Source organism: Arvicola amphibius, chromosome 14, assembly GCF_903992535.2.
Source record: "Arvicola amphibius chromosome 14, mArvAmp1.2, whole genome shotgun sequence".
NCBI classification, from domain to species: Eukaryota; Metazoa; Chordata; class Mammalia; order Rodentia; family Cricetidae; genus Arvicola; species Arvicola amphibius.
In genome coordinates, this window is record NC_052060.1 from 10,150,458 (window position 1) to 10,221,437 (window position 70,980).

A 70,980-nucleotide genomic window follows, 5' to 3' on the forward strand; every position below is an offset into this window, starting at 1 on the left:
AAGGACATTCCCAGAGACCAAGAGCCAAAGACTTCGGAGTTTCACAGACAAGAAAGGAGCGGGACACAGTCCTTGTTCTAATTTCTTTTTGTATTTCTCTCTCTCTCTCTCTCTCTCTCTCTCTCTCTCTCTCTCTCTCTCTCTCTCTCTCTCTCTCTCTCTCTGTCTCTCTCCCTCTCCCTCTCCCTCTCCTCTCTCTCTCTCTTTCTCTCTCTCTCTCTGTGTGTGTGTATATGCATGTATGTGTGTGTGCATGTGTGTGTGTACACCTGTGGAAGTCAGAAGACAACTTATAAGTTTGTCTTCTCTTTCCACCTTGTGGGGCCCAGGAATTGAATTGTATTTATCAGGCTTGGCAGCAAAGCATCTTTATCCACTGGGCCATCTCGCCAGTCCAGGAACGCATTCTTCCCTGGTCTTAGTTAGAAACTACTCCAATACCAAACAGGGTAGAAAGGGCAGGCAGAGGACAAGCCTGAGGCAAAAATCCCTTACCACACATTTCCACTCTCCCAGGGGAGCTGAAAGAGTTGAGCTCAGAGGAGAAGAGTGGATAGTTGTCCCTAGAGCAGTGGTTCTCAAGCTTCCTAATGCTGCGACCTTTTAAGACAGTTCTTCATGTCGCGGTGATGCCCCAAACATGAAATTATCTTTATTGCTACTTCATACCTGTAATTTTGCTCCTGCTATTAGTCATAATGTAAATACCTGATATGCAGGGTATCTGATATGTGACCCTTGTGAAAGGGTCATGCCACCCCCGAAGAGGTCACGACTGGAAGCGGATAGAGAGAGGTGCCATCAGGGTACACTCCTGAAAGAATGAGTGCCACAGCACAGCAAGGCGGTGGTAGTTTTTGTCACCTGTTTTTTTGTTTGTTTGCTTATTTACTTATTGATTCGATCAGTGAGATGGTGGTGAACAGGGTCTCATGTGTCACAGGCTGTCCTCAAACTTGCCGTATAACTGAGGATGACCACGAACCTTTGACTTCCTGCTCTATCTCCCAAGTACCGAGGCTGCGTATCTGACCACACAACAGTTTTATTATGTGTTCTATAAGGACACTAAAAGAGAGGAGTCTGAAGGCCTCAGACACATGTCTGGCTTTTCAACAATTTATGATGCATTATAATACAAGAATTACAGGAGAGGATTGTGAAGTCTTCAAATACAAAGAAAGAGTAAATAATGGAGGTGAAAATGCCAAATCACCTTGATTTGTTCATCAGACATTTTATACATGTGTTGGATTGACACACTAATGCCTGTAAACGTGCGTAATTATGATATGTCAATCAGAAATAAAATGAAAAATAATCCCCATGAGCCGGGCAGTGGCTCAGCATGTAAGGCGCGTGCGTGCGAGCGTGTGAGTGCTTGTGGTCCCGAGTTCGAATCCCGTGTGTGAGTGATTCTGTCACAGAGCGGTTCCGTGTCCCGCGTGTGTTGTGTGTGTCCGTGTCCCGTGTCCCTCCCACTTAGGTCTTGTGGGGAAAAAAAAGAAAAATAATCCCCATATAAGAGAGCTTTGAGTCCAGTTTGTGGAGATAAAAGCAGCAAACTACATAAAACCCAGTGTTGTGCGGCATAGACTATACAAACTGTAGGCATCCATAGGGTTTTGAAACATGTTTATACATCAGCATTGACGTAGAGGGGGAGAAAACAGTGAAGGAATGGAGGTCCAGCTACTGGCAGATGTCTCCTGAGCCAGAGCCAGACCCTGACTGTATGACTCTCCAAACAAATATTTTTAAACACAAAGGGGTGGGGCTATTGATCTTTGTTTCCATCAACAGAAACAAAGTCCCCCTTTATGTTCGCATGCTGGCTCTGCAAACACACTAAGTACAGCACAGTCTTTTCCTTCTTCTGTACTGTCTTCTGGGTCACGGTCTCTCCAGCCCTTGTAGCTGGAGAGCATGTGTCACTCACACTCACCCACAGCAGAGATAACGAGATAACCTACCTGTATATAGTTACTTAATCTTGCTCAAGATACGGTTCCTTTTAAAAAGGTCTTTTGGAAGTCACCAGAAGGGCAGGCAGACTAGTGCCGTGAAGACGGACGTGGTAGTTGGAAGGAGGATGGTCCACATTTGTTCATATGTTTGAAGTCATCAATTACATGCTTTCTTTTATAAGTTGCTTTGGTCATGATTGTCTTTTCACGACAGGAGAAAAACAGCTAAGAAAAGTGGCTTCTAGCATTGATTCCATATACTTTTTTTTATAATTCTTCAATAGCAAGGATGTGTTACACATACCATTTTGTGTAATATCTACCTGTCTGTCTGTCTGTCTGTCTGCCTCCCTGGCCTTCCATCTGTCATTGGTATTTGGAGGCAGAATATTGGTTTGTAGCCACGTTGGTCTCAAATTCATGATCCTCCTGCCTCACTTTCCCAAGTTCTAGGAGTATACGCATGCACCACCATACCCAGCAAAAACTTAGGCCAAATACTTAGGAAGTAGAAAGAGAAGATCATTAGTTCAAGGCCAGCCTTGGCTATCTCACTGAGCTCCAGGCTAGCCTGGGTTGTACGAGGGGCTGTCTCCAACAAAACACAAAAAAGATAGCCATTTTACATCTTAAGATGTTTGCATTGGGAAAACAAAGAAGAAATCACACAAAGCGATGAATGAAGCTAAGCTCCTGAAGATCCTAAATCCAGATATTAGATGCCTTTCCATTTATAGTAACATTTTTTTTCTTAAAAATGAATTAAAGGCTGAAGAGATGGCTGAGTTGTTAAGAGCATTTACTGCACTTGCAGAGGATGTGGGTTCAGCTTCTAGCACCTACATTAGGCTATTTGCAGCAGTCTGTAACCCCAGTTCCAGGTGACCCCATCCCCTCTTCTGGCCTCTGTGGGCACCAGCATGCACATGGTACACAGGCATGCATGCAGGCAGAACACTCATTGTACACATAAAATAGAATTAAATATATCTACAAATGGTTTAGTAGTTTCTTGTTAAACTTATGAGTTAGTTGAGACAGGCCTTAGTAAAACTGTTTGTTTTTTATGATGGATTCTTTCTATTTACCCTAGACTGGCCTCAAGTGCTTATTCCTCAGGGTGACACTGAGACTGTGTTCCATAGCAACACTGTATCTCAGAAAGCCAACAAAACACCCAACAGCAAGGAGAGGAAAACAGAAAGACACAAACTCCAATCACTTTTACTTTTATGTTGCTCCCTCCTCACCCACCCCTGCATCAAAGCCTCATTTTTGCCTCCCAAGATGCCTTGCAGTCGTCACGAAAGCCAACCTGCTTCTTTACTCAGGATCGCTGCTCGTTGGGTTCCTTTGGCCCAGGATCACCTCACCCCTTCCTCTGTGCCTCGCTAATAGCCTTCCAGGCTCAGTTTAAAATGCTCTCAGAAAGTGCTTCTTGGCCTCTGTAACTCAGGTGTCAGGGCACCTTGGTTATTGCTCTGCGGAAAGTGTCTGAGTCAGTGGACTATTATAACGATACGGATTACAGTACCCGGTGTTCAAGGCAACTGCAAAGTGACCGGGGGAAGGAAGACAACACCAGGAGCTACTATGTGGGGTGGCTGGTGACAGTGAAGACCTGAAGGGTTCATAGGGCCTAGCACTGGCACGGTTACCATCGAATATTTATGACTCCTGTTAGGGTTAACCACTGTGGTCAACTCGAGCCCACAAGCTCTTTGAGAACAGGATCCATGTTTTGTTCACGGACATACTTCTCACACTATAAATGCTTATAAATGTTTAGTGAATGAATGGGGTTGTCTTTTTCCCTGTGTAGAAGCTGTGGCTATCAATAAAGTAACCGTGCTTAAAGAGATGAATGGCGGGATATGGGCAGCCGGAGGGGGTGGGGTTTAGGCAGCACAACTAGATCCTAATACAGTTTTATTTGGAATAGGATCAGGTTTTGTTGACACCCATGAAAAAGCTGTGGTCAGGCTGGTGTAAGCTCCAGCAAGTTAGTCTGTTGACCCCAGGGTTAACGGACACCACCGAGTGCAGACACAGCAGAAGAAACAGAGAACAATGTGTTTTAACTCCACCACCCAAGTCAACCCGCAGGGCCTGAGTCTCTTCCCTTCCAGCTGTCGTCAGCGCAGGTATTTTCTTTTCCCGTGGGGCTTCTCTGCATCACTGCTGTGCCAATTATTTACATTGCTCTCCTCAGCATAAAACATCAGTGTGAGTCTACACTCCTCTGGTCCCAAGCTCTGCCATTATGTGTACAAGCACCTTGCCTCACCCCCCTGCCTTACAGTATCTCAAGGTTCTGCCATTATTATTATTTTTTTTTTTTTGGTTTTTCGAGACAGGGTTTCTCTGTGGCTTTGGAGCCTGTCCTGGAACTAGCTCTTGTAGACCAGGCTGGTCTCGAACTCACAGAGATCCGCCTGCCTCTGCCTCCCGAGTGCTGGGATTAAAGGCGTGCGCCACCACCGCCCGGCTTTTTTTTTTTTTCTGCCATTATTTGAAATGTCCAGCAAACCTAGTTCCACCCTGCCGTTCAGTCACCACAGGAGGAAGCAACTCTGAAAGCTCCTCATGTCTTCTGTGCCCCATTGCCTACCCTGCCAATTCACTGACAGTGTTGAGTGCCCATAGGATTATTGTTCTTCCCCAACTACTCTTGGGCCCCTGTCTTTCATAGTGGGGCCCCTGGAATGCAGCTCCGTACAGAAAAGGGAGCAGGCACTCACTAGTATAGTGAGTGTCAAGTTGTTGAATGGTTCGCTTGATGACAGGATGGGTGGACGGGACTTCCTGGATCTCCCCTTCACGCTTCTACTCTGAGTGTCTCTACACCAGCGGTTCTCAACCTCCCTAATGCTGCAACCCCTTAATACAGTTTCTCATGTCGTGGTGACCCCGCAAAGTTGTGAAACACTGTCCTATACAATAAAAATTCTTGTGCTTAAGCTCAGTCCCCATGCCTACTTACAAGCAACTTTGGTTAAACACAGCTTCTCAGAGCCCATGCCTCCTTTTTTTTTAAAAAAAAAAAAAAAAAAAAAAAAAAACAACAACAACAAAACTCAAGGTGGTTTGCAAAGATTGAACAACTGAGAAGGCATTTGGCTTTTGGTGAATTCTACGCAGATGCTCATGGTTTCTGCAAACAACAGCGGGAGCTCTTCACTTCTAACTTTAGTATCTTGGGGTTCTCTTGTTGGGGTGTCAACAGTTTCCAATGCCAAGCTGAAAAGCAATGGCACGGGGCCTTCTTATCCCAAGTCACCTCTTGGCTGCAGTGTTCTTCATGTTTCTACATCAATTCAGATACAGGTTTGTCTTTAAAACTCAGGGCTAGAAATGCCTTGAGTCTTCGGAGTGTAGGGGTGAGTGGGATCTCTGAGTGTGGCTTTTCCTGCGACTCACGGCTTCCTCCTCTTCTCTGTTTTGTGGATCAGACATCCCAGTTAGATGAAGCCCACCCAGTCTTTGGCATTTGTTGTGGGAAACAATGCAAGCAGGAGGCTATTTTAGGGATAGCCCTTAATAAACAACCGGGCACATCCCAGTGATAACACTCTTCATCAACACCCCCGCCCAGTTCCTTTGACCACATGGGAAATACTTTCACTTTCCATTTCCCCAGAGTCTCTAGGGAGCAAGATATACTTTAAAAATATGAGCATGAGCCGGGCGGTGGTGGCGCACGCCTTTAATCCCAGCACTCGGGAGGCAGAGGCAGGCGGATCTCTGTGAGTTCGAGGCCAGCCTGGTCTACAAGAGCTAGGTCCAGGACAGGCTCTAAAAAAGCTGCAGAGAAACCCTGTCTCGAAAAACCAAAAAAAAAAAAAAAAAAAGAAAAAAAAGAAAAAAATATATGAGCATGTTAATGAAATGCCCACCTTCATACCGTGCACCTCAACAAGAAGCTACCTTTGGAAAAGCATTGTACAAAACACGTTGCCCACAGGTGAACAGTGACATTCTTTGCAGCTGCTGACAATGAAGTCTTCATCGAGTAGAGTCAATCAGTGTTCTTGGCTGCATATTTCAAAAACTGAAGACTCTGTTAAGCTCTCGGCCAGAGCCGTGAGGAGGGCATAGTTACTAACCTTGTTTCATCAGAATAGCTGATGAAGTTTAAGTCATCTTGTGAGAAGGAAACAAAGGGCTAAAGAGTGGGAAGAGCTCAGAGGTGACGCTGAGCTTAGTCACTCCCTCCTGCCACCGCGGGGCTACACTCTCCGTCTGTGCATTTGGGTGGGATGAGAAGGCGCTGCCCACAGAAAGCCTGGCCTGCAGTTGGAATGCTTACATCAGGCAGAAGACGGAGGGGTGGGGTGGGATGGGGTGGCGGGGTGGGGTGTGTGTCCCAGTCTACCATGGGATGCTTGCAACTCTTGGGATTTAAAAGAGAAATGGTAAATGCCTTGAGGAAACAAACAGAGCCTAGACTGCATATTGCCCATTAATAAGCCAGTCAAACTAATAGGAAATTTAAGGCTTGAACATTATTTTTCAGGGGCTGGAGATGTAGCTCAGTTGGTAGAGGCCCTGTGTTAAAAAAAAGATTTTCTCTAAGCAAATGAATCTCTAGAATAGGGAAAACAGCTGAGCTCACCTCCCAGCCAGGCCCTGGCTGACAGTGTCTGAGTCAGTTCAGTCCTTCATGGTGACCAGTGATTGGCTCACCTCACGCCGCTGGGCTCCTCACCCCCAACACTGGTTATAGAAGAACAATGTGTCTCCCAAAGAAAAGTTCTTGGTTGGTGGCTGCTGTTCACATAAACCCACCCTTCTGTGGCCCCTCGTTCTTCCCTCCCTCTTTTCTGATGGGTATCGCCACGTGAACACACAAAATAGCTCAGACTTCCTGAGGTCACCTGGAACAGTTTCCACTGTGATTAGATAAAAGCAAAGTGACAGGGGAGGGGGACTGACTGATTCACATGGGAAAGGCCTGGGGGAGACAGACAGGACAGATGCATTGAACTCAAAGAAATGTCTGCTCCTCTGGTCTCTTCTTGACTCTGCACACAGGTTAGACCTTCTAGCCAGGTCAGCTATGTGCGATCTTATTTTTTTAAAAAAATAAGAGAGCAAGTACTCCTTTTTGAAAAAAAGTTTTATTTATTTTATTTGTATGAACGTTTTGCCTATTTTTCAGCATGTGTACCATGTGTGCGCCCACTGCCTGTAGAGTTAGATAAGGTTGTTAGAGTCCCTGGAACTGGAGTTACAGGCAGTTGTGAGCCACCGTGTGGGTGTTGGGAACTGAACTTGGGTTCTCTGGAAGAGCAGCCAGTGTTCTTAACCACTGATTCATCTTCCCCGTCCTTTGCGTTCTAGTTTTGATTAGCATATCTAACATATCACACACACAGGCACACACGGAGGAGTGAGGGTGGGAGGGGGGAGAGAGAGAGAGAGCGCTTTCTTTGACTTGGCTGTGGTCCACTCCTTGGCTTCCCTTCTACTGTATATGTAGCTTTAACGATGTCTGCGTGGGACAGCAAACTCACTCCACATGTGCAAGAAGTGCGTTCACCCACACTTGAAGGGCAACTGTCTTGTCTCGTCCTGGTGTCTAATTCCCTGACAGCCTACGGCTAGCCTCCAAACGCAATCACTCTGCAATAGTCAGTGGAGGGAAACCCCGTGTTGTTTTCCCCAGCAGTACTAGAGAAGCTTTAGTATGCCTCACCTCTTGGGAATGATGATAAGCAGACATGTAACAGAGTTGGCGGGTCTAAGTGTTTTCTTTTGACTAAGAATGATCAGGGTTTTTGCCTATAGAACTCTTGATGGAGATGAAGAAGCAGGCAACTACTAGCCCAGACTCTCCCACAGGGAGTCTTTCAGGCCACTAAGAAGAAACAGTAAAAGTCCCAGGCATGGTACTGATGGGTTGTAGTTCTTATTCTTGGAGCCAGAAGCAGCAAAATCTTGAATTCAAGGCCAGTCTGGACTATGTGGTATACTTGCTTCACACACACAGACACACAGACACACATATACACACACAGACACAGACACACAGACACACAGACACACAGACCGCCCCCCACGACTGGAGAGAAGGCTCTGTGGTTAGGAGTACTTCATGTTCTTGCAGAGAACCAGGATTCAGTTCCCAGCACCCACATGGAGGCTCACAACCACTTGTAACTCCAGTTTCAGGAGATCTAGCACCCTCTCCTGACCTTCACAGCTTCCTGCATGCATGTGGTGCAAATGTACACTCAGGCATACACACACACACACACACACACACACACACACACACACAGAGAGAGAGAGAGAGAGAGACAGAGAGACAGACAGAGAGACAGACAGAGAGAGACAGAGAGACAGAGAGACAGAGAGACAGAAAGACAGAGAGAGAGGAAACAAATAAACGTTAAAATACAAATCCCACATAAAATAAAGTGAAAAAATCAAGAAAATCAAGAAAAAAACTAACAGAAAGCCTAGTGACTCTCACCTAAAATTCTGTCTACTGGGGAGACTGAGACAGGAGGATGACAAGTTCAAGGCTGGGAAAATAAAACATAACAAAAAGGGGTAGCTTGGTAGAGTGTTTGTCTAGCTTGTGCAAGACCCTGGGTTCAATCCCCCACCATAGAAGCAAAAATTACCTGCCCCAAAGAGAGAGGTTTCTGGCCCATTTCCGATTTACCTCCTGTCTTCCTCTCCAGAGGGGTTCCTACCTCATTCTTTGACTGGAGTATGGTGGGAACTTCGGAGAGCCACCTTCTTGGGATACATGGTTTTAGCCATCACTGGCTACTGCATTTCAGAGAACAGAACTCATCTATGCTCTAAGCCTTAGCCCTGGTACTGTCTCTTACACGGAAAGGCTCAGGGCTGGTTCGTTCTCCAGTCTTCACATGACCAGCCCCTTCTACCTCTACCAGGGCCAACCAGAAATAACAGTCTGGTAGTGAGGACTAAGGGCTTGGCTTTTTTATGTGAGAACATGTCCTAGTGACAGCTCTATTAGTGTGACCTGGTTTAGTGATATCAACTAGGTCTAATTATGAACAGCACCCTGCACCCCTTGCATGCTCAGAATTGCCTCATTTACAGGACAAACTCTGTGGTCATCCTGCTCAAAAGGGGGTCAACTCACTCTTCCTTCCCTTAGGCATGGATGGCACAGAAGGAGGAAAGCTGATCTAGACCAGAGCTTCTCAAGCTGTGCGTTGTGACCCCTTTGGAGGTTGAAAGACCCTTTCACGGGGGTTGCATATCAGATGTCCTGCATATCAAATATCTACATGACAATTCATAACAACATCACAATTACATTTATCAAGCAACATAAAGCAATTGTAGGGTTGGGGCCAGCACAGCATGAGGAGCTGTATTAAAGGGGTCGCAGCATTGGGAAGGTTGAGAACCTCTAGACCCAGGAGCCATCTTCCCAGGGTCAGTTTTTAACCTTCCTGTCTCTGCTGTCATCGTGCATGGGGCAGAGAGTGCTATATAGGCTGGCTTGGATCAATGTATTTGACAGTTTGATACTTAGGTTTTCTGGTGACAGGAAGACAGGGCACCTTGGAGTCAGGCTGTCATTCCTTCCTCTCTGCTTCTACGGCAGTCAGTCTGACATACCCCCTTTTTGAAAGACTCTTTGTGGAACAGGCAGTGACTGACTCCCCTAAAATTCCAACATCTGTCTGTGGCGACATCTCAGACTCTCCTTTCAAATGTCGACTTGACACTCTTGGTTCAGTCCCTTGATCATCACCTCACAAGGATCCAGTTCCTGACTCTGGCACAGAGCGATCCCTCTTGCTCTCACCCATCCACAACTCAGCCAATTGCTATGCTGCAACCTCCCCTGTCCAGCTACACAGCACTTCTTAGCTGCAAGTCACGAAACTTAACTCAGAATAGCTGGAGCCCCAGGTTCGGGCTCATGAAAACAGAAAAGCCTATGGGTGCAAAGCTTCAGGTATAATCCCCACAATATCATGGAGTCTCTGAGTTTTTCTCTCTCCCTTTCCTCAGTTTTGATTTTTCTTTTTCAGAGAAATCGGGTTTGCCGAGTTTAATGAAGGCAGATTTGATAATATGGTGGGTGACAACGGCTTATCCCCAATGGCTACAGGATTATATATCTCCAGTTGTCATTTCTTGAGCACATGTTAGGTCCTGCACTGGAGAAGGCCTCTAAAGCAACCCTACTATTTATAACCCTCACCACCAGTAAATCCTACTTTGTGTCCACCTAAAATAACTGTAACAATAATCATAGTAATAAAAACCACAAGAGCTATTTGATCTGAAGATGATGCTGGTTAACATTCCAAGCCCAACTCCCCTCTTTGAAAGGTGAGGATGAGACTAGCTATTTATTATACTTCAAGGTGGCGAAGTAAAAAAAATGAGCAGAGTTGGGGACTGAGGACCACCCGAGTTTCTCCTAAACAACTTGTTTTCCTCTGCTCTGAGCAGCCTGCAGCTGCTCTGAGCCCCAGACCCTGATGGCAGGGGGGGTGGGTTTGGATGAGTCTGCAGCTGAAAGATCCCCAGAGCTAGGGCATGGCCAGAGCTGTATATAAGCTGCCCCTGAGCACAATAAAGGAGACATTCTTGTCTCAAGGATGTTCCCGAGTCCCATCTGTCTGTCTGTCTCTGTCTGCATTTGTGTGTTTTTAAATTTTCAGCCTAGGTCCCGTTGCGCGTGTTTAGAGCATGTACTGGGACTGGTGTAGTTTTACAGAGCAGGACCTGGCAGACAGGCTGGTCATCCCAGATTCTCCGGAGACATATGCAGGCGGAACATAACTGTTCAAGGCCATCCTGGGCAATTTACCGTGAGACACAGCCTTGAAATAAAACGGAAAATGTTTGTGCTGGGATGTAACTCAGTTACAGAGTACTTGCCTGGTATTCAAGAGCCACCCCCCCCCTGTTCAATGCCCACAACTGGCAAGAAAAATAAAAGGCAAGGGTAGGGTGAAATATTTATTTAAAGATAAGTAAAACAAAAAATTCTTGGAAGCTTTGACTGTTCTGAAGTTGTGTACATTTTAAATCTATCCTTAAGTCAGAGAGAGCTTCCTCTAGCACCAGGGAGGCTGCGTCTCTCCTTCCCCTCATTCCTCATTTTCCCCTGGGGATGTGAAGGGCAGGGACGGGAGTATGAGCAGGGAGAAAGGAATGCCATTGCTGTCTGCTCTCAGACTCTGTGCCTTGTGGTGGGAATCTACACTTACTTATTTCGGGGTCAACATCACCAATGAGGCTGTGCAGGAATCCATTAGTCCATCACTGACAGACTGGATGCTCCTCCCTCACCTTCCCTTCCTCTGTCTTTACCATCTGCCATTCTTCTCCAGCTAGATCCGAATATCTCGAGCAGCTCTGTGCATCTTGAAAGTCAAACAAAGAACACTCCATGAACGACATTTTGTTTTGAGCCCGTTCCCATTGATGCCACCATCCTTCAGAAACAATATTCACCCCTTGTCTGTTTTCTCCTTCTCATATTTATTCCCATCCCTAAGAGCAGCGCTTCTCAACCTGTGGGTCAAATGACGCTTTCACAGGGATTGAGCCTTTGGGAGTCCAGTGACTTTTTTTTTTTTTTTTTTTTTTTTTTTTTTTTTTTACAGGGGTTGCCTAAGACTGTCAGAAAATACAGATATTTACATTACAATTCATAACCGTAGCAAAATTACAATTATGAAGTATCAACAAAAATAACTTAATGGTTGGGATCAACACAACATGAGGAACTAAATTAAGGGGTCACAGCATTAAGAAGGTTGAGAACCACTGAGATAGAGGGACAAAAGGGCTTATGGGAAGACCAGAATGTTCTGAGAACACAAATTCCTATATAGAACTTCTCACACCGCTGGACTTGGGTGCAGTGTAGTGATTGTGTGAACTATATCTTATCACCTGGGGTGTGGGCTCTTGAAGCTAACACGTACCTTTAATTACTCAGTGAATAACCTGAGGAGGACCCGACAGACCCTTGCCAGTCTGGAAGCAAAGTACCACTCTTATGGCTAGTGTCCTTCTCGGCATCCCCCAGAACACACACACACACACACACACACACACACACACACACACACACACACCCTACTCCACATATAGTGACCATTGCAGGTTTCGTAGGACTTAGTTACATCAGTGAGGTTACTGTTGAAAGTTATAAAGGCATGCGTATGTTTAAAATAACCCCCAAACTTCCCCAAAGTAATGAACAAACGTCATTGGAAACAAAAAAAAAACACAAGGGGCAGGTTTGATTAGGTATGGTGGAGGTAATGAGTCAAATTTCAGCATCATCAACATAAGTAAGAAATACAGGGGGTGGTGTTAGAGGAAGGGGCACAAATAGCTTCCGTGAGGGCAGAAGGGACATCAGTGCCACCAGCCAGCCTACTGCTTCTCAGACTGAGCCCTAAAAGGCTACGTGATGTAACAAATGACTATGAGTTCTTTCTTAGGGGAAGAGTGAGAGGCTGTTTTACTGGAATGTTCAGAGGCTACAAATGTGAAGGGGCAGAATTTTGTGTGACTAATTTAGATGGATAGTCAACAGATCAACCAGGACTCCTGGGAGGTAAACAATCCTATCAACTTGCTTGACATCTTGAATTAAACCAGCCACCCTACCCCCATGACTAAAGGTCTCTAGAACGATTGCAGCCTTTTGGAAGATAATCTGTTCTTTATCCAGACTAAAGTCTTCATGCAGATTCAAAATGTGAGACGACAAAGGAAATGACAGATAACTGTGACCTTCCGATCGTGTATCTATGCATGCATTACCTATGGCAGGGTCTTGCTAGGTAGCCCACGTTGGCTTTGAACTCCACACCCTCCTGCCCCAGCCTCCTGGATGGAGCCACGACACAGGGCTCTTGCCAGATTCTATTTTGAGTTGTCTAAGGATGACTCTTAGGACTTGTCCTTTCCTGGATTGGTTCATCATGCCCTCCACGCTGTCCTTTGGAAAGTATAGCTTTTAGTTTGCCGTCTTGACTTTCCACAGGGCTTCTGATCCCCACGGACTGGTGGGGACTCATCGTAGACCTTGGTAGGCTGGAAGCGGAGTCCTTCTCTGGTAGCCAGTGTTTTTCCCCACCCAAACACACATCCATGGGGTGTGTCCCTGGGCTGAGAAAGCTGAACCCTAAAGGTGAATGAGGATAAGACAGAAAGTCCGGAACGTTCCGAACTCAAGGATTTCACGTTATCTACATCATGAAGTTTACTTTTTATCTCTCGATTCAATTAATTTTCTTGAAAAGAAGCCTGGGCGGAGGCCAACAGTGGAGGAAAGGGATGTCACCGAGCCAGGATCTGGGAATGATCAGCTCCTTATGGTTTTAAGGACAAAGTGCCAAGATCTCAAGGATCTGAACTCCAGAATAGCAGTCAAGTTCTTTGCTTGACCGTTCCGCAGCTGAATCCTGACTGTGGTTCTCAACCTTCCTCAGGTTGTGAAACTTTAATACAGTCCCACGTTGTGGTGAACACCAAGCATAACATCATTTTCCTTGCTACTTCATAACTGTAATTTTGCTAATGTTATGGATCATAATGTAAACATCTGTGTTTCCCGATTGTCTTAGGTGAGCCCTATGGAAGGGTTGTTTTACTCCCAAAGGGGAGGTGACTCACAGGTTGAGAACCTCTGGGTTATAGAAACCGGGATGTAGATCTACAGAACACTTGGCTCGCATGCAGGGGGCTTTAAGGCAGAGCCTTGACACACAAGAGAACAAACAAAACAACAAACTCGGTTTGGCACACAGCCTGAAAGCTGAGGAAGGAGAATAGCGAAGAGTTGTCCAGGTGAGTTCCTGGCCAGGCTGGGTATCAGAGTGTGTCCCCGTCTCAATCTCCCCTTATGGAAGACCGTCTATTAGAGGGGGAAAAGTTTACTTAAAGAGAACCCATCACAAACTTCATTTCTAAAGAAAAGGCCGCTTGCATCGCGCGCACAGTGTAGCAAGCGGGTACGTGAAGCATGCATCTGAAGGACCGCGGCTCTGTCAGCGGCGTCCGGTGGGTCAGCCATCAGCCGCGCGCCACTCCAGTCCAGCAGTGTCCAGGGACGCAACGAGCGCCCCTCCTCCAGTCCTGGGGTCCGAGTAGGGGCCCCTGCTGCTGCTGCGGTGGCAGGAAGTCCCCGCGAACTACAAATCGAGGCATGCTGGGAACATTCCCCGCTCCTCCCAGGAAATGTCCTTTGTCCAGCCCCACAGGAAGCCCCAGCGAGGAGGCAGCGGGCAGCTAGCCCGAGTGCCAGCCCGCGGCCGCTCCGCCGCCGCACCAGGCAGACGCGCGGGCGCCTGGCTCCGGCATTGCGCTCGGAGCCGCCCGGCGCATCGCAGGTAGGAGCGCCTTTGCGTCTCGGCGCGCCCGCTTCGGGGATGGGGAGCTGGGCACTGGGACTGACCATCTCGGGGGTTGGGATGTCTGCTGTGGCTGTGCTGCCGCGCGAAGCTGTGTCCCGCACACTGGACCGCGGTCTTCCATCCCGTGGGCTCAGGAACCGTGGACGCATGAGGAGTCCTCGCATCCCTAAAGCGAGCACAGATCCCTTTGGGCTCAGCGGTGAGGGGCGGGGAGGAAGAGGTTGAGACTGCGCTGATAGAGCTAGTGGGACCGTCCCACGGACCACCGAAGGGGGCATCAGAGACCCTGGGAGACCAAACCCAGGGAGGAGCTTGGCAGGCGAGCAGAAGGTGATGGGCTTTGTGTGCAGCGGTGCACCGGCTGAGATCGCGCTCCCTTTGCCTGCTCTGTCAGCGCCCCCCAGCCCTGCTGTGAGGAAAGGGGATAAGGGTGGGGACTTTGCGAGCAGGTTAATTTGGGTCCTTGTGAAACGTTATGTCTGTTCCCTTATCCTCCCATCTGTCTTCCTGACTCAGATTATCGCAACCACTTACCGTTTAGGGGCTGCGTTCAGACCGGGCAAAAGGCACAATGAGGACCTGCGGATGGAAGGCAGGGCTAGGCAGCTGCTGGTGGCCCAAGAGAGGTCGTTGTCTGGCCTTTCTAGAATCCCCAGCTATAAATGTTCACGTTGGCTTGTCCTGGGCAGGTGGTGGGCAGAGCTGGAACCTGCAGCCAGAGGGCTTGTCGAGGCTCAGGTGGCCTTAGGGTGAGGCATATGTTGGGATGAGGGAGGGGGAAGAGAGGCAGTGTCACACGGGCCCTGGGTGTACCTTACAGTCAGAGGACACAACAGCGGGCCTCTAGAATGGGACTTTACGACTTCCTCCGGGACTTTCCATGATTTCCCATTTTCTTGCCCCCCCCCCCCAGTGAATCAGCTGCCCCTCCACATGAGTACGAGACATACTTTAATTTGATGGCTCTGTAATCCTGCCTGTTGAGTCAGGCACAGTTCGCTGTCAGCATTCCCAGAGAGTGGGTCTCTTCCCAAGAGACTGCTGTGGTAAACACGGTGAGACAACCGCTAGAAAGTCCGTGGTCTCTGAGGGCTGTGGTGGACAAGTGGGCAAGTTTGAACACAGCTGGAGCCAGAGCCTGTGGGGATATTCACCTGTCTCTGTTGACTTCCTGCCCTTCCACGGATATCCAGATGTTTAGCCCCTCCCTTAAGGAAACACATCATTATTACTTCATGTACAATACACTTTAAAGCCAAATGAATGCCTCTTGAGTAGGGAGGAGGGATTACCTAAAGTTCACAGGAGGAAGGATGCTCTGGACCCTGGGTAATTGGCTTGAAGGGGGAGACAGGTTTTCTACCTGTGTTACTAGTTAAATGAAACCTGAACGAAGTTGGAATGAACTAACTGGCAGTGTCCAGGCAGCCAATGTTATTAGGATCAAATGAAGAAAGAGGCTTTTTATTGAAAAAAGTCTCCAGTTGCTCACACTGACTACGTGTGTTGGAGGTAGGAGCCTTGGAGGGAAGTTGACGGCCCAAGAGAGAAGGACATAACCTGAGATTGAACCAAGGGAATGTCCAAAGACTGCCTTCTAGGGCATGCAGGAGACAAACATGATGTCATTCAAAAACTACTGGAGTTAGGGAGCAAGTGTCAAGAAATCAGAAAACTCAGAGTTTGGAGCTGGAATGAAGGGACCAGGGTGACCTCACTGGAGGCTGCATGTCTGAGGCCGATGGATTTGCATAACATTTCCTTTGCCTCCTGCCAAAAGCTCTTTGGATTTCTCCAGAATCTGCTTGTCTGCCTAATTTTTTTAGTGTCCTGGGGGAAGGAAGGAGAAAGTGTCAACGTTGGTTACTAAAAAGGATACAGTAAGACAAGAAAGAACTTGTCTGTTTCCAAAGGGAGAAAGCACAAAGCCCCGGTGGCATGCAGAAGTCCAGGTTGCAGCTCCGTGTGGGTGACTTGAGAGCCATTTGAGACGTTCCCTCTAAGGCATTGCTTCTCCTTTCTCCTTTGCCTCTTGGCAGGTTTCTGAGTATACCATGTGCCATTAGTGTTCATGTAATTGACTAAGCTTAACAACTAAATTTGGCATTCAGAGTTCTTGACATATCCAGGTTCCGCCCACTTCTCTGTTGTTTCTACGTCATCTACTGGTCTCTTGCAACAAACAACTTTCATCCCAAGATGCAACACACATTCTTGAGCATGGGTTACTCAGGTCAACCCACAGGCCTGCAGCATATTCCCACACTGCCTCTCATTATTTTTTGTTCCAGTCCGTCACTCCCTCATAGGAGCCTTTCAAGAATTCCTAGTTGGTACTAATCTTATCCTCATCACACTCTGCGTTTTGGTGACATCCCTCCCAGCCTGTGAGAACTCTCGTCTCCTTCTCCCTTTCAATTGTCAACCCCTTGAGGACAATGATTTTTTTTTCTGCCTGATACTTTATAACAGACGCACGAAGGATGTTTGATTTGAAGTTCATAAATAAATGAGAGCAATGAAAGAATACACAATCTTGTCTCTATTTATAGATCAGGTCTTATGAAGTCTGAGCTGTGCAGCCAAGGATGACTGAACAGCTCCACGGCTCTCATCCTTGTCTTCATCTTGTGAATGCTGAGATTAGAGGTGTGTTTCAGGACACCTAATTTTATGCCATACCAGGACTTGGTGCAAACTTGGCAAGCCCTTTACCAACTGAGCTACATCCCTGGCCCACGTACGGCTTATTTTATCTCTTACTTGGTTTCTATAGTAAAGTTACAGAATCTCATAGACTTGGGTGGACTCATTGTGACAGGAAATAAAACCTCTAGGTTGCAGCATGCCGAAACCTTTCTTTTCTTCTGGCTCAAGAGACTCTGAAAGCATTTATCATGGTGTTTAGTAAAAGATGTTTGTGAGAACCATGTCATTGGGCTTCTTTGCCAACCTGAATTTCAAACTCTAGCAACATATGGAATGGATTAATACAAGTGTATAGCCAGTTATTTTTGTAGGTCTACATGGAGGAAGGTGATTTTCTTCTCAGTATTAAAGTGTTTATGAGAGAGAAGGCAAGAATCCAAGGACTGCCCTGCTCTTTGCAGTCGAGGCAGGCATCGAACATGCCTCTTCCTTCTTACAGACTAAGCTGTCTATTAGGGCCAAAATGTAGCACATGGAAGAACAGGGCAGATTAAATCCTCAAACTTTGTTTCCTTCTCCCCAATGCTAAATAATTGAATATTTTCTTACTTTCTTTTCATGTGATTTATAACCATTACCAGTCATGAATACATTATTGAATACATCAGTGATCACACATTTGGGGTTGGGGACATGCATGCATTGGTTGGTACAGTGCTTGCTTTGCAGGTACAAGGACATGAATCTGATCCCCAGAACCCTTGTTAAAAAAAAAAAAAAGCTAGGCATTGTGGCATGTGCATGTAATGTAATCCTGGCACCAGGGAGACAGAGACAGGAGGATCCCTGAAGTCAGGCAGTCTAGCCTGCTTGGTGAGTTCCAGTTTATTGAGAGACCTGGCTCATATGGGCAGCACCTAAGTGATCACACCCAAGTCTGTCCTGTGGCCTCTATGTACACGTGTTTTTGGATGTGCACCTCCACATGTACACGGGAGAAACCAGACAGTTTACATGTGTTGCCTTATTTCATCTGATAATTGACGTTATCAGATTATCTCCATTCTAAGAATGAGGAAACCAGAAGACAGAGCGACGTCAAGAAGCTTGCCTGGAGCCCTAGATTCTGCCTTGGAGATGCACTGGAATGTAGGTCCGCTGATCACAACAGCTTTCAGAACTGTTTCTGTGGGAGGGACTTGTTGCCGTCCTTTCTTCCTCTAAAGCCCTCCACATTTGCAGGTTTCCAGCCAGGAACATCGTTGGGCTTATAACATCATCCTACTGGTGCTCCTCCTGAGAAGCAAAGTTTTTCCTTTGCAAGCTAAACAGCAACAAGAATTAACCACATTTTTTCTTGTCTTTAATTTCCTATGGCCATCAGTTGCAAAGACCAAATTTAGATAGAATCCTTAAGGCCTCTGGGCACAGAACTTTGCCCAGAACCCTTCTTCTTCTTTGTTTTTTTGTTTTCTTCCAGCCTATCTGAATTCTTCTCTGTCCTCTCCAGGCTAAGTCTCTTCCCTTCTGGGTAGGCTGGCTTGGTCACACCAGGTCATCCTTAGCTCTCCTTCAGTCTCCACGGCCTGGAATGCCTGGGTTTCATTGGCATGACAGGGACTGCATGTCCAGAACAAAGCCTGGCATGTGGCGGACTTTCAGAAGTCTGCTCATGGTGAATCGTTAGTCATGGGTAAAATGCAGAAATGGAGGTATGGAGCATTTTAATATGAGCAGGTAGCTTTTATTGTAGACAGAAGACAAGAAAGAAATTGCCTTTCTTAGTTATCATTCATGTTTTCAACCCGACTGGCTGCTGAGACCTGGCTGGAAGGATGCAGAGCAGAGCCGTGCTTCCGTGTGTTTGTGCCAACACCATTCCGAATGATGGTGGAGGTTGATGATTTCAGGTTGGGTGGGTGGGGCCGCTGCTTCGTTCCTACTCTTGCCCTTGCTGGCCTGTTCACCTTCACTGGGACTAGGAAAATAGGAAAAAAGCCTTTTTATCGAACATCTGAGAAAATCATAGGAGTTCTCTGAGTGCCAGTGGGGAGGGAAATACAGAAAGGAAAGATGAGTGAGGAAGGTTCTCTGATAGCGCCTCTGGGAGAGTGAGGAGGGACTTGGGCTTTCATTCAGCAAGTATGGATGCGGAGCAGCCTCTCTTCCATGAGTGGACAGGGCTGTCCGCTGTCACGAGATTGAACCTGCCTTCCCACAGGCAGTTCATGGGATAGCCGTGTCTATCTACCCAGCAGGTCATGTTCTGCGCATTCGCAGGTTAGGCGTGGCCTTTCTTCAAGGAGGCGTATTACATACATGTGGCCTTCTGCGACCTTTGCCAGGATCCTGCCGTGAATTACAAGGCAGCAACCATTCTTCCTGGGTTTTATTTCTAAGAAATGTCACGCATTGCCATGTGGTTAACACATTTCCTTGACGCTTGGTGAAGGGCATTACTGAAACGTCTGCTCTTCCCAGTTGTTGACGGTTTTGCTTTTCTGTCATACTTGGGAACCTTGGTAAAGAATCACATTTTCTCCCTGGGCTTTTTCGGTAACCTCTCAGCAGATACTAATAAAGATTTCTGGCAATTGGTGGGTGCTGTTGAAAACCGGACTTCAATATAAATCCATTAGACATAATCTCTAGCAACACAGAACCGCAGCTTTACTTCTGAGTCTTTCAAACAATGTCCAGCGTGGCAAGAAGAGGGATGAGTTGGGTGGCCCATGGTCCGTTAGTGCCCTAGGTCATCCAGACTGCTTTTATGGATTTGGGGGTGTCTCTTTCTTGGTAGCTGCTTCAAGGCTAACAGAAAGACAATGAGGAGAGCATCAGGAGGTAATAACTGTACAACTTTGTGGGGAGCATGAAGAGACAAAGTGGCAGGAGGAAAACTCTTATATCAAGATTAATAGGAGTTAAGAGGCAGTTGGACAACTGACTGGGTCGTGTACTAGAGTTCTGTAGTGTAGAAGGAACGGCGGGCTGCATCCCGCCACCCGGCTAGCTTTACACCCGAAATAATTACACGGAAACTGTATTCTTTTAAACACTGCCTGGCCCATTAGTTTCAGCCTCTTATTGGCTAATTCTCATATCTTGCTTTAACCCAATTTAATAATCTGTGTAGCACCATGAGTTGGTATCTTACCGGGAAGGATCTTAGCCTGCGTCTCCATCTCGGAGAGGAGAGCTATGGCATCTGCCTGAGACGTCTGCCTGACTCTGCTTTCTTTCTCCCACAATTCTGTTCTGTCTACTCTGCCTCCCTAATTTTCTGTCCTATTAAAGTGCCAAGACAGTTTCTTTATTAACCAATGAAAGTAACACATAGACAGATGACCCTCCTCCATCACTGTAGAAGGAGAGAGTGACTGTAATCAGCTGCTTGTTAAGCCAGACTCCTGCCTAAGCAACAAGCACCAGGAAACTGTGTAAACGAAGTCGGTTAAAATCAGTGTCCGAGAAACGGATCTGAACAAAATGTGCCTAAGATGTATTTCTTGCTCTTACGTGTGATGAACTTTGTTTATTTGCTTTCAATATTAACAATACCATCTATTATTTAAGGAGCAAAAGTAATATCTTAAGTAAAACAACAGTTTTGGTGAGAAACAATTTGGTAATATAAATTTTTTTTTTTAAAAAATGGGACTATTACCTTAAGTGACCATAACCAGTATTTGAAACCACGATAATATATATTTCTGTTAACACCAAATTGTTATACCTATATTCCAAGAGACAATTTAATTGCAATTTGTATTTCCCAAAAAGGAATAATTTTTAATTTCCAATTTGAACATACTCCAGACACAGTGATTGCTTTGCCTTATTTTCAATAGGTGCGTCTTTTAAACATTGATTTTATTGAGCTGTATATTTTTCTCTGCTCCCTTCCCTTCCTCTCCCCTCCCCTCCTACCTCCTACCTTCTCCTGTGGTCTTCATGCTCCCAACTTACTCAGGAGATCTTGTCTTTTTCTACTTCCCATGTGCATTAGATCCATGTACGTCTCTCTTCGGGTCCTCTTTGTTGTCTAGGTTCTCCAATGGGCGCTTCTTTAGAAGACTGGTTCTCAATCTCCCTGATGCTGTGACCCTTTAGTACAGTCCCTCATGTTGTAGCAACCCCTGACCATGAAATTATTTTGTTGCTGCTTCATAACTGTAAGTTTGTTACCATTCTGAATTATAATGTAAATATTGGATATGCAGAATATATGTGACCCCCCAAAGGAATCAGGACCCGCAGGTTGAGAACCACTGTTCTAGAACATCCTGAGTTACCACCTGAGTCAGTGGCTGCCGTGTCAGTAAATGATTCACCTTACAGTCTTCTAACCCTAACCCTATTAACAGAACTGTTAAAAACTGCCTTCTCCTTCCGTACACTTAACCAACAGATATGAACGATGAAAGCAGTCAGCCATGCCAAATCTCTAAGAAATAATTTACAACATAGACTGAATTAACAACAAAAGCTAGCGTCAATCTTTGCTCCTTCTGCAGAAGGACAAATCTCCAGGTCACCACACACAGCAGCAGTAAGCATATTTCTTAATATGATTCTATTTAAAAATAGATTGACTGTTTAGAGGCATAATTTATAAAGCAGATAACCAAATTAAATGAGCTTTAGCAGGTAATGGCTTTGGGGATTTCTTAGAAAGCATCAGCAAGCTTCATTGTCCAAGCCTCTGTACTGCTTGTAGGATCCAGGTTGTAGGCACTGACCCTGGATCTCTCTGTGTGGAGATTTGATTATGGTCTCAACGGACCACAGGTGAGCCCAGGTGGGAGAGAATCTCCTCATCTAAGTCTTCTCTTCCTGAAGAATCCAAAGCCTTGGAATATCATTTAATAGAATCATTTGTTGACTCTACAGATATAAAACCAACTGAAAGATACTCCTAGGAGATGCTGAATAATTTGCCAAAGGTGTGAGTTTGATAACAGAGTATCTGGCAGCCTCCTTTAATGGGGGAACCTGAGTGGTTAGGGTGTAGATGCTGGAATGATCTTTTGCTAAGAGGAAGAGTTAAATGCCAGGGTAAAGGGCATGACCAGTTCAACTAGTATGCAGGTCCCATACTTGTTGGATGTTAGGCATAGGTGCGAAGTTCTCCTGTTCACGGCATCCCGTATGTCAGTTCGGGAGATCTTGAGGGCAGGCAATTGTTATTTGCCTCTGTTGTTTGAGACACTTTGGGTGTGGGTGCAAGCTCTGAGATCCTGATCCCTTTACAATGTACTGAACCATATGGTACATTATTAAGAGGCAGCTGTAGAGAGATGGAAAGGGAAAGAAGGAGAGGCTTGGTTTGACCTTATCCTGGACCATGTTTATTCATAGTAAGGAGACATCTTTGCCACCCACATGTACGATGGACAAAATGTATGAGATGTGGCCCCTTATCAGGTGGAAATGGCTTCTGTAGTCCACAGGGAAGCTTGGAAATGTAGTCTTTCAGCAGAAAACTATCCAGGTTTCTGCTAGTTATGGGAGCATTCCAGCCCCTATGCTGGGTACTTGAAAAGTTTTTGCACCCCAATAAACCTCTCCACCAATGCAATAATCAAAGTCAGATCAAGTCAAACCGAATTAGAAAAAGCTCAGGTTTAATGGATACCAACACTCCCAGGTGCGTTTCCAGTCCCCCCAGAGAGGAGATGGGGAAGGAAGACTGGAAAACCACATATTTGTTTTCTGTGGTACAATTTAAATACCCTGTGGGAGTGATCTTGAGCATCTGTGGGGAGAGGTCATCTTTTGGTGGGCTTGAAAATGGGTGGGGTCAAAATAGGCTCTGCAGACTGTATTCACCAGACCAGATTCTTGATACAGTAGCAGAACTTTCCCCAGGAACCGGCAGGTATCTGTACGACAGCTGGAACAGATTTATACCTTGGTGTCATAGCAGAAGGCTATGATTTTAGGTTAAAAGGCATGAACATTTTAGAAGACAGTTAAAGGAAACTGGGAACTCTGAACCTCTGAAGATCCATCGGAAACTATTAATTCTAGACTATGAAGCTTGTGAAGGCGGCACTCCTGTTTGTATTTTTAGCAGGAAACTTAACAAATGAAGTAATGAGTTACAAGTGCCTTAAATCATCAAATATCAGACAGATATAAGAGGGATAAATACATGAGCAGAAATGAGACAGCTATTTTAGCTATGCAGGCAGACCCAAGTCTCTCTGTAGTCTTTGGCAAATACCAGTCTTAGAAGCGGTACTTGTCTTAAGCTAATGATCCCATGAGACCTGAAGATTTTTTTTTTTCTGTGGGGGTAAGGTTCAGTCTACCTGTCTTGGCAGGATGAAACGATCCTCCGTGTAGTGTCCAGGAGGTTGATAAGGTGGAAGGCAGCTTTTTGCCGTGTGGGTGGCTTTGCCATATCCTGGAGGTTTTCCAGGCAGAAGGTCTTCTGCAACCATGCATCTTCTTGGAGGAGCTATAGGATGCTGCAGGAGCTGGCATGTCTCTGTCCTATGAAGCTCTTTTGTTAAATGCCATACTCTCAGCTCTGTAAGGTCACTGAATATCAGGGTACCATTACCTGTCAGGTATATCCAAATTAGACATATAAGTTAAATTTAGACATGTCTTTTACCCAATAAGTTACAGCTTGCCAATGCTAGTAGAGGCAAGAAGATTAGAAGGAGTATTTTAGTAAGCCAAAGTATATTGGAGGCAGAATGTCTCCTTGGTAGGGCCAGCACACATGGGTACTCTTACCAAAGATGGCACTGAGGTTTTCACTTTGACCTCAACCAAAAAATGGTGGTTATCCACATGTTTGCATTTTCCCAGAGCTGTTGTAATCTGGAGTTATAAGTTTTATAGATTTTAAAACAAGCACATATAGCCGGGCGATGGTGGCGCACGCCTTTAATCCCAGCATTTGGGAGGCAGAGGCAGGCGGATCTCTGTGAGTTCGAGACCAGCCTGGTCTACAGAGCTAGTTCCAGGACAGGCTCCAAAGCCACAGAGAAACCCTGTCCCAAAAAACCAAAAAAACCAAAAAACCAAAAAAAAAAAAAAACCAACAAAAAACCAAAAAAACAAGCACATATACACATACACACATAAAACAAGCATACTGTGGCCGCATTATTTACACATATATATTAACAGATAGATGAACAAAGCTTTTTTTAGTAACCTGTGTCAGCTGACCAACCTAAAAATCCTGGAGTAGGCAGCTGAAGCCAGGCAAGTGCACAGGTGGTCCCATTGAGGGCTTGATTAGCAGATGCTGTAAGGGAGAACAGAAACATAAAGACAGAACACCTATGCAGTTTAGAGTGGAAGGACAGGGGGAATGGATCCCTTGTAGAGAGAATCCCAGGGTGTGACCAGATCACACAGGAATGTGAACAAACAGCAAAGAGCAAAGAGAAGTGGGGAGGGGGGTGGGGGAGAGGAGTGGGAGCACAGCATCCAGAAACCATGGGCATATGGTGGGGGGGGGGGTTGTTTATTTGTTCTTGTCCTGACAGAAAGTTTAGGTGTTAAGGACATAGGGTGTCAGATAACCCCAATTGATAAAGATTTTGTAAAAGGCAGTGCAAGGACCTTTGGAGATTAGGCCTTCAATTGTAGGTAGGCTTTCAATTGCAGGTACCCATTGTTAAGCCTGGTCTGGACTTCAAATCCCAGCAGGCCAGGTCCTGACCCCTCCCTTGGGGTGGGGTCAGGACTAATCCCAGGGTACTTAAGTGATCCCCCAAAAGAAGAACACGTAGTCTCCCTTTCTTCCTCCCCGGAGTTGTTTCTGGGGCTTCCCAGTTTCCCCCTCAGGGCCACCCGAGAGCGCAGATCTCCCATTAAACCTGGATATTTTTTAATTTGGCTTGTTTTGATTCGGCTTGACTGGGAATTTTTGTGTGGGCAGGGAGCTATTATTAAGAAATATTCCTAACACCCATTTTGCAAGTCTATGCCGGGACCCATAGCCTAGCGCAATGCGTCCATTGTGGTAGACTTTGGGTCAAAAAAACAAAGGGGTGTGAGACATACCTAGAACAGGACAAGGTAGGTCCTTGACCTGGTCAGGTTGGGTCCCTGGCTTTCACAGGACTGTCCGAAAATCGCATGAGGCCATGGGCCTCTAAGGTAGTGACTTGAAAGTTACCTAGAGGAAGCTGATCTTAGCCTGGCAGAGAGTAGATGGGGGGGGGGGGGGGGGGGGGCGGTTCTTTCGACATGGCCCTGGGCCAGTGAGAAAAACAGTCTCTCGGTGGAGCCTCCAGATGAAAAGGTTTTGCACCCTGATAAACCTCTCTGCACAATAATCCAAATCAGACCAAATCAATCCGAATTAGAAAAAGCCCAGGTCTAATGGATACTGAAAGTCCCGGATGGGCTTCCAGGCCCTCGGAGAGGAGATGCGGAAGGAAGACCAGGAAACCACGTGTTTGTCCTCTGGGGTACAATTTAAATACCCTGTGGGAGTGGTCTTGAGCATCTCTGGGGAGGGGTCACCATTTGGCAGGCTTTCTCAGAGGTGGAGTCTGGTCTGAGGCAACTCCCAGAGGAGGGGGCTTGGGATGGAACTTCTACCCAAACAGTACTAAACACAGGTCCCTCTGTTTGAGGAACAAGGATGTTGTTATACTGACTGAGCCATCTCCTCAGACCTACTGATGAGTACTAAGATTACTCTATATATTTTGGGTGGTGGTCCTTTATAGGGGGGTCAGATACATTGTTACAAATATTCTCTCCAAGTATACAGCTTATCTTCTTATTGTTTTGATACATCTCTACCTGTATCTATATCTGAAAATTCCTCATCTTTTTCTTCTCCAGGGATGTGGGTGTGCCAGATTCAAAACCCACTTTATTCTAGAAACAGGAGACAAAACTTCCAGCTAAACTTGAAGAAACACCTGCTTCTTACTCATTTTTGGTTTTTTTAATGCGCGTCCGGAAGGATGGCTCAGCAATTAAGAGCAGTTAGTGCTCTTGCAGCGACCCCAGATTCAATTCATGTCGGCTCAGGGCTTACAATCACTTGTTATTACAGTTCCGGTACCCGCTTCTGGCCTCCCCAGGGCACCATGCGAGCACATGGTACATACATATCCATGCAGACAAAATGCTCAGAGACTTATAAAATAGAAAAGAACAACGCCAATGGATTGTAATCAGCCAGTGGTTACCATAGGAACCTTTTGTTGCCATCTCACGGCTTTCTAAGAGGCACTTGAGTTTATTGACTGAATCCGTGGTTTGTTGGCTATTTCTGGTCACCACTCCCTATGTGACATGTAATCTTTTCACACTTCTTTGGGAGCTTGTGGCTGCTGCATCATTGCTAACATCAACATCAGTGAGAGTCAGAACATCTGCATCCCTGCAGGCGCCTCTGGCTTCAGAGCTCAATTCTAGACCCTTGGCGAAAGGACATACCTTTCTAATTGTAGTAAGACAAACACAACACAGAACCATCAGAGAATCTCTTCCCTTCACACATACACTCAACATTAAACACAGGCGCCTCTTGGTGTTTGTGTGGTGCCCAGCCCTCGTCCTTGTCCAGCAACTTCTTTACTCTCATTCAGCATCCGATTTCTGCTGTTGCGTGAGAGAAGCAGCTGAGTTGTAAGGGCTGGGGAGTATTGGGCGCTTTCCTTGATGAGCACAAACTCACTGGACTGCTTCTATTTTCTCTCTCTCTCTCTTCCTCCCTCCCTCCCTCCCTCCCTCCCTCCCTCCCTCCCTCCCTCCCTCCCTCCCTCCCTCCCTTCCAGGGTGTGACCAGATCACACAGGAATGTGGACAAACAGCAAAGAGCAAAGAGAAGTGGGGAGGGGGGTGGGGGAGAGGGGTGGGAGCACGGCATCCAGAAACCATGGGCATATGGTGGGGGGGGTGTTTATTTGTTTTTGTCCTCGCAGAAAGTTTAGGTGTCAAAGACATATGGTGTCAGATAACCCCAATTGATAAAGATTTTGTAAAAGGCAGCGCAAGGGCCTTTGGAGATTAGACCTCTCTCTCTCTCTCTCTCTCTCTCTCTCTCTCTCTCTCTCTCTCTCTCCCTGCCTCCCTGCCTCCCTCCCTCCCTCCCTCCCTCCCTCCCTCCCTCCTTCTTTCGTCCATCCGTCCGTCCTTCCGTCCGTCCCTCCCTCCCTATTTCTTTTTCTTTCATTTTTTTTATTTGCACAGCTAGAATGGAGGAAGTACCTATGCTAGGCCATTTGATCTAAACAAGAGGTGACTGATGATACTGGACCAAATGATGCAGAATTCTTTTTTTGAGATAAATCTGTTGATGTTGAAGTTAACTACCAATCTCTGTAGTGACTGCCGCTCTAGTGGGATAATTTGATATTGGCTGCTGGTACTGAAGGGTTTTCGGATCTGGTTAAGAGTGCCAAGTTAGCTGGGCATAGTGTCCCACACCTTTAATCTCAACACTTGGGAGGCAGAGGCAGGTGGATATTTGTGAGTTTGAGGCCAACCTGGGACAGCAAAACTCTGTCTCAGAAAACAAAAGGCTCTTTGAAAAAATGTTTCTTTCATGATTCTAGTTTACTTGATGTGATCTTGGCCAGGTCCTTGTATTTCCTAGCTTTTGTTCCTTTTAGTTCTGCTTTTTGAGGTAGAGGCAATGAAATCATTATACCAAATTTTATCTGTTTCAAGAAAGATTTGAGAACTCATGTAACAAAATTACCAAAGTGAATAAAATCCAACTTGTTTACCCAGAGAACTTCTGGCTAATTGAAAGGTGGTAAGGAAAGGGAGAACCAGAGTAGAGGAAGAGCCAGAGTAGGTATGAGTCATTTTAAACTTATTATATATACACACATTCACATATATTTGCTTTTTTTTTCTAGTGACACTGAGTATCATTCCTCCGTGCCCTTTGCCTGCTAGGCAATTATTCTACCACTGACCTGCATCCCTAGTCAATTATAAATGTGCTTTTATAATAATTAAGAACAAATGTTAGCCAGAATAAGATGAGGGAAGGTACCTCAAAGAGCCAGGCTCTGCTATGTGAAGTTAGCATTCTACAGAAATTAGCAGCCATATTGGTCAAGAAACATTAAATGTTGTTTATTTGTACAGACCTTATTGAATATGCAAGTTCTTATCTACATGAGTTTGGTTATAGAAATAATAAAATATCCCTTAAATAAAAGAAGAGTCAGTCATAGTGAAATAAAATAAGTGAAATAATTCTGTCTGAACTTTTAGCAAGAATCCTATAGGGTAAGTGAAATTGTATTTTCTATTTTATAAATGAAACAAACTGAGCCTCAAAGAGCTCCAGCAGGGCTGGATGCAGATGTGGCGCAGTGGCAGAGTGGTCTGCTTACCAGCCTGCCTAAGGCTAGCGTTAGAGGCTAGATTCCGAGGAGCAGTCTGGTTCCATAGGCTGAACTCTGGCCACTGGAGGTGGGAAGAAAGCAAGAGACATGGCTTGGGTTTCCTGCCAGGACAGCACGAGCCAGCACATAGTGAGTGCCTTCTGTGGAGTCCTGAGCAGGAGGCAGAGCCTTGGACTCAACCATTAGAGTCTGCGCATCTTTGCAAGCACCATTTTGGGGCTTCTGAGCAGGGGAATGAACAGCTGTGTCTAGGATGGATTCTGCAGACTTGTTGGCATGTGTATCTAGTGTGAGCGTCCCCTTAAGTGACAGTGGCACCAGAAAAAGAGGAGGAAAGTCAAAAGAAGGAGATGGAAACTGATTTGGTTGAAAGGTGTTAGGGAATGGGAGAGTTGACTCCGGGTGTTGAGGCTGCTCATTGAGGACAAAAACAGTTTTAACAGAACCACCTCTGTCAAGAGGAGCCGACTATCAAAGCTTCTAGAAGTGAGCTATACCTGCTTTCTGATATGACCCAGCCCGGATATGTAAATTTCAAAATGGGAAATTTTAGTCTTTACAACCAATTTTTTCTTTTATTTTTTAAAATTGTTTTTATTGTGCTATACATTTTCTCCCCTCTGCTTTCTTCCTCCCCTCTCCTCTCTCCTGTGACCCCCCCTCCCCCAACGCTCCCAATATACTCAGGAGATTTTGTCTTTTTCTCCTTTCTATTTAGATCCATGCATGACTTACAACCACTATTTAAGGTGACTGTTTTACATTAAAAGATTATACAATATGTTTTAATTATAATCTTTCTCTTTCCCCAGATCTTCCCAGCTCCTCCCACCTCCCTATTCTCTTAACCTCATCTTTATCACTTTCTCAAAAGAAAAACTAAAACCAAACAAACCACGAAAATAAACAAAACCCCACCAAACCATAACAATCACACACATGTGCATGCACACACAAAAGAAAAAAGAAGCACACAGAAAGACACAGTCTGTTTGGTGTTGGTTATCTACTTCCGGACAAGGGGGCGGCCTGGGAGTGTGGTTGATCTACTCCGTGTCACTTCATTGGAGAAAACCCATCTTCTCTTTCCCAGTAGGTATCAATTGCAAGTAGCTTCTTGGCTAGGGATGGGAATTGGTGCCACTTCCCCTCCTCAGTGCTGCGGTTTTGTCTGGTTTTAACCTACGCAGGCCTTGTGCCTACCGTCACAGTTTCTGTGACTTCACATTTATTGGTACTGTTGTATCTAGAGACACCATCAATATACCACCCCTGGCTCATATACTCTTGCTAACTCTGCTTCTCCGTAGACCCCTGAACCTTGAGGGGAGGCATTTGATAAAGACATCCCATTTAGAGAGGAGTGCTCATTCTTTGCGCATTGGTCAGCTGTGGGTGTCTGTGCTAATGCCCATCTACTGCAAGAAGAAGTTTTCTAATAAGCGTTGAGTGTTGCGCTGATCAGTGTGTATAACAGTGTGTCATCGAGAGTCATTTTATTGCTATGTTCCTTTAGCAGACAGATAGTAGTATGTTTTCCCCTAAGGTCATGATCTGTCTAGTTTTAGCTTTTTGGTCTCCGCAGGCCAAGAGTCAGAGAGTATTAACAGAGTCATGTATATTCCATGTCATAGAGTGGGTCTTAAATTCAATTTTTTTAAAAGGTGGTTGGTGACTACCATATCATTCATGCCACTATTACATATATATTACATATATTATACATATTACATATATATATATATATCTTGCCGACAGGCCCCTATTGTAAGTCATAGATTTGTAGAGCTGGATGAGTTTGATGATGACTTTTCTCCTTTGGTAATGTGTAGAGTACCTTCCAATACTATGAATGCTAGTCAGTAGGGGTGAAGCTCCTAATTTGGCACCAGCTCGATTTCTTCATGTTTGATGACATAAGTAGTACTTGCAGTTTTAGGGTCCTACTGTCTAGATTGTGTAGGGTAACCAGTGGCATTGGTAATAGCTTTCCTTGGTTTGTTTGGTAGGTTTGTGAGACCCCTTTGCCAACAGCTCAACAAGATACAACCAATTCTTGAAGCTGTGGTTTTTACTTTTAGGCTATAACATTTAGTAGGGCCATTGTCTCCCCCATTATATAGCAAATCCATTTAAATTCTTTTTGAACATCGTGTAGAAGGGCTGGCTGAGTCTTAAAGGCACGGAATAGTAATTGCCCCGCCGTCCCAGGACTTGCAGTGTGAACCTGTTGACTCTTCAGTCCGTACTTTCTCCAACACATGGGCAGCATTTCTGGGCTGGAAGGAGCTTTAGGTCCCTCAGCTGTAACCCAGGAGTTTGGTAAGGGTATGGCTGTGTAGAGTGAGATGGAGCTTGGAGTGAAAGGCCCCTCTTCTGTGCCTTCTCTGATTTCAAACGAGGGGCAGAAATGAAATGATTGGGTCAAGTGACTGCAGGAAAAATATAAGAAAGACCATCAAAAGCTGCTGTGATATTTTAGGAATTTAAGAAGAGCAGGCAGCGTGGAGAATGAGGCATGAGACTAGTGAGGCGGTGCAGGTCACCAATCAAACAAAGGAAGATTTCCAGGTAGAATTCTACAGGAGCCCAAAGGCCGGCTATTGAGTCCTGGTTACGGGTCAAGCACTTTGTGCTGCTGGTGAGGTGGAAGGGGAAGAAACCAGTGTCTGGAAGACAGAAGAAGAAAGCTGCTGTCGATGGGAGCCTGCCCACTCAATGCTAGCCATTGCTGCCATGTGCCAAGGCAGGTCACGCCTGAACACCCAGATTCCTCCCGGGGAACTGAGGTAGATAGCTAGCTGCCACCGGGTGCCTTGGTGATACTTCTTCATCTCCCAGTGAGCATTCTGCAAGATTTATTTTTGGAAAGAAAACAAACGGTGCTTCAGGAAGACGTGCAGTAGCACGTGATGCCTGGCTTTAAGCAAATGATCCTGCAGGCTTGTTCACTGGTTAAGAGCTCTTACAGTTCTTGCAGAAAGCCTGAGTTGAGCTGCCAGCACCCTCACTGGGTGCCTCACAACGATCTCTAACTCCAGCTTTAGGGGATCCGCCTGCTTTTTCTAGATGTCATGGGCACCTGTACAGACAACCCCCCCCCCACACACACACACGCAGACACACATGTACATAAGAAGACTAATAAAAATAGTATTAAAATCTCCCTCTTGATCACGTATACTGGGATGTCATTTGCAGGTGAGATGCATGAGGAATGAGTTGGTGACTGTGGCAAGACTTTAGTTGTGTTTCCTATGACAAGGACAGAGATTACCTAACTAAAGCATCTATGTGAGGGTAGACTATGAGTTGATTGATATTATTTGCCTCATGGTAAGCAGCTAACAGAAACTATAAATTCCAGGGCCACATTTGTAAATTTGGTATATCCCAGAGAGGTCGTATGTTAGAGACTCGGGGAGCAGCTTTCTTCTCTGAGGGTACCTGTTACACAATGGAGGTGATTGGGAGTTAAAAAAAAATATCAGTGGTGCTGGAAGACCCACTTCACCAGTGCGCTTAGTGAAGGCACGCTGGTTATGATGAGTATCAAGGGTGATCGGAGCAAAGTTGACATGCCGGAGATTTTGCCTTCAACCTGCCGTTGGTTGTGTGTTTATGGGTAATTCGTGTAGCCTCTGGGTCTCCAGTGTCTGAGACAGCACAGGCTGCCAGCTGAGGTTGTCGAGAGTGCCCAGGCAGGTCACACTTCCTTAACCCTTCTTTCTCTAGCCAGTTGTAATCTGCTGGTATTTTTGTCTGTTACGGCCTGGATTTGGATTAGCTGCTACCATTTTCTCTTCTCCACCAGCCCAGCCAAACATCTTGCTGAACGTAATGGTAAAATTGTTCCCCCCCTCTTCTTCAAAGCACTCTTGCCCATTCCTGAAATATTTTAAAGGTAGGAAATGTGTCAGGAGGCTCTCGTAGTGGTGGTGGCTTATAATAGGGTTTTATTTTGTTTTGGTTTTGTTCCCTGCATCCGTTCAGAGTCCCAGGAAAAGCTGTGGGCCTTTCATTGGATTAAAGTATCTACAGGGGATTCCTGGACTCTGTAGTATGTAGACGGAGGCTGTTCGTTCATTTCCCGGCCACCCAGACCTGAATAATCACACAGAAACTATATTAATTACAATACTGCTTGGCTGATAGCTTAGGCGTACTCCTGGCTACTTCTTACTTCTTAAATTAACAAATTTCTATTGTTTTATATTTTACCATGAGGCTCATGGTTTGTTACCTCTTGCTTCTTGGACGTGGTGTCTCTTTGACTTTGCCTAGTCAAATATATATTTATTTTAATATATTTCTTCCAGCCTGGCTTTATTCTGCCCTGCCGTAGGATAAAGAAACTTTATTCATTAACCAATAAGAGCAACACATATACAGAAGGACATCCCAAATCAGTGGTAGACTAAAGGTCTCTAAGCAGTGCTCAAGCAAAATTACTTATAGATTTGTGCAGTATTGTTACTCTCTTCTGGAATACAAAGAGCCAGGAGTAGTAGTAATGTGAGGAACCCAAGCAGACAGAGCCTGCTGAATGAATTAGAAACTGTCATGTTCAAGTTGTGAATGAGCCCTGAACACTTAGGAGACAGATACATTCCTTCCTGGAGGCAAGCCGAGTACCGTGAGCACATCGAGAGCTTTTGATGTCTAAAGTGGGGACATATTTTCTAGCTGCTTTGTTTGTGCCACGGAATGATAAAATCTGGTTCATATCTCCTAAGCCTCTCTAACAGGGACACGATCGGCATTTAAAGGTTCCCTAAAGTCAATCACATGGGCGCATACCTCTAATTCCGCACCTAAGAGGCCGAGGCAGGCCAGTCAAGAGTTTGAGGCCAACCTGGGCTACATAGTGACACCTGGTCAAGACCATGAGCTAGTGAAGTAAATCTGGCCCACTAGGGTTCGTTTCATGGAGACCCTGTTTTTCCAGACTGCTTTTATATTCTCTTTTCTTCTATGTAAACCTTTATCATCCACTTAGAAGAACATTCTGGAGATGGCGAGTTATTGATGGACTTCCTCTGTTGGGCACATACATCTGATCTTCAGTTTGACGGTCCCAGGGTTAAAGCAGTCTCTTGCAGAACTGTCACCTCTACTCCCAGCCTGGTTCATGCCCGTCGGTTTTGAGTATAGAGTTGCTGAGTTCATGGTAGAAGCAGCAAGCCCCTAGCTGACGGCATTCTTCTCCAGGATCTTGAATGATGTAAATGTAGTTGAAAGTAGGAACGGGGTCCCAGTTCTCTTTTGTACACAACAGCCATTAAGGTTTTTATTTTTTAAATTTTTATGTGTATTTATATGTATGTCTTTGTGGTTGTATGCTGTGCGTCTGGATACCTGGAGAGGCTGGAAGTGGGTGCTGGTTCCCCCAGTGCAGAAGTTGTAGGTGGTTTTGAGCAGCCTGGCATGGGGGCTGGAAACCGAGATAGGGTCCTCTGAAAGAGCAATGAGCGCTGATAAGCTCTGAGTTATCAGCCTTTGGCCCAACCTTTGGCCCCACAACACCGATTTTTATATCTCATGGAAAATAAAAGATCGAAAAGCACCAACCCCCCTTTCCTCCTGGTTTCTTTACTGTCCCCACGCCGCAGGTCCCAGGAGCTCTGTTCAGTACTAAGCATGGTACTCACTACCGGTTTGTCTTAAGTTTTAGAACCAGACCATTCCTTTTATGGAAATCTCTGACATTTTATTATGTTTGGCTCTTAATTTGAATGACTATAGCCTTATCTCAATGTCAGAAAATCGCCTAGTTCCTTTTGTGATAAAGTATCTTTTATTTATTTACTTTTTAACGATTTCATACATGTAGAAAGTTGCATTTCGATCAGCTTCCCTTCCACTCCTCCAGGGACCCCCACCTCTTCCGTTACCCCACCCCCCACTCCACCCCACAACATGTCACCCTCTCCCATTCTTATCCTCTCTTTTTGGCCAATAGCCCACGGAGTCCATTAGGTGCTGCCCCTTGGGAATGCTGACTGATCTCGTTAACTTTATTTTGTACCGGTCACCATAGCTGTGGTGGGTTCCTGAGTGCAAAGACCATGACGTGTCCTGAGACAGCGTTTCCTTTCTCCTTACTCCCCTCCTTCCTCTGGTTCTCATTTCCCCGCCTTCATGGGCGGGGCTTGATTTATGGCAGACACTCAGTAGATACGTGCTCAATACTATGCTTAGCACTGCCGCCCACTGCAGAGAAAAACTTCTCTGGCCACGCTCAACAGCAGCATTAACCTATTAACCTAAGCGCGTTTCTGTCTAACAAATACAAAGGTAGGTAGAGCAGCCTGACAAACTTAGATACCATTTAGCAGTGGCTGATACATGGTCTATCCTGTTTCCTCTGCACTCCTGCCTAATCTTCTTTGCCTTGGAATTGTGTTGAAGCAAATCAGATGCATCCTCTCATCCATAAGTATGTCATATACTGAAGATAAAGAACTCTGTAAACATGGCCAAATACCAACATCGTAAAGAATGAGCAATTCTTGATAGCAAATACCTAATCAGCCTACACAGTTCCTTAGCTGTCTCCTAATTTGTTTTGGTTTTGATTTTTGATAGTGCCTCACTGTGGAGCTCAAGCTGGCCTTGAATTTTTTTAAATATTTATTTATTTTAAAGAGAGGATTTTCTGTGTAACTGCCTCAGCTGTCCTGAAACTCGCTCTGTAGACCAGGCTGGCCTTGAACTCACAGAGATCCACCTGCCTCTGCCTCCTGAGTGCTGGGTTTAAAGGCGTGCACCAACACCGCCTGGCTGGCCTTGAATTTTTAATGTCTCCCATTTCCACGTTCCTCACCCAACCACTTAGAACTTGCTTTTGTAGTTTGCTAATTTGAGCTGGGGTTCTATAAGGAATGTATCTGAGGCTGGTTGATGTATTACTTAAGTTTTTGACCATTTCGACCTTTGGATCTCCCTCCTTTCGGCTTTTTTTATTATCTTTTTCTTGCTGTTTTTGTCATTGGCTTGATAAAGAAACTGGATCACGTGACTTATGCAGTTTCATGTACTCTGATGACTTTAAGAAAACGAGAGTGAGAGCGGGAAATGCTTTGAAATGTGCTTCCCTGTGTATGCGAGGTTTTTACTCTGGGTTTAAAACAGTCCAGCTGTGCAGTTTTAAGACTTGCGGAGGCAGGGGCAGGTAGCTGCGTTTCCTCCCTGCTCCCCATTGGCTGGACGCTACCCTGACTGATTCTGCGCAGAGGTGTCACTGACCCAGCCGGAACACGCCAGCCATTCCTCATCAGCGACACCACACAGTTATTTTGGGCAGTGGACTGGAATGGCAGTTTCTTTCCTGTTGAATCTGCGTGGGAATCTGGGCGACAGAACGTCTACCCCCTCTCCTTTGTGGTGAAGAACACTTCTTTTAGGACTCCTTCCGGGGGAAACAGGGTCACAGAATCATCTGGATTGGGAAATACTTGCTGAGATCACCTGACACCGCCCCCCCCCCCCATCCCGCTCTCAGAAACCTTAACATGGAATCCCAGCATCAGTACTTCCAGAACGAAGCTGTTGATAGGCAACTCTCATCAGACACACCGCTCCTGCATTCCAAGTCTTTTCTTCCTTAAGCAACGTTAGTTATTAAACTGTGCCCCTTTCTGCTATGCACACCATGCATGTGTCTAGGAAGCCCTCCCCTGCTTAGGATTTTGGTTTTGCAACAGTCTTGCCCTGTGGTCCTGACTAGCCCTGCTCTTACTATGTAACCCAAGCTGGCCATGTTCTCCTACTTCAGCCTCTCTCATCCTGAACCACCAGGCCTGCCTTGAGGATCTTTAAGATTAATCTTGAGTCTCCCTCCCGTCCTCTTCATCACATAACATACAAACTGTATCCAAGTATAGAGCGTGGCTTTCATGGCAACAGCAATGCTTTCGTAGGTAGATTAGATGTGAAGGGATTATTTCAGACTGATTTTTAGCTAGGGTGTGTGGTGGTTAGTCATGTGGGTCTGGGCCACAGGGTGTCAAGATACATTATCAACCATTTTTATGGATATTTACGTGAGGGTAGGTTTTTAAGGAGCGGTTGCGATGGCTCAGGGGGTAAAGGTGCTTGACCTGAGTTCCATCCTCATGGTGGAAGGAGAGAACCCACTCCCACGATCTCACAAGTTTTCCTCTGACCTCATGTGAAACACACACAGACACACACACCACACACACACCAAATACATGCTTTTTATATATTAGGTTAGCTTACATAGTTTCATCGTGACGTCTTCATGCATACATGCCATTTTACTTTGTCTGCAATCACTCCATGAAGGTGGGTTTGCATGTAGTTAACGTTTAAGACAGTGAACTTTGGGCAGAGTAGACTAGTATCTACTATGAGGTTGGGCCTCCTCCTGTCAGCGAAGGCCTGAGTAGTTCAAAACTCTGATCTTTCGCAAGGAGGGTATTTCCAGCCCATTGCTTTTGGTATCTGCTCTCCAGGGCAGATTTTGAAGGTGTCAGCCTCCAGAGCTGTATAAGCTATTTTTTTTTAAAATTATAATTCTCTTTCTAAATATGCATACATCCTACTGGTTCAGTTTTCTCTGGCAAAACCCTGACAGACATAGCGTGGGATTTAGGAGGGCCAGAACATGTCATAGGTTTATCTTGAGTCTTCCTGTTTTGGGAGATAGGGTGTCTTGCTATGTAGGCTGGCCTTAAAATCTCAATCCTCCTGCCTCAGTCTCTCCATAACAAGACCATAGGAGTGTGCTGCCACATCTGGCCCCAGCTGTCTGCTTGAAGTGGTGTTTTGTATTAGAGGGACGTAAGGATCATTGGAGGGGCCATCAGAAACCTGAGTTTTAGGGCTCGCCTCTTCTAACCCTCTGCCTGCTGGTCTCCCGCCTAGGCATTGGCTTTCTCTCAGCCTCCGCTTGCTTTCATAAGACTTCAAGAGATGTTCATGGTCCATGAGTCTATGGAATATATGGACTAGATAAGCCAGCTGCTGAGCAGGCATGAGAAGACAAGTCTGCTGGGCACGGCCCAGGGGTTCTGTTACTAAGTAAGAAACGGAAGAACCAAAAAGTAGATAGTAAAATACCAATCACCAGGGAGGAATGTTACCAACACTGGATGTCCCTGGGTAACAAGTAGACTGTTCTAATCAGTGAAAACAGAATGTAAGCATGGATAAGCGCCTGCACGAACATCTTGAACTCTTACGACTGTTTAAATCTTGAGTCGGGGTCTCGCTATGTAGTACAGACTGGCCCCCTGCCTCAGCCTTCCCGATGCTGGAATTAAGTTGAGCGCATCCGGCTTGTGACGTCTCATTTGAAGGCAGAGAATCTCAGTCTCACTTAGGCTCTGTCTTTGTATTACATTAATTTTTATTTTGTCTATAAGGAGTTGGGTAATGGCCATGGACATTTTTTTTTTTGTTGTTGTTGTTGGTTTGTTTGTCTCTGTCTTTATCTCTGTCTATATATCTGTCTGCCCCCCCCCCTCTCTCTCTTCCTTTCTTTCTTTCTCTCTCCCTGTGTCTAGAGACAACTCAGGGCCTCCCACTGGCTGTGTTCTTTGGGCTTCCCTTTTCAGGAGAAAAGGCAGTAACCACAGAGCAGAAACTGCATCATTCTGTTCTCTGCCTGGAGAGCAGCGTCACTTGATTGCAGGCACCTTTTGCTGTTCTCTGTCTGGAACTCAGGTCACCTTGCACAACAGGTTTGTTACTTTGGAGGCTGGAGTTGGGGATCGTGTGGTCTGTGTCTGTGCAAGCCGGCCAAGGGGAGGGTCAGTGGCCTCTTTGGATGTGACGCGTAGAAGGAGGGTGAAGCTGCCACTCCTTGTTCATTAGAGACGTCCCCAGTCCAGTGAGGTGACTCTTTGCCCTGGGTCCCGACTATGAGCTGGCCAATGAGGAGGTAGGGCTCTGAGACCGTATCCCCCAGGGGCAGTTCAGCTGTTTACTCTTTTACTTGGTTGCTGTTGAAGATGGACAAATGATTAACCCCTGCAGTTCCTAGTTAGATCTTGCTGATTGTCCTGACTTCAGCTTTTTGAACCACCAGCCAGAGTTGTTTCGCCAGCTTCTTTCAAATCTTTATCTTTGCTTGGATTCTTGTATGGAAACGATCCCCTGGGGGAGAAACTGGCAGGTCAGAGCAGTTGGGAACAGCAGGAAGAAGGTTCTAGATGCTGCTGCTGGCTCCTTGGTCTACCCCTGAGGAGGTAAGGAAGGGGCCCTGAGATGAGTAGGAGACAGGAAAGGCGCTTCAGTCTGGAGGCTGCTGAATGGAGCCACTCCTGGCCCAGCGCCCAGCCACCACTTCCTTTCCCTGACAAGACTGATCCGCTGGCCTGGCTGCCTGCCACCTGGCAGTGGCCTCGACACATGACTCCTGTCCATCCAAGGTCTGAGGGAGTGGGCAGGAGGTTCCAGGTTTAGCCTGCCTCTTTTGAGTCACGAGCCTTGCTTGCCAGAGGCCTCCATTTGCTAAGAGACAGGTGAGTCCTAACTCTGTCGAGGTGGTGGACCACATGCTCAGTGTTCCCGCCACATAAAATGAAATGGAAAGGGACTTTACCAACTGAACAGTAAGTTGTCTGGGTCCATTCAAAGGGGACACTGCTTCCCTGCCTGGGATTAGCAGAGCTGCTCTCTGGTCCTCCCCACCGGTGGCAGGGCAGTGTGGATGCCACTGGAGGGTGGGAGTTGTTAGTGCTTTATCACTTGGTGCTATTTCTGGCCTTGGCTTCTCCCTGGAAAATCCAGGCAGGTGGGAGGTAAGGGTTTGACTGCCCATCCCTAGGAAGTTAGATCTAATCTTTAAAAAAGGCAGGGGTGGGTGGGGGACCCAGATCAAAAGGAATAGTTTGCAGGTAGTGCTAGGGGCTGTCCAATATGTCAGTAAACCCAGATCAAAGTCTGATTTCTGCCCTGCTCCTGCCTTCCTCTCCCCTGTGCTCCAGCCTTCTCTTCCTTTTTTTTAAGGCTACTTTGTGGGGCAGGGGATGGCAGCCCAGCTGACTGAGCGCCTGTGAAGCACGCTTGAGCTCCTGGGTTTGGTCCTCAGCATTGTATATATACTATATAGCTTGGCATGATAGTGTGTGTAATCTCAGGATTAGAAATTCAGGATTATTTTTTGGCTATGTCAAAAGTTCAAGGCCAGCCTGGGCTAGAGACCATGCTGTTAACCAATAACAAAACAACAACAACAACAAAATCCAAAAGCTACTGTTTTTTTTTTTTTCTTTCTGTAGCAGCCAGCGTCTTCCAGGTGCACTGACTGAACATTTCAGGCATCTTTCAAATGAAGCTGGGTTTGTCTAAAAACTCTTGAGCATTTTTCTGGTTACTTTAAGGATATAAACATTCTTTTTTTTTTAAGTTGGGACTGTGGTGGAGGAATAAAGAACATGAATATATATGTAAGTTCTAGAAACTTGGATCTGAGCAGTGTTAGGGAGGTCTTTAAGAGAAGGCTGTATGAAGGTGCTGATGGGGACACGTTTGGGGTGGTACGAGTTGCCAAGGTGGAGCTGACCTCAGTCCGCTCTGGATAAACTCACCTGTTTGTCAATGCCTCAGGCACATTCAAACTTTCTCTTTTGAAAATGATTTCTTCCTCCTGCCTGTATGTCTGTGTGAGGACGTCAGATCCTCTGGAACTGGAGTTACACACAGCTGTGAGCTACCATGTGGATGCTGGAAATGGAATCTGGGTCCTCTAGAAGAGCAGCAAGTGCTCTGAATTGCTGAGCCATCACCCCACCTTCCCTCCCCTCCCAACACATCCAAACTCTTAAAGAGAAGAAACCTGGAGGGGGACACACAGCACAGTGGTGGTGCTGGCGGCATCCTGGACCCTATCCCATCAGCACTTGCTGCTCCTTTGCCTCTGTGAGCCGCTAGAACTAAATGTGGAATTACTTTTTCCTCATGGGCTGTTCCCTTTACTCCTTTCTCTTATTAAGCTGCTGTCTGCTCTTACTGTGGCAGCAGGCTCCATTAGACATGGAGTGAGTTGGGGTTTGCACTCCTCCCTTAGATTTAGACCCATGCTCCGTGCTTATGATGGGTTTTTTTTGGCAACTACCAGCTTTTCATGCTGTATCCAGCTCCCTTAACCAACCGCCCCTTCCTTGATTCTTGTCTTCACATGGTGAGTTTTGTTTTTGTTTTTGTTTTTGTTTTTATTAACAGCAGCAAGGCTGAGAGAAGGTCTGCCCTAAGTGGGAAAGGCTATTCCCAGGGAACATAGCTGTGGATAGTGGCCTTAGTTTACTGTGTGCAATGGTTTAAGTCGAGATGTTGTCCTGGAACTTTAGAAAGGAATTGTCAATTCTCTTCCCTCTGCACCTAATACGTCATCAGCCTTAACAAATGTGATTTTACAAGCTCTCAGAATGACCCTGTGTGGAGGTGGCAGCCCTCCTTGTTTTCACTGGTGCAGGCTAAGAGCTCCTACGAGGTCATGTGGCTCAGGTAAAGCCAAGCAGCTGGTCGAGAGCAGACAATTCAAGCACGGTCAATCTGGCTACAAAGTCATCAATCACTCCGCCATGCTGCCTACTCTTTATCCTACCCTGGCTGAGCTTAAGAAAAAATGTTGCTACTTTTTGAGAATGAGTAGGAAAGGTTGGAGCAAAATGTGCCTGCATAGACAATTTGGTTATCCTAGGGTGAGTAGACAGCACTTCTGAAAATGAAGTCTTTAGGATGACAGAATCATGGCTCATCTGCTTGTCTTTCTGTTACTTCTAGGATAATTACAGGTTTTCCTTTAACATATTGATCACACTGAAAATAAAAGTAACTGTTTTTCCTTGTTGAAAAAAGAATACATGCTTACTATAGGAAATGCAGATGCATACAAAAATGACCAAGACGTCCCAAAAAGCACCAGATGTTGTCGGAGAAGGTCCAACCCTGTGCTGCAGTTCACCGTGTGTAGGACCCTGGTATAATCACATCTGTTCTTGTTTCTGGTCTGTGAGTTAGAAATAGCCTATGTCGCTGGATTTTGGTAAGATAAGAGTTAATAGCCCGAAGCCTCCAAGAATTGATGCAGAGAGAGTCGACATTTTAATAACGATCTCCTGGCCTTCCTTTCCGAGCCTGCACGTATCTGTGTTATGGTATATGCTACCGTGTCTATATTAATGAAAATAAGGTATTTTAAAACCAGCTGTGGCTTTTTATCAATTGACATATCTTGACCACCTATCCTTACCTCTAAACAGCTGCCACCGTTGCCTGACAGCTGCCTACAATCTAGGACAGGAAGGCGTGAGTGAAATCGAATCTGTGTTATCGCGGTTGTGTGTCTGCGGGGTGGCGGGGCAGCAGGCACAGACTTCTAGTCTCCCACGGACATAGGCATTTTAGAACAAATACGTGAACATTGCCACTTTGGACGACAGGGGCTCTCCTCCTTTCTAGAACATCCAGCGTGGCAAGTACTGTAACCTCAGATGCCAGCCCTCCGTGGGGGAACTTGGATCCTAACTAAAGTTAGAAAAACAGTGCTACTGGATTCGATCTGGTCCCTGGATGCACCGTCACCAATCAGACCATCCCCAAGCTGCCATTTAAAGGGTTCAGAGGTAAAGCCGTACCCCTTGCTCCCCACCATGCTCCACCCTTCAGGGAGGTGGGCTGCCGTCACTGGTGATGCACACTTGCAGACACCCCTTTCTCTTGGTGCACTGACTGTTAGGAAACATTGATCTGTTCTCTTGTTCCCCCACCAGCAAACCAGTAAGCCACATTTGCAAGCTTCCTCTTGCGTCTCCACTCCCCACCTTCGCGTGCATTGTATGCGCAGACTCTAGGGATGCACTTGTCTATTCGGTCTTGTGCAGTGTGACTGGGGGACAGAAGTCTCGTATGGAATACACTTCTGAGGAGGTTCATGGCTGTAATAATTTTTCTTTCTTCCTACCATAAAACGTCTGTTTGAGACTTGGCAGCTTAGTTGAGCAACCTTCCAAAGGGGAGGTACAGTCCTTCGGGATACTGTGGACTGAGTTCATACACGGCGGCTTCCCCAGGACATTTAGGGAAGGGCTCAGTCTTTGGTCTTTCCTCATTATTGAGAAAGATCTGAGGTGCCGACGGGGTGGTCCCCCAGAATGACGGGCAGCCGCTGTGCCTTTGAGAGGGGTACTGAGATGGCAGAGGACTAATGCACAGCCTTCCCTGCAGTGAGGCTCAGAGCATTAACGACTCTCTCGGGTGTCCTCCAAAGTGCTTTTTAATTAGTTTCCCTTTGCCCCCCTCCCCGCGAGAAAGGTTAAGTAGCAACACTCTCTTTCTGCTGATGAGACTCTGAGAGGTTAATTGACTCGCCTTGGGCCCGCCTGACCCAGTGGTGGGATTTCTTCTACCCATAACTTCTGCTTTTCAGGACTTCTGCTGCATCAGGACTCCCTCAGGAAGGCCTCGGTAGAGGAGGGGAGGATGGTCTGGCCTTGCCCATCATACTTTTTCTGCTCTTTACGTTTTGTGCGTTCTCTCTTTTTTGGGGACAGGGTCTCTCATGTGACCCAGCTGTCCTCTGACTCGCTGCATGAGCTTCTGATCCTCCTGCTTCCATCTTCTGAGTGCCGGCACCACAGTGACACATGGGCATGTCTGATTTTATGTGCCTGGGACGGAACTCAGGGTTTGTGTTGTGCATGACAGGAAGTACTCTAGAAAATGCGTCACATTTCCAGCCACTACTCCCTCCCCTACCAGCTTTATTCCTGCAGTCCCGTTTGGGATGGTTGGGACATTGGTTGAAGTGGTATCCTTCAAATCGCAGACTCGGATCCTTGACCTGTCTGTGGCTTTACTTCCTTGAGCTAAGCTGCAAGCAAGCTGGATAGCAGAAAGAAATTACTATTGGCTCAACTGCCCAGCCTTGACAGGGTCCCTTTGTGTTTGAGATGCAAACCTGACATCCACAGAGGCCTCGAAAATCTGATCTTTTCTCCCTATAATTCAAATGTTGGGCTTTTTGGTAGAAGGGCTGCCACATTGTCCCTGGTGCACATTCCTCTTAAAGCTTGACTATCACTGACACATTGCAGTGTATGTAGGCTATGGAGATAGCCTCTAATACAGCAGGCCCCACCACCTCTCCATCTTGCTTCCAGCAAACCTGCCACAGCTTGAATCATCTTGGCTTACTTCTAGAGCCACGGAGCCAGGCTGAGTTTGCCTTTGGAGACACAGCCTTAGATAAGAAGTTGCCATATTAATGTTTGTTATTCTTGTGGACTGAGTGTACTTTCCTTCTGGCTCCCTAAAGGCCCAGGCCCTCCAGTAACTGGCTAAATACTTGTAAGAATGTGACAGGCTTGTGTAGGGCAGGCTTCACCAAAGGGAGGAAAGCATGGGAATTTGAGACAGCAAAACTGGCTTCCTGTCTATACTAGAGTCTTCACAGACTAGCGAGAAGTGTTATTAGGACTTTTCTATACTTTAGCTTTTCAGCTGTAAAACTGTTTGTTGTTGTTGTTGTTTGTTTTGTTTTTTCCCCTCATCTGGGGACAGTGGACAGTGTTTAGAAGTATCCAGAGTGATCTAGGGTTTGATATGCCATCCTAGTCTTTTCTACCCCAAATCCCTGGCGAGAGAATTGCTTACCTTTATACCAGGGAGGTTGCAAAAGCATTCAGTGTGTGCCCAAGTGGAGAGGGCCTGTGGTGATTTCACGGGTGCCAAATGTGTCAGCAGCGAGCGGGCGGCTCAAGCTAGCTCTCCTTATGGTGAAGCCACAAGCACAGGTCAGGAAGTGAAATACGCATGAAGGTTTTAAACAATGACAAGAGGAACGTCATAGTCCTGGAATCTCAGCCTTTCAGGAGACTGACGCAGAGGATGGGAAGTTCAAGACCCCCTGGGCCTACAGAATGAGTTCAAGGCCAGCTTGGGTAACTTAGCAAGACCTTGTTTCGAAATAACAGCTAAGTAGCTGGAGATATAGCTCAGTGGTAGAGGGCTTTCAGTCCCAGGTTCAATCCCTTGCACTACAGAAATAAAAGAATGAAGTAAATGTGAAAAGAAGCAATTCCCAGACATTTACTTCACAGATTGACCTGATCTAGTTTTGGTCCCGTGAGTGAGTGTCGGTATGTGGTCTCAGGATGTGACCACCCACATGTCCCCCTTCACACAGCTGTCTATCCTAAGTGTACACGCGGTCGGGAGTAAGTAGACTTGTTACTGGTGCTTGCAACTCCAGCTGTTTTATTGGATGGGGAAATCAAGACCACACGGAGTAAAGGGTTGGATCAGGCTTGATGTAATCTTTCTTCATGTTTGGTCTGAGCAGGAATCCTCGGCTACCTCCTTTGCCCTTTTCTTGCTGGATGGAACAGGAAGATCATCAGGGTATGCATGAACACGAGAATTCCGAAGACAGAGGTATGGGTTCTGACTTTGAGAATTCTGAGGACAGAGAAGGGGACCCAGAAGAAAGACGAATGGGCTCCAATCCACAGGACACAGAAGAGAGGGGCCTCCTGGAGCAGGAGATGAAGTCCAACCCACAGGATGATGATCTAAGAGGGGACTCCCACGAGCGGGAAATAGTGTCCACTGTCTGTCCAGGTGAGAAGGCGGGAGTGTCCATGGAAGTGACCACTTTCACATTTGGTTCCTCTGGCATATAGCCAGGGCCAGCATCTCAGGGATCTGGCATGCGGGGTGGGGGTGGGGGTAGGGAGGATGGGATGGGGGAGTGCGGGAGGGCTCTCTTGAGACCAGTAAGCAGGATTCTCAACTGACTTGGCTCTCCTAATGTTGGTCCTCTGAGCATCTCTTTCTCTAATACCACGCACCACCGAGCCCACGCTGGTAAGTATTAGTAAAGGGTCATGTGTGGATGTTGCTGCCCTGACTACCTGTAACAACACTACAGTGGAATCATGGGCAGTACTGGGGCCTACCTCAGAGATGTTGGGAGAGTGACTTGGGAGCCGAGAGAGATGGCTCGGTGCTCAAAAGCACTTCTTACTCTTGCAGAAGACCTGAGTTTGGTTCTAAACACCCTTATTAATATGCCCACAACCACCTGGAATCAGTTCCCGGAGATCCAGTGCCCTCTCTGGTCCCTGTAGGCACCTGCATGGACATGGTACACACAGACTCACATGCACACATAATAGATGAATAAACATATTTTGAAAAAATTTCAAAAGTGACTTAGCACAGTGCTGGGCAAAGTATAATGATATTTCTAGTTAAATAATCATCTCCTTCTAGAGAAGCAAATTTGGTGGTTAAGTGACCTACCTGTGTTCATGAGGCTGGTTACCCAGGTGCCTGAGTTCCTGGTTGCCTCCCTTGCTGTGTCTAACCTGAAAGCAAATGCAGGGTCTCTGGTTACTTCCCAGTTTCTGTCTTTGGACATTGATTGCATTGTCCTGCTCAGGGTTACAGCAGGGCCCGAAAAGAGATGGCACGCTCTGTGTCCGGGGCTGTGTGGTTACAGTCCTTTCCCTATGGCATGGGGCTGTGTGGTTACAGCCCTCTTTCTCTGGCCAGGGCTGTGTGGTTACAGCCCTCTCCCTATAGCACAGTCCCAGACCCCTGCTACCCTCCTCTGCCATGCATGTGAGAATGTAGCCTTCACTTTCCAGTAACTTCCTCAAGTGCCCTTTGCTTGAGGAAGCAGCCAGTGACTGACAGGTATATATTCTCTAACATTTTGTAATTTGGTCTTAGCAGTTCTGGGCTGTCTGTCATCCCTTCCCCATCTCCCAAGGCTGAGTTCAGTTTCCTCATAGGTGTGACCAACCTCCTACTGAGGACAGCTGTGAATGCTGCCCAACATAATATTGTAAATGTTAAAACTCAAGACTGTGTGTGTGTGTGTGTATGTGTGTGTGTATCTGTGGGCTGTTACACGTATCAGCCAGAGAGGTCAAACTCAGGCATCGTTCCTTAGGAATCATCTAACTTGAATTTTGCAATTAGGAATCTCTGGCCAGCAAGCCCCAGGGAGATTTGCCTGTCTCTGCCTGCACACTAGAATTTCAAGCACCATGCCTCCCATTTGGCTTTTGAGAGAGGACTATTAAAATCAGTTAGGTCCTCATGCTTGAACAGCACTTTGGAGATATTCATTCCTGATTTTTGTTCTCTTAAGACTTACTTGACTGTTTGCTTCTTGAGCACAGACTTTTGTAGACTGCAGCACAGGGTTGCAGTGTCAAAGGCTGGACATGCTCTCAAGCTGTTCCGGGTTGACCAAATGGTTTTGGTTTTGTTTCAAAACCAGTTTTGGACCTTCCGTGTTCAAGTCTTCTCTTTTACTTTCCATGACTTGTATTTTGAGGCTCTAGTTTTACGAAGTATGGTTGAGCAAATACAATTTTTCTTCCCTTTCTGGAGACAGAAGTCTACCTCCTGAGTCCCCATCTTACCTGGCCATCTGTAGACTTGGGTGGCCCAGCTAAGCAGAGCCTGGGGTATATAGTAGGTGGCGTCTGCCCAAAGACTGGCTGGCGGTCGGGCGGAGTGCACTGTCTTTTAGTTCTTACCTGGAGGAGACCGCTGGGAAAGAGACTGGAATGTAAGGAAGCTGGGGAACTGGGCCCAGGAGGAGCATTCTTTGGCTCCCAGTTTTCCTAGAATACCTTTGTACACTAGGTCTAGTTGACCCCAATTGCCAACTTGTCTGTTGCAGAGGGGCTGCTGAGTGAGGAAGAAGGGGCTGTCCTCCGTGAGGAAGAGGACGGCCAGCCTGGAGTGCCTGACATGATACTGTTCCCAGGCCTGTCAGAATCTGACAGTATATCTCGGAGTCCCCAGGGAGAGGAAGAGGAGGAGGAGGAGGAAGAGGAGGAAAGCGCTGGGGAGAACCGGTTGATGGAGGAAGATGAGCAGTTGCCTTCTCCAGTGCTTCCCTGGAGGCGTCACCTCTCCCTGGGGGGTCGACACCGTGGTGACAAACCTGCCCACCGCCGTTTCCACCGGCTCCATCACCCCATGGCCATGGACCTCGGGGAACTCGACAGCCTGATGGCCACCATCATGGACGCGCCCACCATCTGCCCAGACTGCGGGGAAAGCTTCAGCCCGGGCGCCGCCTTCCTGCAGCACCAACGCATCCACCGCCTGGCAGAGGCTGCAGCGGTGGCCAGCCTGGAGCCCTTTGGCTTGGCGGCCGAGTGCGGTGGAGTGGTGGGGATGATGGGCATGGGCGTGGCCGGCGACTTCGGGACCGGGTCCGCGCTGGCCCGGCCGCCCCGCGAGAAGCCCTTCCGCTGCGGCGAGTGCGGCAAAGGCTTCAGCCGCAACACCTACCTGACCAACCACCTGCGGCTGCACACGGGCGAGCGTCCCAACCTGTGCGCCGACTGCGGCAAGAGCTTCAGCTGGCGGGCCGACCTGCTCAAGCACCGGCGCCTGCACACGGGTGAGAAGCCCTACCCGTGCCCGGAGTGCGGCGAAGCCTTCAGCCTGAGCTCGCACTTGCTCAGCCACCGGCGGGCGCACGCTGCTGCCAGCGGGGCGGGCTCGGCGGCGGCGCTGCGGCCCTTCGCGTGCGGCGAGTGCGGCAAGGGCTTCGTGCGCCGCTCGCACCTCGCCAACCACCAGCGCATCCACACGGGCGAGAAGCCACACGGCTGCGGCGAGTGCGGCAAGCGCTTCAGCTGGCGCTCGGACCTGGTGAAGCACCAGCGCGTGCACACGGGCGAGAAGCCCTACATGTGCTCCGAGTGCGGCGAGACCTTCAGCGTGAGCTCTCACCTCTTCACGCACAAGCGCACGCACTCGGGCGAGCGGCCCTACGTGTGCCGCGAGTGCGGCAAGGGCTTCGGTCGCAACTCGCACCTCGTCAACCACCTGCGTGTGCACACCGGCGAGAAGCCCTTCCGCTGCGGTCAGTGCGAGAAGCGCTTCAGCGACTTCTCCACGCTCACGCAGCACCAGCGCACGCACACGGGAGAGAAGCCCTACACGTGCATCGAGTGCGGCAAGAGCTTCATCCAGAGCTCCCATCTCATCCGCCACCGGCGCATCCACACCGGCAACAAGCCTCACAAGTGCGCGGGCTGCGGCAAGGGCTTCCGCTACAAGACGCACCTTGCACAGCACCAGAAGTTGCATTTGTGCTAGGCCGGGGGTCCCAACGAGTCCCAACTCTGGGAGTAGAAGGCTTGGTTACTAATCCTGCAGATGTGGGGGAAGGAGCGGGAGGGATAGCCTAAGAGTGTCTGGGGGAGGCCTTTAAGGTTTGTCTCCTCCCCCCGGGAATGGTTAATAAGAGTTGTCATTTCGAGGTGCCTACCTCCTCCATCGAAGTAACTCTTAGGAGATGTGCTTGAGTTTATGGCTTACTTAAATACTCACTGTAAGGAGTGAAAAGGCTTGGGTGAACGGACGCTTGGAGGATCCCCGAGGAAGGGGATTTGGGACTGGGTAGAGAGGGTTGGACTGCCCTGTTTATGGGAACCGGGAGAGGTGATTGGTTTAGTTATGGGGGTACAATAATATGCGGGTAGGAATAAGCCTGTGACACTCCTCCTCTCAGCTTTCGTCAGATCATTCTCATCGCTACAGAAGAGGGTGCTTAGAATCCACTTCCTTCCCTATGAGCCACAGTTAGCTGCTATTTTGAGACATCCAGGGAAAATTGAGCAGAAAAACTGCACAGTTACTTCAGGAGGCAACCTTGGGTTTAGACATCCATTAATAGCTGGTTCCCAGATTCCTTAGGAAATCCTGCACTTGCTTCTTCATGTTGGTTCAGGGTTGCCTAGGTGGATGGATGACCCTGACCCCCGTGTCATTCAGGTCCGTCTTAGTCTGGCTTGATACATTAGGTTTCAGGAGAACTGAAGACCATCAGCAGCTGCCTGAGAAACCTGTTCACAAAAGGCAGCCAGCTCAGTTTTACTGGCTTCACGTGGAAAATGCAAGAATGCTGAGTTCACAGGCTGGGATGCCTTCATTGCATGTGTGTGACCCCACGAACTCCAACTTCCCTCACAAATTAATGAGGGATCTAGTCCAGACAGGGGCATTCCCTTTTCCCTCGACATATGAGAGGCATGGATTTACACGTGGCGGGGAGAGATTGGGAGAGGTGGGAATGAAACGTGGCCAAATAGCACAAACGAATGTTTTCTAGTTACACAGATGCCAAAACAGCACTTTCGTATTTACAAAGTGTTTTACGCTTTCTAAGGATTGCTAGTGTTTCTCAAATGCTCAGGAGGTCAATCAGTATTACAAACTCCGGCTTGGGAAAAATCTGGGGTCGGAGTGTGGCGAGCCTCCTTGAAGGAAGCCTGAGGACCCTGGATGGTGGATGGAGCCTGACCTTTTGTGTTCTCCAGCTCGGTTGCTAGGATGAGTTACGTTCTCTGATTTATATAATACAGCGAGAACACTGAGCATTCTCGTGCTTGATGGGAGACATAAAAGCCTAGAAGGACCAAAGATGTCCTTATTGACAAAGCTGGCCTTTGTCGCCCGATTCCAGTGTCCTCACTATGCTCCATTTCTAGTAGGGAGCTGTAGGCAGATGAATTGTAAAGATTTTGGTTACACTGGAAACCCCTCCCCTAGACTAGCCTGTGGAAGTCAATGTCGTGGCAGGCGGTGAAGTTATCGTCACTGAAACTTATTAACCTTGACTGTTCATGAAGCCTTCAACTGTTGGACACAGTTGAAGGGGGAAACTATACGATTGTTTTTACAGTTTTAGTGAAGTTTCTGTGAATGCTAGTGATTTATACTTGATCATTTGTGTTTTAGTAATGATTTTTACTGTAGGGGGCTGTAGGAAAGCATGCTTTCTGTCATTCTAAGAACAATCTGGGGAACATCCGGGCTTGTATATTGCCTGCTGATCTCGTCCACTGAATCCGTTTATTGTTCAGAGATACTCACACTAGGGAGAGTTTTTATTTTTTTTTTATTTTTTATTTTTTTTAAATAAAACTCGAGCTCTCTTCAGTCCTCTTTGAAGAGTTACATGTGCAAAGTCTGTGCCCATTGTTTATTCTGACTCTTGCAGTCTGAATGCAAAGTGAATGAAACCACTTGATACTGCCAATTTGTAAGTAATCTTTAATCTTTAATTTTTCTTTCTTTCTCTCTCTCTCTCTCTCTCTCTCTCTCTTTCTTTCTTTCTTTCTTTCTTTCTTTCTTTCTTTCTTTCTTTCCTCCTTTCTTTCCTTTTCTTTCAAGACAGGGTCTCTCTACATAGTTCTGGCTGTCCTGGAACTCACTATGTAGACCAGTCTTGCCTCAAACTCACAGAGATCGACCTGCCTCTGCCCACCAAATGCTGGGATTACAGGCAAGTGCCTCTGTGACCAGCTTATTGATTTTGTTTCGTTTTGTTTTGTTTTTTTTTTTTTAATACACATCTACTTCTTCTGGCTGTTTTAAATTCTCTCAAGCATGTGCCGATGAAATCTTGTCCAACTTTTGATTCTTCATATATATTTTTATCCACTTTGGTTTTTTGGCTTTTTTTTGCCTTTTGTTATCAGCATTACACACAGTTATGGCCATTATCAGATGTGTTACCCATCAGCAACTTTAGAGAGTGGGTTCAGTGAGCAGTGGATATGAAGATGGTGTGGAGCCATGGCGAGAGAGATCCTTGGACTTCTCTTCCTGTTCTTTCTGTTGCCACGGGCAAGAGAATCAGCTACTCTGTTCATACCTGCGCTGAGCAAGCCCTTCAGCAGGAGAGTCCGTTGAGCCACCCATGCGCTGCTCCGGTGGTGGATTTAAATGTGACTCCATTTCTCTTACTTCTTCAGGGAACATGCCCGCAACAAGTGAGATTCCATGCACCCAGGTGGTTATTTCTCGTCTTCCATCTTAGAATAATAGCGTTTCTTCAGGATCCCCTGGTGACCGTGGTTCATGCTTGAAATGTTAAAGATTCCTCCCTCCAACTCATGATTGATATTGGAGGCCTTTGTAGTATTTATTTCCCCGGGGAGTTTGGCCAAAAGCAGGCTTCCTTTGCTGTCCTTCACTAAGCAAAATCCCAGCGTAGTTTCTGGGCTTAAATGACTTAGTTCTGAGGCGGAAGAAGATAAGCAGTTAGTCCTTTGAGCCAAGTGATCGCGTAACAGTCTAGAGGCTGTATATATGTGAAAAGTAAAAATTAAAAAAAAAAACTATGTTCATAGACAATCTGAGCTGTGTTCTAAGTCTGTGCACACTTTTCCCTGCTGTGCTCTTTCATATCTGTTGTTAAAGTAGTAAGTAATTTAACTATCCAAGGAGTACCCGATTCCGCGTGAGTGTGCTTGTGGATGTGAGAATCGCCTTGTTTGCAGGTTGTTTTATTTAACGGCGGCTCCTTGGACAGCATCCGGGTGTTCAGCAACGAATATGCGGTATTTGTCATTAAATTCCTATCGGTCTTTTGTCATTCTTCGTTATGTGTCTCACATTTGACTCTTCTGCATGGAACGTTACTGGAATGCCGTTACACCCATGCAGCCATGCTTACAAACTGTCTATGGAGGCTTTTGTGCAAAGCTGAGTAATTGGGACAGAAACTACATGGGCTATAATCCTGAAATATTTACGATCGTTCCTTTAAAGGCACAGCCTAGCAGGGGGTGGAGGATGGACGTGCGACAAGAGGCTACCACAGGATGAATGCCAATATGAGGTCAGCCTGATCTATGTAGTAAGACACTGATTCATAATTTCTAATCCATATACGTATTTGTGCACACACACACACATCCTAGTTTGCTCTCTATGGCTGTGATAAAACACCACGAAGAAAAACAATGTGGGGAGAACATGGTTTACATGACTTTTTCCCGTCGCAGTCTGTTATGAATGGAGGTCAGGGTGGGAACCACGTGGTGGGAACTGAAGCAAGGGCCATGGAGGAACCTTGCTCCCTGTGGCTTGCTCTGCTTGTCCTGAATTGCTTTTTAACTCAGGACCACCTGCCCTAGGGTCACTAACGACAGTGGGTTGCTCCCTCCCACCATCAATCAGTATTAAGAAAAGGCCTCACAGACTTGCCCACTGGCCAATCTTGTGGAGGCCTTTTTTTCTCAGTCACGTTTTCCTCTCCCCAGATGATGTATGTAAGGCCTAACCAGCACAATTGACCCCTTCTTCTTTATCCAAACACACCACTAGTAAGCCAACATTCTCCCTCATTTTTGTCACCAAGATCTCAATGTCATAATATAAAGCAGTATAACTTTAAAAGCCCAGCCATCTTTAAAATATTCAAACACCTTGAGATCTCCAGCTCTTTAAAATATCCAAAGCCTCTTAACTGTGGGTTCCAGTATAATAAAAAAAAAAAAAACATAAGGTACGTGTTTTCTCATTCCAAAGGGAAGAACCAGGGCACACTTTGAATCACATCAAGGCAATCCCCACCAGTATAAATACTTCCGTGTTGGATGTCTGGAACTCACTCGTGGTCTTCTGGTCTCCGAAGGGCTTGGTTATGCATAGACACAATTGCTGAAGTTGCCGAGTCCGGCACTAGAACACTGGTGGACCCCGGATCATCCCGGAACTGATTACCGACTGAAAGTTCACATAGTTTGCATGCTCTTCACAGTAACTCAGTGCAGCGCAGAGAGGCTAGGGCGCCTGTCGGGGGTATGGGGATGTCTTCACGTTCCTATCACTGCTCCCCGTTCCCAGAGCTAGCAGTCTGTGGATGGTGGTGGTTGATGGAAGGTTCAAGAAAAATTAGTTATCGAGAAGGGAGGAGACAATAATATGTATTCCTGAAATCTCATAACAGAATTTCTTTTGCCTTGGCTCTCAATAATTTTATTGAGTATTAATGATTATGGATAATTCCTAAGAGACCTCACCTTAGCGCGGTGGTTCTCAGTCTGTGGGTCATGATCCCCTTGGGGGTTGAACGACCCTTTCACGGGGTTGATTAAAAATATCGGAAAACGCAGGTGTTTATGATTCCTAACACTAGCAAAATTACAGGTATGGAGAAGTGATGAAAATAATTTCCTGGTTGGGGAGGGTCACCGCAGCCCGAGGAACTGGATTAAAGGGTTTCAGCGTTAGTTAGGAGGGCTGAGCAACACTGACGGCCTTGGCTAACCTGAGCCTAGCCACATGAAAACACCGACTTAGCAACTCCTAGGGAAGAGATCTTGAAGAAAAAATTCTGAGAATTTATTACTGTAACTTGTAACATTCACAGTGACTTCCCTACTCACCAGGGCCACGGGCAGGCATAGAGGAGGCAGAGAGAGCTGTGTTTCTCACCAAGCCTGACTTTAATCGGAGCGGCTATTAGTCCTACAAGCATCTCAGGAAACCGAAAAGAAACCCAGAGCATGGGCGAGCCTCGTAAAGGATGACCTTGTACTTCTCATTCTTCTGGCCTCCGGTTCTCAAGTACTGGATGATGGCTGTATGCTGTCACACCTGGTTTTATGCATGGCTGGTGACTGGACCCAGGGTTTCATAAACAAGCATTGTTCCAACCCACAGCTAAGCCTCTCTTCACGGAGGGCAGCAGAGTCGGCGAGGAGTGGTGGCATATACTTGTGATCCCATCACTCGGGAGACTGGTGGTATTGGAGTATTATGAATTTTAGGCCAGCCTCAATAACAATTTACAGACCATACAACAAGCAAAAGTAGGAAATTGGTGTGCTGTTTCCCGGGATCAGTTTAGAGTTGCCCAGTGCTGATGGGGCAGCCATCATGGTCAAGAGTTACTTTGTCTGCACACCTTGGAGTTCTCACCTTGGAGGCTAGACTAGACATGCTTTAACTAAACTTGTGGCTTCGTTATCTAAATCTGGCTATCAATTAATCGGGGTGAGCAGGATAGATGTTTGCCAACAAGTAGCAGGTGTCTCAAGCAAGACTCTGGCCTTTCTAAGAGCCCGTTTGATAAGCAGACACCACCACTGTTGGCTTTCCTCTCTGTACCAGTCTAGTGACAATCATCAAAGGCTTTACTCTCACCCAGGAAACACGGGAGCTCATGACCTGCTGACTGAGCCGCTGCCACTTACGAGGCTACATATCAGGCAATGGGCTGACTTTCCTGAGCTCCTCCTTGCCCCAAGTCCTTCACCATCCTTAGAGGAGCACAGTGGCCCTTTCCTAATAGGTGCGTTTGCCAGTTGGGTGGAGAAGTGGGAGACTGTATTCCCCACATCATTTTGCTCTCATGCACCATACCGACACACAGATTCAGTACTTAACAGAAAATGGGTCTTCCCCACTTTGGAGGAGGCAGAGCAGACAAATCATCTTTTCGTCCCCTGGTGTCTTTGAGGCCTCCGGGAAGCAAGGCCTCACCTACTCTTCTTCTTTTTTTTTTTTTTTTTTTTTTTAGCTGAGGGCTGGCAAAGTCAGCATTCATTCTAGGTGGGGTCAGAGACAACCTCCAAAGCATTTCCAAACACCCTGTTCACCCTGCCCTCCAGTTCTCTCTCCTTCCCTTCAACATTATTCTGGGGTAGGTTTGAGAACTAGCTGAGTATGGGTTGCAAGGGCAGGGCTCATGTGGTGCCCTCCCAGAATCCTCAGAGGAGGAAGTTGACAGACGAGTTACTGAGTAACCACACTGTCCTGTGACAGGTGCCTGGTGGGGAGAAGCAGAGAAGCGTCAACCCTACTTGGAGCCTGACAACTCCCTGGGAAAAGGGGAGCTCAAAGCAGGGTGGGGGCATGCCATGGGGACAGTGGATAAAGAAACAGGATGTGTTCAGGCTACAGCAGCCCTGGTGGAGGTAGGTTGTGTCTCGAGCATGTTCCAGGGTTGGTAAAGGCAGATAATGTGAAGTAATCCCTCAGCTTCTGGCTGCATCCCCTTCCCCAGATGTGTGTGCTCCTAGCCCTGTGATCACAGGTCTATAGTCTCCCCCTTTTTACGCTAGACATGCTAGCTTTTTCTCTAGCAAATGAGTAGAGAAATTGGGGTTCAGCCCAACTCTGCTGCTGATGACTTGGTGTCTTAGCATTTTATTGCTGTGGAGAGAAATCATGACTGCAGCAACCGTATGAAAAAAAACATATAATTGGGGTGGCTTACAGTCCAGAGGTTTAGTTCACTGTCATCATGGTGGGAAGCATGGCAGCGTGCGGTCAGACATGGTGCTGGAGAAAGAACCGAGAGTTCTACATCTGGGTCAGCAGGCAGCAGGAAGAGACACTGGGCTGCCTTGAGCATTTGAAACCTCATGGCCCACCCCCAGTGACACACTTCCTCCAACAAGGGCACACCTCCCACTAGTGCCATTCCCTGTGAGCGTATGGGGGCCATTTTCATCTACACTACCACCCCTGAGGAGTCCCTTCAGCTCGAAAGCCTCCGTGTCCTCATTGATGAGTGGGGACTTGGAGGAGTCTCTTGTGTCAGGCTGGAAGAAAGTTGATCACATTTGGCATTAGTGGCACATTTTGGCCACTAAATGTAAAGTTAAGTCTGGGGCCCCGTATAGACCCTTCAGCCAAGCACAGGGGCCTGCACACCAATCCCATGCCCAGAGAACTAGGAGGTGCTCTAATAATTAATTACACAATTGTTTCCAGACTCCGGCAAGTACAAAACCAAGTGCTTTAGAGGTTTCTGCCTCCACGGCCAGTGTCCATGCCAGGATGCTTTCAAGCCCCAGCCCTCAGGCTCCTGCAGGCCCCGGCATTCATGCTGGCAGGGGGCAGGGTTTGGTTCATTGGTGTAGGTCCTCGAATCCACAGCTGAGGAGCCAAAATGCCTGTCACTGACAGGGAGCCTTAGGGCTGAAGAGCAGATCCTTGACCAAGTCTACAGAAACCCAGGATCCCCTGCCTTTGGGGATAGTGGGTGTTCTCTTTGCATTCTCCCCTTTCCTCCACCTCTCAGGCCTCAGAAAACTGTCTCTAGTCCAGGCTCATTACCTTTATGTGAGATTCTTGACTGCCAAAAAGGGAGAGAACTTCCACCCTGTGGTGGCCCAAAACTTTGATAGCAGCGCTCAGGTGGCAGAGGCAGGTGGATCTCTGTGAGCAGAACAAGCCTGGTCTACCTGGTGAGTTCCAGGAGAGCCAGGGCTCTACGGAGACCCTGACTTAGGTGGGAGTGCGGGATTCCTCACAATGTCAATGTTGTACAAAGTGCTTCCCTCCAGAAGGATTGATTCCTACTTCCCTGAAGGTGTCCTCCCCCACCCCCGTGAGTTGAAGAGTTGAGGTACAAAGGTACATCAACTTTTAAAGTCAGACTTTCCTTGTTTTTTTTTTTAAGTTTAATAGCACAGCAGTGCCATGGATATTATTTTATTTTAGAAATTTATTAAATTTCCCTTCTTGTTCCTTTGTAGCTGATATTTGCTTTCATGGAAGTCTTCTGTGTCTTCTCATGTCTGTCTATCTCCTTTCCTGTGCCTGCCTCCCTTCCTCCCTCCCTTCCTCCTTCCCTCCCTCCCTCCTTTCTCTCCTTATCATGCTCCCTCTTTTACAGGTGATGTGAAGGAGCCCTTCTTACTGATGTGCTCCCGAGTGCACCCCGATTCCCATAATGATGACTTATAAGGCTTGCTGAAATGCCCAAGTCACTTCTGTTGCTGTGACAAATTCCCTGGCCAGAAGCAGCATAAGGGGGAGAGAGTTTTATTTGGCATACTGTCACGGGTTATGGTCCATTGTTTTGGGGAAATCAAGGCAGAGACTGGCTGGTCACATACACAGTCAAGAGCACAGAGGTGCAAATGCATCCATGCAGCTGGCCTGCGGCTTCTGCTCCCTGTAGGTGTCTTCGCTCTCACACCGACTTACCTTGACTAAGAACAGACATGCACAGGGGTCAACCTGTTCTACATAATTCCTTGGAAAGGCTGTCTTCCCAGGAGATTCCAGGTCAAGTCAAGACCATGGTTATAACTAACCAGCAGAGGGGGCTGTGTGATGTCAGGTTTCTATCTGGAGCAAATGAGCCCTGGGTTAGCAGTGAGGAACCTTTTTCCTCCCTGGTGTCTCGTCCACTCCGCCCCAAGCTTGCCTCACTAGACCTGAATTCCATTTTGCTGCAGTCACATGCACCTGACATCCATCTTACTATTGGATTCTTGGGGTGTCCCCTCATCTTTTCAAATTCATCTGCCCCAGGAAGCTGAACGTAAATACCTACTGCTTTTCATAGGATATTGAGCAGGGCCTGGGGCCTGTCCCGTGACTGTCATTATCCATTACTAAAGCTGACAGTTTCTACTTCCCTCATCCAGCTAGAATACCGCCCTCCCTTAGCACTTGAGCAATCTCGGGGCACTGATCCCCTACCCAATGTCACGGTTTTCTCCCTCTACTAGACTATAAGCCTAGATATGAGATGGAGCACTGAGGTCAAAGCCCCGGGTTCAGCATCAACTACGTTTTCTTAGCTTGCTTACTTCTTTTCTGTCAGATTGCAAGTCTTTAAATTGAAAGCTTGTATCAAGTTTTCTGAAGGTTCCGGTTTTGATGATGTGTATGTGTGGGAGTCACACCAAGGGCAAAGAGTTAGGTCACTGTTGCCTTCCATCATCTTGTTAAGAAACAGCATTCCACACTCTTACCGGGGAGCAGGAGCCACCCACCCTCTTCCTTGAGCTGTGTGTTCTCACTCTGCTTGCCAAAGCTCACACTCCAGTACTTGGCGATCTAAGACCAAGCATTGCCTCTGGCCATTGTCCTGCAGATGGTCTCATTCACTGGACACTCTGCTGGGTCCCCAGAGGCCACCCTTGTCCAGTGCCTGACTCTGTTTGGCACCCAGGACACGCACTGACTCTCAGCAAACCCGGCTTCAGTGGTGTCCAGTGTCTTTACTCACCTCGGCCCTCCCCTGCGTGAACACGCCTCCTCTGCACCATCTCTCCAGCTGTCGGCCCAGCATGGATCCAATCTGACTCGCCTTTCCAAGTCCCACCTGTCTCCTGAACCTTTCCCAGACACCTTCTGCTCAGTTCCTTTCTTTCAGTCATATGCACACCACACTTAAACCCGTGGGGGAGCTCTGCCCTGTGCTTCCCTTATTCCATGACCACAGACTGCATAATCCTGGGGAAAAGGAAAGAGGGTTCACAGGCTTGGGCAGGTGCCGTTTTTTTTGAGCCTTTACTGCCTCCTTGTGGTAATTTGCATGTAGTACATAGCCCCTTTGTGAAGGCCTTTACCACTCTGTGTTTAGATGAGTAGGTAAGGGGGGTCTTTGTTATTCAAAGCATACTAAGGCCTTATGTTTGTGAGGCTAGATACACAAACCAGTTTCTTCTTTCCAGCCACTCTGGCTAGACCTTGGGAGACTGCTTTTCCCAGAGAAAACGGTCCAGTGGATTCAGTGAGGGATTTCAGCAGGCTGAAATCAAGATTGAAGATCCTTTCCCATACCTCACCAGAATCACTTCCTTCTGAGCTAAGTAGAACCTGCTTATGGAAGGTGTTCAAGTGTACCCCAGGTGGTGTGGACACTCACTCTGGACAAGCTGCCTGGGGTGTATGTGCACCAGTCCTCAGCTGTGCCCAACCTGGATGCCCAGTAAGAGCTTTTCCTTGTGTCATTGCAGATAGAGCATTTCCCCCTTCCTTCTGGACAGTGCCTGCTGGGGCTAAATCCTTAGTCACTGTCCGGCTCAAAGAATTTATGGATGTAGGCGTCAACACATAATCATATAACCAACTGTGGTTAGAAAGAAATCTTCCTTGGGATTAATGTTCCAAGGTAACTCTTCCTTTTATTCCATAGGACATCGTCCAGTGAGCTGAACTGAGGGGGTCTCTTGGCCTGGCAGGGACAAAGAAAGCAGAACCAGATAAGAAGGCAGAGTGTACACTTCCAGATGACCAAGGCAGAGCGTACACTTCCAGATGACCCTCTGTACACGTGAGACAAAGTGGACTTCCTAGGCTATGAATGCCCTGTTTGAAAGTGAGGCTGTTTCCTCATATGTCAGTGGTCAGGGTAACACTCTTCCGTTTGGTTTGCTGTGAGGAACTCCAGCGTGGCTTTGTCTCCTGATCCTAGCACAGGAGCTCAGTCCCAGCCAATGGCTTCCTATGAACATTAATTAATGCAGGGTGAGAAAGAAGTTTTGATGTTGGGTGAGACTTTAGTGTTGTCTGTGAAACCAAAAGGCAGGCAAGTTAATACCCAGTTGGGACAAGAGACAGTTTTTTTCCTCTATACTGTGTCCCCACAGCTCCTTCAGTTTGATGGTGTCCGGTGGAGCTGACAGGGCCTCTTTCAACTGCGGGTTCTGTAGTCAGCGACTTACTCAGTTCTCCTGTAAGACCTCAAGTTTGCTTTGACTGGGTTCCTATGCTCAGGGAAACTGAGGGATGAGGAGGGAGAGGGGGTAAAAGATGCTAAGGCAATAGAAGGATGTGGCGTGGGAGATGGGGAAACAGAAGACAAGAGAAGGAGAGGCAGTTACATTTAGAGGTCGGATTGTAGATCTTCATTATAGGCTCAGGAGGAAGTACATTTGGGGGAATCCATTAGAAAGAGACTCTCAGATCATCTCTGATGCCCAGGGCCATCTGTCTCAGTGCTCTCACCCTCCCAGGTACCTCTTAAGGCTCGTCCTGGTTCTAAAGGGGCCCTCGAAAGTTGGTAAGAAAGCTAAGAAGGAGGGAGATGAAGGGATGCAAGACTCTTCCCTCGAGGAAGAGTCTATGTTCCAGAGCTCTGCTGGCACCCACTGACAAGCACTGTGAGCTCCACCATGCAGTGGGAGGAGGGTTTGAACTTCCTAAGACCATAGGCAAGATGCTGTCTGTGACCTGGTGATGCTGAACCGAGGAACTCTAGGTCAGTCAGGTAGTCTGTGCTTGGGCCAATCGACGCAGGAGTGAGATCCTGTTTCTGTTCTGACTATAGCCTTAACTGGATACGGAAAGGGAAGCCGGAAATGAGACTGACCAAACCAACCCTGTGCAGATTAGGCATTAACATTTTTTTATTGTTCTTTACCGAGAGCTTTATGAAGCCATGGAAATCTTCCCTGACAAGAAATGCTGTGGGTCTCTGAGAGGGGAAGTGGAAACACTGACGGAATTCTAAGTTACAAGAGGCTCCAGGCAGTTCAGGGCCAGCAACTGAGCCTTTGGTCCTAGCAGCTGAGGCACAGCCTCTTGTTTTGCTGCACAAGTGTTTAGGGCAGAAGGTTGTGGCTGGACCAGAGGCTGGCAAGGCTTCTGGTGACCTGAAGACAAGTTGGCCAGTATATCAAAGGGAAGTGTAAGAGTTGGCTTGTGTCTTAGACCTGTTCTTGAGGCTCTGATGGCACCCAGGGCCATGTTCCTGCCATCATCATGTCACTGAGTCTTTGTGTTCAGTGTCCCCTTGTGCTGCTCCACTAGTGACCCGACCCACTCCGAAGTTTTCTCCCTGGCTTCCTCCCAGCTGACAGGTGGCTCATAGCCCAGATCTCGCTGAGCTTTCTTGTATGAGAAGGTGAACACACTATTTAACACTGTGACCATGAAGCGGCTTAAGCGAGGCTGGTAGTTGTAGATTGGACGCAGCAGGAAGCTCACAACTTCTAGTAGGAAGCCAAGCCAGTACAGCAGGGACAGAGGAAGGCTCCAACCGGAATCGAGGCAGAGGCCCCATTCCTTGCTCATGTTACTAACTAAATCACAAAAGCTTTGGTGAGGAGTGTCATCTGAGATGTAGTAGAATTGTCCTTGGATGTTTGATGACGTCTTGGGGTCTCGAAGGCTCCTGGCAGCCAGAATGTGTGCCCAGGCCCCATTGGTCACATACACTGAGTTGGCCACAGAGAATTTGGAAAAATTCCCAATAACGCCATTGTTTTTGAGTGCTCTATTCACTGTGCCCAAAAGCAGTTGGCTTCCTTCTCCATAGATGAATGGGAGTCTTAAGGCACAAGTCTGCAAAGTGCCGCCAGCTTTCAGGGTGCGCCCATTGGCTGCCAGCACAGCCTTCTCAGCCATCTTCTTGCTGTATGGATATGGGTCAGACCACTTGCTTTCGAGATTCTCTTCCTCACAGGCATTCCGGACGATCTCCTTGTAGGAGTTTGGTCCAGCCACGGACACTGAGCTGCTGTAGATGAAGACTGGAACACTCTCTTCCACACAAGCATCCAACAGGAGCTGAGTACCTGCTCACAGGAAGCTCGCCATTACCACAGGAAATAAACCAAAGGGCTCATTGTGGTCATGATTGTCAGATTCAAGGCCTCCTCGACCCCACTGGAAAGGGCCGCTACAGATCCAAATGCCTTCTGACCTGATCTTGACTCAAATCGCCATTCTATACAGCCACAGACTAACCCTAAAATTAGATTCTGGAAAACAGGATTTCTAGGTTTCTCAATTCATAGGTCTCTCTCTCTGTCTCTCTCTGTCTCTCTGTCTCTCTCTGTCTCTCTGTCTCTCTGTCTGGTCTGTCTCTGTCTCTCTCTGTCTCTGTCTCTCTCTCTGTCTCTGTCTCTGTCTCTCTCTCTTTTCTGTCTGTCTGTCTCTCTCTCTCTGCATGTACTTACTTTTCAGTGCTAGGGATCAAACCTAGGATTTTCCATATGTTAGACTAGCCCGCCCCCACCGAGCCACTGAGTGCTTCGTTTGGCTTTTGTGTTCCTGTGAAAAGGTTTATATATGCTTAGATGTTCTGATAAGTTTCACAGAGGAAAGTCACCCCAGGAACCAATGGCAGAACCATGGAGGAATGCTATTTATTACTTTGTTTCCCATGTTCCAGCAAGTTGCCCATAGAATAAAGGACCACCTGCCAAGTGGTAACAGCTCACAGTGTGGCCCCAGGAGCCCTCCCATATCATCATTAATCAGAAAGTAGCACCCTGATATCCCCATAGGCCAATCTGATGGAAGCAACTCTGGCAGTTGAGGGTCCCTCTTTCCAGGTGACTGCTATGTTTCAACGATGATACAAACTAAAGCCAGTCATTTTTATTCTGGAAAATTATTCCTTTTCTGTTTTCTAAAAACTGGCATCAATAAATTCCCATTTAGTTTGGGGATGTTGCTCGTGGTTGAGCCTTTGCCTGGTGTTGAGAGTTTGATCCGAGAAACAACATAACAACATCAAAAATTCCTCCCCCAAATAAAAGCAAACAGTTACTTATGTTCATGCATTTCCTTTCATTAAAGGAGGGCCAGCTTTTAATTCAAAAATTCAAGACACATTTTCTCCGAAGTAGCGCAGAACTTACAGCAGGCCCACTCAGGTCCACACATAGAAGCAATATGTATTTTTATTCTACTTCTCAGGTAGAGTCTTATGACTGTGCAGTCCAGACCGGCCTGGAAGGTGTGATCTTCCTGACTCAGCCTCCTGAGTGCTAGGATTACAGATGGGCACCAGTACACCGGAGGATGCAGTGTACACTCACAATTAGACACTAACGGCTGGTATTTTTCTTTTCTCATTTAGTAAAGACTAATACAGGATTGCGAATCCGAGTATTCCCAGCACCAGCCTGCAGAGCAGAGTATGAGCAAAGGACCTAGGTAGAACTTAAAGGGATCCTTTTGAGTTGGTAATGGAGAATCCCCAAGTAATTAGTTGATTTGGAAAAGGAGCCCGAGTCACTAAATTTGGAGGTCACCTGGAGCATACAAGCCAGGCAGGACCTCAGAGCACAGTGGTACTAAGAAGACCGACTTGGGGTTGGGGGCCAGTCAGAGTGATCGTGTTATACAGTAAAGTCCTTTATTAAAGTACATTAGAAGCTACTTTCAGAGGCACTAAGCATTTAGGGATGGGGATTTGAGGAAGAGACTGTGCTCTGGCTAGGAGCAGTCTTCAAGAGGAGATGGATGCTGATCTGAAGAGATGGCATTGTGGAAATTGAAACACTGTTGCCTTTAAGACAACAAGTTCTGGGTTCTTCTTCTTGGCAGACCCCTGTGGAGCAGCTGTGGTGGCCTCGACAGAGCAGAGGCCAGGGTCTGCTGCAGAGAGTCCCCTGTGGAGCAGCTGTGGTGGCCTCTGCAGAGGAGAGGCCAGGGTCTGCTGCAGAGAGGCAGTGGGTGGATGGACATCAAACATTTGGAGATGGAGTCCCCTCACTTTGGCAGGGAGGAACAGTAGAACTTCCCTAGCAGTCAGAATGTCATGGTTGTGACTTTGTGTCTTTTCTGTCCTACGGACTATCTGTGGGGTCACTGTTCCCTCCTCTCTCAGTCCAGGGTCTTCTTCTAAACATCGAGGACAATAGCCCCGAGTTCTGCTCACTGGGCTGGTAAGCCGAGGCAACCCAGAGCAGAGCAGGCGTTCCACCATTGGCACGTCCCTTCCTGTCCTCATGCTATTTGGCCATTCAGATTTTCCCACTCACTCCATACCTTCCTGAGGTACTGTACCTTTCAGATTGATATCTATGATGGTCTGTCTGGGAATGACACCCGAGATGTCAACAGCGGCCGCGGTATGGATGACAACAGACATGCCCTGGCAGGCTCTCCGCAGGCACTGGGCATCCAGAATGTCTCCTTTCAGCACGGTAACCTTGGCTTTTGTCTTCAACTCTGAGGAGCACAAAGCAGGTCACTGGGAAACCTTTCTGCACGGGATGAAAGATTCCTGACAGAGTAGGCCCAGGCCTTCAAGGGCTGTCAGAGCGTGGGGAACTTGGGGAGGGGGCCTTTCTGCTGAAGGAACAATAATTGCACCACAGTCAGAATGCAGCATTTGTAGGGAAGGAGGGAGCATCGTTTCCACCCCCATCCTTTTGTAGAAGTGAATCTGAGCAGTAAAATGTCATTTGTGCTTTGCACATGAAAACAGAGTTATGGAAACTCATAAACTCATTAAAGCAACCAGAGAACTGGTGGTGGTCAAATGTAAAAAGGGAGAAGTGGGATTTGATTGACAGAGAAGGGGAATCACTTGTGGTTTTGGACTGAGGGAGAAGCAGAGACAGAGTCCTGCCGTGGGAAGCTGTAACAGCGGTCGCAGGTTGTGAATGTCTAGGCATGAAGATGTCAGAATAACCCGGACCAGGAACAGGTTACTCAGACTGTGTCCTCCAGAGCTCCAGTGAGGAGGACCCAGAAGAGGGGGGGCACAGAGATGGGAAATTCAGTTCCGCCCTGATAGGACTCGATGTTTTCTGGGTCTGTGCTGAGTACAAATGGAGAGTCAGCTTAGTTACAAGGGGAAACTTGAGCAGGAATGGGAAAAACTCAGAATGGGCTCCAGTGAGGGTTTAGGTGAGTATTTCTTATCAGATAGATACATTGTAAACGAGGTCTCCTCCAAAGGACCGTACTACATTAGGGGCAATGGATTCTCTTCAGGTTCTTCTCAAATTTAGGGGATGATACCAGCAATCACAATGCTGGTTCACAAAATTGACAGTGTGCCACATGCAGCCTGTACCAATGACCCGCACTGGTTTGAGCTTCATAATTTATATTTGACTTTCTCAGTCTGCTATCTTCTTTCCCGGCTACCTCATGAAGCTGGGATCCTGATGTCCCTGGCAAATGTTGGGGTAAGTGCAGAACGCTCCAGGACATGTCTGCGGACACACATATTTCCAGTGACGGCTCTGTTGTCCCTCTGCCTCCTCCTAATCCATCCTCACTTCTCTACGAACTCTAAAAACGAGACTCCTTTGGAATCAACTCTCTTGAAACAATCCGGTCAACTGAATTTGCAAGGAATGCCAAAGAATCCTTTGACAGAGGCAGAAGTAAAAATCTAGAGCAAGAGAAATCCCTCTCGGGATAGACTCCAGCCTCTGCTGAATGTGTCTACTCTAGGCCCCCATCCCTCGTCAGACAACCCCAAGAAGACCTTGAAGTAGAGAAGGATGGGGGGAAGCCTTTGGGATGGAGGTAGATATCAGGATCTGAGTCTCTTCCTGTGCAAATTTTCCTCTGCTCTGCTTTGCTACTGACTTTAGACAGACTGGGTCCAAAGGGCTGATGTGCCAGGGCCGGAGGAGCCCAGACACAGGATAAAGTAGACTCACAAGTCAGTTCTTTGGGGAGTCCTGAGATAGCAGGAGGGGATACCTTGAGTGTTATGTGGTAGAGCCACATCTCCCACCTTGTCCAAGACACCACAGACTTGGCAACTGTTCTCCCCTGCCACATTGTGGAGCTGATGTTGTGCTGTGGGGAAGCAGTAGAAGAACCAGAGAGAAGCTACTACACCCCAGCCTTTAAAGGACAGGACTCCTACCCTTCCTTGTCTTATTTTAGCTGCAGGATCGTGGAGAAGTCCGTTGTCTTCTTGACTGTATGTGGCACCAACTGTGGTTATCTCTGTTGAGCCTCTTTACAGATCTCCCTGTTTTGATTTGGTGACCAGAGACCCCTCCCCACACCTAGTGCATGTTCACCAGCCTCTAGGTCACTTACTGGATAGCTCCTCCCTGTGTTTTGGAGTGAAGGACCTGTACAAGGCCCTGATCTCCTGCAGATCTTCCTCCTGAGTCAACATGCGGACGACCCTCTGGCCCAGAAACCCTCCTGCTCCTGTCACCAGGCAGCTCCACCCAGGCATGGTCAACACAGGAAGCAGACGGCAGAGGGAGCAGGCACGATGTAGGAGACCCTGGGGAGCAGAGGAGAGAGAGAGAGAGAGAGAGAGAGAGAGAGAGAGAGAGAGAGAGAGAGAGAGAGAGAGAGAGAGAGAGAGAGAGAGAGAGAGAGAGATGCGATGGATTGGTACAGAGTCATGGAGTTTCTACTGTGATGGCATAGTAGAAAAGAGGTGTTTCCTGACCACTTCCTTCATAACATCACTTCTGTGATTCCAAAGTGTGTGGATCATCTTCAGAAAGTAAGCAGAAGGTCAGTTTTGCAGCAGACACTAGGCATGCAACCTCTAATTCAGATCAGCTCTGACACCGAGACACCTTTGGATCTCAGTGTCAGGCTGTACTCCACGGTTGCCCCTCTCATATTAGCTGCCACTTTCAAGGCCCAGACTCTTAACCCGTGCTTTTGATAAACCTCACACACACTGGTGTCTTACAACCCCTCACTGCATGTGGTTAGTTCCTGCAGCTTCCCATAGACTTCAGAAACCGATGCTTACATTGATTGGCTTCCTATGAAGGATGCCACAAAGCATATGGAGGAAGAGATGCAGAGGTTGAAGAATAAGAAACAGGAAAAAGACTTCTACATTTTGCTTGACGTACCAACCTTCAAGATGCTGTGGGATTTCTTTCTGTACACTGTAAATATGTATTGCTCTCATTGGCTGATTAAAAAAAAGCTTCTTTGGCCTATGGCAAGGCAGGATAGAGCCAGGTAGGGAATCCCAGCAAAGCTCCGGGAGAAGAAGGGTGGAGTCTGGGAGATGCCAAACAGCCAGCCAAGGAGCAACATGCCAGGACAATAATAAATGTCACGGCCATATGGCAATATTTAGATTAATAGAAGTGGGTTAATTTAAATGTAAGAGCTAGCTAGTAATAAGTCTGAGCCATCTGTCAAACATATATAATTGATATTTAGCCTCTGAATGATTATTTAAGAACTTGCAGGCAGGAGAGAAACCTCCATTTACATCAAGAATATCTAACTGTTTGGCTACCCAGAAGCTTAGAAGGCTGGGTCCTTCTGTGGCAATTAACAATCGAGACAATGCCTCACAAGTCAATATGATGTAGGCAATTTGAGATTTCCTTATTTCTGATGACTCTAGGCTATGCTGTATACAATCAAGGCTAATCAGATGAGATCAGGCGCGTTCAGCGTAGTATGGTTGTAGACAGAGATGGAACCAAGCCTAATCAAACATGGCCAAAGAGTAGTCTCTCAGTGTGTTAGCTGTAATGTTCCTTATTACCGTTTTTATAAACTTCTCTTTGTCCCAACTTCTTTGAGAAACTCACAGGTAACTACAGAGCATGCATATGCTAATCTAAAAGACACGTCATTATTTATTAGAATAAATGACTTCTGATTATTTATTTGTTTGCTGGTTGGTTTGTTTATATTGACAATAGTAGGCAAAAAAAAGTTACCTTATGGCTTTGTTCAATCTAGCCCAGAGGCCCATGTGGCCAAGGATATCTATAAATGCAGCCCAATACAAAGTTGAGAATTTACTTAGAACATTATGAAAAGTTCATTCCATTTTTTGATTCCATTGTGAGTTTTGTAACCATGAACTTTGTAGGTGAGCAAGCCTTGTTGCGGTTTCAAGTGGTTGAGCATACCTGCATGGAAGGGGCGTGCAGCCCTTCTAGTGCTTAGGGTGCACACAGACCCCAGTGTAGGTCCCACATGGGTCGACTTTGTGGAGCCCTCAAACACAGCAGCACATGCTCTCTCCACAGAAAGCACATACATTTCACCCATTCACACTTAAACTCTTCCTTCATATTACCTGAAAGTCATGTAGACACACCTAGGTACACACTTAGATTATAGAACTCGATGGATGAATATTTTCCAATGAGATACATACCCATTCCTATAATACAGTGAAGTGCAAGGGAGGTAACCATAACACGAGAAGCCCATTACAGGATGACTGTGAGCTTTTCTCTTTACTCCAGCCACCCTCACTTTTCCAACTAAAACATCCCTTGAGACTCTGTGAGTACCTTGGCTTGACATACCTCATAGGAGAGTATGCTCAGAACAGACAGGTACCCCTTCCCATCACACATGCAGGTGCAGGAGACACAGCTTGCTTGTACACAGTCTGTTTCAACTTTTCAGTTTCCATAATCTTTTTTAAAGCACCATTGTTTTCTTTATTGAAAGTACGTTCTTTTCTCACATAATATTTCCTGATTATGGTGTCCCCACCCTTTACTCCTGTAAGCACTTCCCCCCTCCCCTCCCATTTGGATCCACCCCCTCTCTGTCTCTCTTTAGAAAGCAACTAGGTTTTTTTTTTTTTTTTTTTTTTTTTTTTGGTTTTTCGAGACAGGGTTTCTCTGTGGCTTTGGAGCCTGTCCTGGAACTAGCTCTTGTAGACCAGGCTGGTCTCGAACTCACAGAGATCCGCCTGCCTCTGCCTCCCGAGTGCTGGGATTAAAGGCGTGCGCCACCGCCGCCCGGCAGCAACTAGGTTTTTATGGGGTGATAGTGAAATATAATATAATAAGACAAAACAAAAACCAACACATCAGAATTGAACAAACAAACGATGAAAAGAGCCCAAGGGAAGGTACAAGAAACAGACCCAGTAGTTTGCACACTCAGGAATTCCAGACAACCACTAAATTGGAAGCTACAATGTATTGCAAAGGACAGGGTTTTTATCAAACAAGTCCTTCACTTGCTTGGTCAGACTTACCCCCAAGATATTTTGTATTATTTGAGGCTAGTGTAAAGGGTGTTGTTTCCCAAATTTCTTCCTCAGTCCATTTGTAATTTATATACAGGAGGGCTCTTGGTTTATGTGATTTATCTATCTTGCTACTTTGCTGAAAGTGTTTAATAGCTTTAGGAGTTTTCTGGTGGAATTTTTTTGATCACTTAAGTAGACTATCATATTATCTGCAAATAAAGATGTTTTGGCTTCTTCCTTTTCAAGATGTACCCCTTGATCTTCTTCAGTTGTGCTGTTGCACTAGTCAAGACTTCAGGTGTAGAGAGAGTGGAGAACGTTGTCTTGTTCCTGATATTAGTGCAAATACTTTGAGTTCCTGTCCATTTATGTTGATGTTGGCTGTGGATTTGCTATAAATTGCCCTTATTATGTTGAGGTACGTCCCTTGTGTCCCTGATCTCCCCAGGACTTTTATCACAAAGGGCTGTTGATTTCTGTCAAGGTCTTTTTTACATCTAATGAAATGACCTTGTGGTTTTTGGCTTTCAGTTTGTGTATATAGCGGGTTAGATTTATTGACTTATATATGTTGACCCATCCCTGTATCTCTGGGTAAAGCCTACTTGATCATGGTGGATGATCTTTTTGGTGCTCTTCAATTCAGTTTGCAAGGATTTCATTCAGAATTATTGCATCTATGTTTATAAAGGAAATTGTTCTGTAACCCTATGTCTTTGTGTGTCTTTATGTGGTTTGGGTATTCTATGTTTAAACTGTCTGACCTATCTGACCCTGGGCTCTTATTTGGTTGGGAGACTTTTGATAATAGCTTCTATTTCTTTAGGTGTTATGGGTCTGTTTAAGTTGCTTATCTGATCTTAGGTATTGAGAATATCCTATTTCCGTTTTTTTTTTTTTTAGTTTTTCCAATTTGTTTGAGTAAAGGTTTTAAATAATCCTTGTAATTCTCAGGATTTCCTTATTGTCTGTTGTTATAACTTTCCAGCTATAATTTTGTTAATTTGTATATTCTCTCTGCCTTTTGGTTAATATGTATATGGATTTATCAATATTGTAACTTTTCTCAAAGAACCAACTCTGTTTTTTTTATTCTTACATTTTTGTTTCTATTTTATTTATTTCAACCCTGAGTTTGCTAATTTCTTGCTACTCCTGTTAGGTGTAATTCTTCTGTTTGCTCTAGTGCTCTCAGGTGTGCTTTAAGTTACTAGTGTGAGGTTTTTTTTTTTTTAATGTAGGCAGTTAGTGCTATGAACTTGCTTTCTAGAATGGCTTCATTGTGTCCCTTACATTTGGGTATGTTGTGTTTTCATTTTATTCAATTCTAAAATGTCTTAAATATCTCTCTTATTTCTGTCCTATTTTTCATATAGTAGAGAGTTGTTTTCTTCCATGAGTTCGTAAGCTTTCTGTTGTTGTTGGTAGCCAGTTTTACTATGTGGGGTCAGACAGGATAGAGGGTGTTATTTAAACATGTTTTTCGTATCTGTTGAGGCTTGGTTTTTGTCCAAGCATGTGGTCAATTTTGGAGAAAGTTCCAGGAGGTGGGGAAAACTGTACTGAATGCTGGGAGAAGGAAGGCGAAGTGGGAGACACCATGGAGCTGCCACCAGAGTAAGACATGCTAAAATTTGCCAGTAGGTCATGACCTTGTGGTGATGCACAGATTAATAAAAAATGGTTAAATTAATATGTAAGAGTTATCACTAAGAATCTAGAACTAATAGACCAAGCAGTGATTTAATTAATATTGTTTCTGTGCAATTATTTTGAGTCTAAGCTAGCTGGGTGGCCTTGATGAACAAGAAACTCCCTCCTACACATGTGGGTCCCAGGGACAGAATTCAGGTTACCAGGTCTGGCAATAGGCACCTTTACCCACTGAGCCATCACTTTGGAGTAGCCTGAATGGTTATTTTAACAAACAGGGATGGGGATTCCTTAGGATCAGTTAGTTAATTGCCTCTTTTCTTTCTTGGGCACGAAGTATAAGCCATAAACTTTATATATTCCTAAGTAAATGAAAAATATGAACACATTATAGGGTTTCTGATGCATTGCCTGTGGGCTACTGGAGGCTTCCTTTCCCATATGCTCTCCAAATGGTGGGGTCATAAATACAGTCTGTGCAGTGCCTGTGTTTGATTTCCAATAATAGGCAAGAAGAGGCCTGGGAGACAGGCCTGGGAGGCGTGCCCACCTATCCTTCTGTTTGTCCTCTGACTGTTTGCTTTTCTCCCTGCCTCTCTGACCTCCATTCCCCACTCATCTCACTAACTAGAAAATTCTCCACGTCACTCCTCCTCAGCTTTCCTTGAGAATCTGGATACTTCCACTCCCTCTGCTCTGGTGGCAAAGGGTGCACAACCTGCCAACTCAGGATGGGTAGTCTAGTGCCAGGCTCTGTG

General features: G+C 46.6%; 2 protein-coding genes across 7 annotated transcripts in view; one reads left to right on the forward strand and one right to left on the reverse strand.

The window, feature by feature from the left end:
• The first annotated feature begins 14,220 nt into the window (after positions 1 to 14,220).
• Znf697 (zinc finger protein 697) lies at positions 14,221 to 48,863 on the forward strand. 5 transcript variants are annotated; one of them, XM_038312052.1, is made up of 3 exons: positions 14,221 to 14,332; positions 44,678 to 44,955; positions 47,036 to 48,863. In XM_038312052.1, exons 2-3 carry the CDS (start codon positions 44,715 to 44,717, stop codon positions 48,469 to 48,471), a joined length of 1,677 nt encoding a protein of 558 aa, XP_038167980.1. In that variant the 5' UTR covers positions 14,221 to 14,332; positions 44,678 to 44,714; the 3' UTR covers positions 48,472 to 48,863. The 5 variants fall into 5 exon arrangements, with proteins under 5 accessions (XP_038167980.1, XP_038167983.1, XP_038167982.1 ...); XM_038312055.1 differs by lacking the exon at positions 14,221 to 14,332 and adding an exon at positions 38,024 to 38,072; XM_038312054.1 differs by lacking the exon at positions 14,221 to 14,332 and adding an exon at positions 38,825 to 38,855.
• An 11,388-nt stretch (positions 48,864 to 60,251) lies between these two features.
• The window catches only part of LOC119801289 (NADPH-dependent 3-keto-steroid reductase HSD3B3-like), a 27,171-nt gene continuing 16,442 nt past the window's right edge, over positions 60,252 to 70,980 (reverse strand). For both annotated transcript variants that reach the window (XM_038311810.2, XM_038311811.2), the window contains exons 2-4: positions 65,671 to 65,866; positions 63,664 to 63,828; positions 60,252 to 61,439 (exon numbers count right to left, since the gene is read on the reverse strand). In XM_038311810.2, coding sequence (XP_038167738.1) covers positions 60,628 to 61,439; positions 63,664 to 63,828; positions 65,671 to 65,815 — 1,122 coding nt within the window. In that variant the 5' untranslated portion in view covers positions 65,816 to 65,866 and the 3' untranslated portion in view covers positions 60,252 to 60,627. The remainder of the gene's footprint in view (positions 61,440 to 63,663; positions 63,829 to 65,670; positions 65,867 to 70,980) is intronic.

What these genes read in the sequence shown, in the direction of transcription:
- Znf697 (XM_038312051.1), top strand. Translation starts at nt 38,914, where the DNA reads ATGAAATGGAAAGGGACTTTACCAACTGAACA. An exon ending in GGGACTTTACCAACTGAACA is followed by an intron (nt 38,946 to 44,677) that starts GTAAGTTGTCTG and finishes TGGTCTGAGCAG; the next exon opens with GAATCCTCGGCTACCTCCTT. An exon ending in AGTGTCCACTGTCTGTCCAG is followed by an intron (nt 44,956 to 47,035) that starts GTGAGAAGGCGG and finishes TGTCTGTTGCAG; the next exon opens with AGGGGCTGCTGAGTGAGGAA.